This window comes from Ranitomeya imitator, chromosome 1 (assembly GCF_032444005.1).
Source record: "Ranitomeya imitator isolate aRanImi1 chromosome 1, aRanImi1.pri, whole genome shotgun sequence".
NCBI lineage: Eukaryota > Metazoa > Chordata > Amphibia > Anura > Dendrobatidae > Ranitomeya > Ranitomeya imitator.
In genome coordinates this window covers 886,925,492-886,997,580 of record NC_091282.1, presented here as the reverse complement: position 1 = coordinate 886,997,580, position 72,089 = coordinate 886,925,492, and positions in this window count along the sequence as shown.

Below are 72,089 nucleotides of genomic sequence, written 5' to 3'. Positions count from 1 at the left end.
TGCTGAAAGATTTGCAGACTTCACTTTACACGTTGATCTTGAGTCTTACCTTTTAATTATTATTAATTATAGCACTTAGTGGTATCTAGTAAATAAAAAGACTGTGTGCTTAGTAGTTAATTATGTGAGTTATGAAGATAATGATTTACAAGTATGTAATAGACTTGGGGTTAATGTAAATGTTAATGCACAGTGATAAAATGTAAGAGTGAAAATATGCATCAAATAACAGATGATTCATTCTAACATCCTTCCCATGGAGCCATGCCGAGGCTTCTTCATCTATGATCTTCCGGATAGTTGTGGGAAAATTACATATTAGCTAAGTATCTAGTCTGACTAATAAATCACTCTTAAAGTAGCTTTATTAATATTGTTTTATGCAGTGAATTACATTTATCATGATATAACTATTGTTTTTACTATTCTCTACATGTATAGTTTGCTTATGAATTCTACATTATCATTTCAGTGTAATTACTTTTTTTTACTTTTTTTTTATACATTTTGAACAAACATTGATAGCACAGAAAAAAGGGAATTGGGATTCAATTGTTATTGAAATATCAATATATGAATAGTCACTTGACAAGTCAAGATAACATCATGAGATCTCTAGGAACCGATAATTTAAAGAAAAAAGGGGGGAAAAGAAAAAAAAGAGTTTTCCCTTTTATATTGGCAGTCATGGCCTACGAAAACAAAAGCTATAAGGAGATCCCATTAGAAGTTTAGAAATATGAAAATACATTAAATAGTTGGGGATGAGAGAAGGGTTGGAAATGGGAGAAAAGGTGAGTTACACTTGACAGAGCAATCAATAGGTAGAGGCTTAGTAAGCAATGGGTGGCAAAGATGTTATGGCTGGCAATCAGGCAACACAGCGTGCAGTAATCAGCGCACATACAGAGATCTGGCAATAACCAAAAACAATAGGACGAGCTCTGAGACGTGGAATCTCTGTAGACTGCAGTACCTGATCTATCCTCACACAACTATAAGCAGCAGTGGATTGCGCCTAACAACTACCTATGCAACTCGGCACTGCCTGAGGAGCTGACTAGCCTGAAGATAGAAATACAAGCCTGACTTACCTCAGAGAAATACCCCAAAGGAATAGGCAGCCCCCCACATATAATGACTGTTAGCAAGATGAAAAGACAAACGTAGAAATGAAATAGATTCAGCAAAGTGAGGCCCGATATTCTAGACAGAGCGAGGATAGCAAAGAGAACTATGCAGTCTACAAAAAACCCTAAAACGAAAACCACGCAAAGGGGCAAAAAAGACCCACCGTGCCGAACTAACAGCACGGCGGTGCACCCCTTTGCTTCTCAGAGCTTCCAGCAAAAGTTAATAGCAAGCTGGACAGAAAAAACAGTAAACAAACTAGAAGCACTTATCTAGCAGAGCAGCAGGCCCAAGGAAAGATGCAGTAGCTCAGATCCAACACTGGAACATTGACAAGGAGCAAGGAAGACAGACTCAGGTGGAGCTAAATAGCAAGGCAGCCAACGAGCTCACCAAAACACCTGAGGGAGGAAGCCCAGAGACTGCAATACCACTTGTGACCACAGAAGTGAACTCAGCCACAGAATTCACAACAGTACCCCCCCCTTGAGGAGGGGTCACCGAACCCTCACCAGAACCCCCAGGCCGACCAGGATGAGCCACATGAAAGGCACGAACAAGATCTGGGGCATGGACATCAGAGGCAAAAACCCAGGAATTATCTTCCTGAGCATAACCCTTCCATTTGACCAGATACTGGAGTTTCCGTCTAGAGACACGAGAATCCAAAATCTTCTCCACAATATACTCCAATTCCCCCTCCACCAAAACAGGGGCAGGAGGCTCCACAGATGGAACCATAGGTGCCACGTATCTCCTCAACAACGACCTATGGAATACATTATGTATGGAAAAGGAGTCTGGGAGGGTCAGACGAAAAGACACCGGATTGAGAATCTCAGAAATCCTATACGGACCAATAAAACGAGGTTTAAATTTAGGAGAGGAAACCTTCATAGGAATATGACGAGAAGATAACCAAACCAGATCCCCAACACGAAGTCGGGGTCCCACACGGCGTCTGCGATTAGCGAAAAGCTGAGCCTTCTCCTGGGACAAGGTCAAATTGTCCACTACCTGAGTCCAGATCTGCTGCAACCTGTCCACCACATAATCCACACCAGGACAGTCCGAAGACTCAACCTGTCCTGAAGAGAAACGAGGATGGAACCCAGAATTGCAGAAAAATGGAGAGACCAAGGTAGCCGAGCTGGCCCGATTATTAAGGGCGAACCCAGCCAACGGCAAAAATGACACCCAATCATCCTGGTCAGCGGAAACAAAACATCTCAGATATGTTTCCAAGGTCTGATTGGTTCGTTCGGTCTGGCCATTAGTCTGAGGATGGAAGGCCGAGGAAAAAGATAGGTCAATGCCCATCCTACCACAAAAGGCTCGCCAGAACCTCGAGACAAACTGGGAACCTCTGTCAGAAACAATATTCTCAGGAATGCCATGTAAATGAACCACATGCTGGAAGAACAAAGGCACCAAATCAGAGGAGGAAGGCAATTTAACCAAGGGCACCAGATGGACCATTTTAGAAAAGCGATCACAGACCACCCAAATGACCGACATTTTTTGAGAAACGGGAAGGTCAGAAATGAAATCCATCGAAATATGTGTCCAAGGCCTCTTCGGGACTGGCAAGGGCAAAAGCAACCCACTGGCACGTGAACAGCAGGGCTTAGCCCTAGCACAAATTCCACAGGACTGCACAAAAGCACGCACATCCCGTGACAGAGATGGCCACCAGAAGGATCTAGCAACCAACTCCCTGGTACCAAAGATTCCTGGATGACCGGCCAGCACCGAACAATGAAGTTCAGAGATAACTTTACTAGTCCACCTATCAGGGACGAACAGTTTCTCGGCCGGACAACGATCAGGTTTATTAGCCTGAAATTTCTGCAACACTCTCCACAAATCAGGGGAGATGGCAGACACAATGACTCCTTCCTTGAGGATACTCGCCGGCTCAGATAACCCCGGAGAGTCGGGCACAAAACTCCTAGACAGAGCATCCGCCTTCACATTTTTAGAGCCCGGAAGGTATGAAATCACAAAATCAAAACGAGCAAAAAATAACGACCAACGGGCCTGTCTAGGATTCAAGCGCTTGGCAGACTCAAGATAAGTAAGGTTCTTATGATCAGTCAAAACCACCACGCGATGCTTAGCACCCTCAAGCCAATGACGCCACTCCTCGAATGCCCACTTCATGGCCAGCAACTCTCGGTTGCCCACATCATAATTACGCTCAGCAGCAGAAAATTTCCTGGAAAAGAAAGCACATGGTTTGAACACTGAGCAACCAGAACCTCTCTGTGACAAAACCGCCCCTGCACCAATCTCAGAAGCATCAACCTCGACCTGGAATGGAAGAGAAACATCAGGTTGACACAACACAGGGGCACAGCAAAAACGACGCTTCAACTCCTGAAAAGCTTCCACGGCAGCAGAAGACCAATTAACCAAATCAGCACCCTTCTTGGTCAAATCGGTCAATGGTCTGGCAATGCTAGAAAAATTACAGATGAAGCGACGATAAAAATTAGCAAAGCCCAGGAATTTCTGCAGACTTTTTAGAGATGTCGGCTGAGTCCAATCCTGGATGGCCTGAACCTTAACCGGATCCATCTCGATAGTAGAAGGGGAAAAGATGAACCCCAAAAATGAAACTTTCTGCACACCGAAGAGACACTTTGATCCCTTCACGAACAAGGAATTAGCACGCAGTACCTGGAAAACCATTCTGACTTGCTTCACATGAGACTCCCAATCATCTGAGAAGATCAAAATGTCATCCAAGTAAACAATCAAGAATTTATCCAGATACTCACGGAAAATGTCATGCATAAAAGACTGAAAAACAGATGAAGCATTGGCAAGTCCGAACGGCATCACCAGATACTCAAAATGACCCTCGGGCGTATTAAATGCCGTTTTCCATTCATCTCCCTGCCTGATTCTCACCAGATTATACGCACCACGAAGATCAATCTTAGTAAACCAACTAGCCCCCTTAATCCGAGCAAACAAGTCAGAAATCAATGGCAAGGGATACTGAAACTTAACAGTGATCTTATTAAGAAGGCGGTAATCAATACACGGTCTTAGCGAACCATCCTTCTTGGCTACAAAAAAGAACCCTGCTCCCAATGGTGACGACGATGGGCGAATATGTCCCTTCTCCAGGGACTCCTTCACATAACTGCGCATAGCGGTGTGTTCAGGTACGGACAAATTAAATAAACGACCCTTAGGGAATTTACTACCAGGAATCAAATCGATAGCACAATCACAATTCCTATGCGGAGGTAGGGCATCAGACTTGGACTCTTCAAATACATCCTGAAAGTCCGACAAGAACTCTGGGATGTCAGAAGGAATGGATGACGAAATAGACTAAAATGGAACATCACCATGTACTCCCTGACAACCCCAGCTGGTTACCGACATAGAGTTCCAATCCAATACTGGATTATGGGTTTGTAGCCATGGCAACCCCAACACGACCACATCATGCAAATTATGCAGTACCAAAAAGTGAATAACTTCCTGATGTGCAGGAGCCATGCACATGGTCAGCTGGGCCCAGTACTGAGGCTTATTCTTGGCCAAAGGTGTAGCATCAATTCCTCTCAACGGAATAGGACACCGCAAAGGCTCCAAGAAAAATCCACAACGTTTAGCATAATCCAAATCCATCAGATTCAGGGCAGCGCCTGAATCCACAAACGCCATGACAGAATATGATGACAAAGAGCACATTAAGGTAATGGACAAAAGGAATTTGGACTGTACAGTACCAATAACGGCAGAGCTATCGAACCGCCTAGTGCGTTTAGGACAATTAGAAATAGCATGAGTAGAATCACCACAATAGAAACACAGTCTGTTTAGACGTCTGTGTTCGTGCCGTTCTACTTTAGTCATAGTCCTGTCGCACTGCATAGGCTCAGGCTTACTCTCAGACAATACCGCCAGATGGTGCACAGATTTACGCTCGCGCAAGCGACGACCGATCTGAATGGCCAAGGACATAGACTCATTCAAACCAGCAGGCATAGGAAATCCCACCATTACATCCTTAAGAGCTTCAGAGAGACCCTTTCTGAACAAAGCCGCTAGTGCAGATTCATTCCACAGAGTGAGTACTGACCATTTCCTAAATTTCTGACAATATACTTCTACATCATCCTGACCCTGGCATAAAGCCAGCAGATTTTTCTCAGCTTGATCCACTGAATTAGGCTCATCGTAAAGCAATCCCAGCGCCTGGAAAAATGCATCAACATTACTCAATGCAGAATCTCCTGGTGCAAGAGAAAACGCCCAGTCCTGTGGGTCGCCGCGCAAAAAAGAAATAATAATCAAAACCTGTTGAATAGGATTACCAGAAGAATGAGGTTTCAAGGCCAAAAATAGCTTACAATTATTTCTGAAGCTCAGGAACTTAGTTCTGTCACCAAAAAACAAATCAGGAATCGGAATTCTTGGTTCTAGCATCGATTTCTGATCAATAGTATCTTGAATCTTTTGTACATTTACAACGAGATTATCCATTGAGGAGCACAGAGCCTGAATATCCATGTCCACAGCTGTGTCCTGAAGCACTCTAATGTCTAGGGGAAAAAAAAGACTGAAGACAGAGCTAAGAAAAAAAAATGATGTCAGGATTTCTTTTTTCCCTCTATTGGGAATCATTGGTGTGGCTCCTTGTACTGTTATGGCTGGCAATCAGGCAACACAGCGTGCAGTAATCAGCGCACATACAGAGATCTGGCAATAACCAAAAACAATAGGACGAGCTCTGAGACGTGGAATCTCTGTAGACTGCAGTACCTGATCTATCCTCACACAACTATAAGCAGCAGTGGATTGCGCCTAACAACTACCTATGCAACTCGGCACTGCCTGAGGAGCTGACTAGCCTGAAGATAGAAATACAAGCCTGACTTACCTCAGAGAAATACCCCAAAGGAATAGGCAGCCCCCCACATATAATGACTGTTAGCAAGATGAAAAGACAAACGTAGGAATGAAATAGATTCAGCAAAGTGAGGCCCGATATTCTAGACAGAGCGAGGATAGCAAAGAGAACTATGCAGTCTACAAAAAACCCTAAAACGAAAACCACGCAAAGGGGCAAAAAAGACCCACCGTGCCGAACTAACAGCACGGCGGTGCACCCCTTTGCTTCTCAGAGCTTCCAGCAAAAGTTAATAGCAAGCTGGACAGAAAAAACAGTAAACAAACTAGAAGCACTTATCTAGCAGAGCAGCAGGCCCAAGGAAAGATGCAGTAGCTCAGATCCAACACTGGAACATTGACAAGGAGCAAGGAAGACAGACTCAGGTGGAGCTAAATAGCAAGGCAGCCAACGAGCTCACCAAAACACCTGAGGGAGGAAGCCCAGAGACTGCAATACCACTTGTGACCACAGAAGTGAACTCAGCCACAGAATTCACAACACAAAGATGATATTTAATGAAAATCGTGTACATGAAATCCAGCATTACCATATATGATGTGATTTATCTATCTTGTTTAAAAGAATAGAAATAAGTTTCTTGTTCACCATATACCAAAAAAGCACCTTTTTATTTTTTTTTTAATGCAATTCTATTGCGCTTCCTGCAATATGGGCATACAGGTAATGGAAATGTTAAACTAGTCCTACCTGTATGCCTTATATTAACAGTCTTCTTGCTGAGAAATGTTATATTCTTTCTGTATGCTACTGATTTCTCCCAGGCTCCATGGTGTGCTGTGCCTGGAAGAAACCCCTGCTTTCTGTTTTTCTGCTTTCATTGTAATACTCTTCCCCTCCCATGCACGTCAGATATGTTGTCGGAATACTGCGCCTTGCACTCCCTCAAAAATCACTGTGACCTCCATTGTGCACAACGATAAGGTGCTCTTCACACTTCTTCCCTGCGTAGTCATTGCTAGGAACCATGTGTACATTGCGATGACTATGCAGGGAGGTACCGGAGAGAGCACCTTATTGTCATGCAGGCCGGAGGTCACTGGAGTGGAAGTCGCTGGCATCTGCTCAGAAGATTCCTGACTGCAGTGTCCATAGAAAGGAGGAAGAGGTATGGATTTTTCAGGGAATGCAGGGCTCAGGTTCGGGATTCCAGAGCCACAACTAACATGCATGAGAGGTGGGTAGTAATATGATGAAGATAGTAGGCAGGGATTTCTTCCAGAAACCTCACGCCCTGAATCCTGGAAAAAATCATTAGCATACAGAAAGAATATAACATTTCTCAACAACAAGACCGTTAATATGAGGCATAAAGGTAGGACTAGCCTAATATTTCTATTACATGTATGCCCATATTAATAGGTCATATACGTCCCAGGAGTGACAGATTCCCTTTAAGCAGACCATTTTCCTTTGCAGGAAGTGCATATTGTACTTCATGATATTGGTAAAATATCTTTAATATGGCGCTCATCTGTGAAAATATTCTAAATTTGTTGAAAACGTTGAAATTTTCAAAATTTAATTTTTATGCTCTTAAGGCCTGTCCCACACGTCCAGATAATTCCGGTACCGGAAAAATCGGTACCGGAGTTATCCGTGTCCGTGTGTCTGTGAGCTCACGTAGGCCACACGGAGCATGCAGGAGACAGCGCTAGAGATAAGCGCTGTCCCCTGCATCTGGTGCTGAAGCCGCCATTCATATCTTCTCTCCAGCAGCGTTCGCTGGAGAGAAGATATGAAAAATCCTTTTTTTTGTGTGTTTAAAATAAAGATCCCTGTCCCCAGGTGGAGGTGGAGCCGCATATTCATCACTGTAATGGGCGGCACCATGTGACCGCTCATACAGGAGAAGCTGCGGCGAGGACAGGAAGCAGCGAGGGAGCTGGGTAAGTATTTTATTAACAGCGGGGGGGGGCGCACATTACAGTGAAAAAAAAAAAAACACGAAAAAAAAAAAAAAGGATTTTTCATATCTTCTCTCCAGCGAACGCTGATGGAGAGAAGATATGAATGGCGGCTTCAGCACCACGTGGGGGGGACAGCGCTTACTGTAGCGCTGTCTCCTGCATGGCACACGGACTGCACACGGACAGCGTCTGTGTGCGGTACGTGTTTTACACAGACCCATTGACTTTAATGGGTCCGTGTAATCCGTGCGCTCCCACGAACACTGACACGTCTCCGTGTTTTGCACAGTAATATCGTGTTTTGCAATAATATCACACAAAATAGTTAATAAATAACATTTCCCACGTGTCTACTTTACATCAGCACAATTTTTGAAACCTCATTTTTTTTCGTTAGGAAGTTAGAAGGGTTAAAAATTGACCAGTAATTTCTCATTTTTACAACAAAATTTACAAAACCATTTTTTTAGGCCTCACACTGCATTTGAAGTTACTTTGAGCAGCCTATATGACAGAAAACACCCCAAAATGACACCATTCTAAAACTGCGCCCCTCAAGGTGCTCAAAACTACATTCAAGAACTTTATAAACCCTTCAAGTGCTTCACAGGAATTAATAGAATGTGGGAGAAAAAAAATAAACATTTAATTTATTTTTCACAAAAATTTTCTTTTAGACCTATTTTTTTTTCACAAGAGTAACAGGAGAAAACGAACCATAAAATTCATTGTGCAGTTTCTACTAAGCAAGGTGATGCCCCATATGTGGGGGAAAGCCACTGTTTGTGTGCACGTCAGGGCTTGGAATGAAAGGAGCGCACTTTGACTTTTTGAATTTAAAATTTTGTGGCATAATTAGCGGACATCATGTCGCATTTAGAGAGCCCCTGAAGTGCCTAAACAGTGGAAACCCCCCACAAGTGACACCATTTTGGAAATTAGACCCCTTGTGGAAATTATCTAGATGTATGGTGTAGACTTAGGTGCACTATTACTACTCTATACAAAAAAGAAGGAAAAATATTGCCATCAAAAAGAGGTTTCAAAAATACTTAATTATTAGAGAAATAAAAGTTGAAAGGTCAGAACTACTGTTTTTCTGTCACCACACTTCCTCCAAAAAATGCAATAAAAAGCTATAAATACATTGTATGTCTGCCAAATTTGTATCAATAAAAACATCAGCTCACCGCACAAAAAAGTAGCCCTCTTACAGCTCTATCGACTGAAAAATATAAATATTATGGATCTCAAAACATGGCGACTAAAACAAAACACTACAATAAAAAAACAACATGAGTTTAGTATCACCATAGAGGAACAAACCTGAAGAATTATTTTGCCAGTTCATTTTTACAGTACAATGAATGCCATAAAAGCAAAACACAATGGCATAATTGCTGTTTCCCTCCATTTTCCTGTTTTCCATTAAAGTATATGGTAAAATCAATGGCATCATTACAAAGTGCAACTTGTCCAATGACAAAAAAAAACAAGCCTTCACAAGGCAAGCTGGATAACAAAAAAATTATGACTCGTAGAAGAAGGAGAGAAAAAAAGAAGGTATAAGATGAAAATCGTCCAGAGCAGGAAACTGTTAAATAAGCTTTTCGGCATGACCCATGATACCACCAAACTATGGAAATCTGCTTTATTTTATGCAAGTCTTCAAGTCTTTTGCAATAGGTGTGGAAGAAATACCCCAGTTCAATAGTTGTAGAGGTATATACATACTTTGCTCATTAAATTATCATTATTTATGTATATGACTAATTCAAGATGGTAGATAATTGGAAACTCACCTACGGCTACACAGAGTATTTCAAGGCATTTTTGTAGCAGAAATTGAGCGGAAACTCCAAGCACTTGAGGAGTTTTGATTTTTTTGCAGATAATTCTGAGTTTTCCTCTCTTTTTCTTCTGCGTTTCTGCTCTCAAAAGACTGAGTGATCATAGGCAATTTCTTCTCTGAAAACTCAGCAAAAAGACTGCATGCATATAGCCTTCGATCAGTTTCCCATTGTAGATGGAGATTTTCTTTAGCACATTCAAATCTCATCCATTTAGGTTGCAACATTCACATTCAAAAATAATAACATACATGGCTCCTTTTTTCATTGGGCTGTCAGATTACAAAAAATTGGAGCCATTTGTTGGTAATCTAGAGTCATATGAAAAAAAACCTCTAACCTTTCTAAGCACTTTGGTTTGCAGAATCCTACAGATCTAAAACTTTGGAGATTTAGAAAAAAATCTGGTAACAGTGCATAAATGTTAGTCTAAGTTCACACTACTGTATTTTCGGTCTGAGAGCTGTCCAAGAAAATACTTACACTGCGCAGACAGGACTAGAACCATTATTACTCAATTGGTCTGTTTATTTAGATAATCTTTTATTTTTTTTTACACGGACTGAATCTGGACGTTAATCTGTATTTGGTCTTTCAAATTTGATTATCTGCTGATGTATAAAATGGATGTCGTATAGAGTACAAATGACAATTGAGATGAAAATCCCCTTTTTTTGTGGACGAAACTCGGATGATTTTTTTATACACTCATATAAACTTAGTCAAAGGCTATGGTCATATAACGCTCTACTCTCACAGTGGCTTTGCTGAGGCTTACATCTAAAGCCCTGAAATATGAGATTCAGGAGTATGCGTTGACAAGGCCATTGACTATAATAATGCAGATGGAGTCACTGTGTGCTTTATTGGACATCATTTTTGATGAGTTATTACAGTCACCACACACAACACTCCTCACTATAGAGCGACAGATTTAAGCACCCCCTGGCACTTTGATTGACAGCTCGATCTGCACATACAGTATGTGCTGCAAACCAAGCTGTCAAAGTACCAGGGCGTGTGTTAGGGTTGGCAGATTGTGCTAAATAAAATAAATAATAAAGTGCAATCGCAACCCGGGGTCTACTGTGCAGAGATGGAAAACTGCTGTTAGTGTACAATGATGGAACACACAGTGAGTGATTACATGTACACACTGGGTTAACACCACTCAGTGTGAACAGGACGCTGAGTTCCAAACTCTGCTACTCCACAGGAAGGAACAGTACACACGTGTACTAAGTGCTTTGTCCTGTTAAACGTCACAGAACAAGCAAGTGAACTGAACTCACACATAGAAACGAAACTGAAGCTCTGCAACCGAGCTGTGTCACTCGCACACAAGAAACGAAAGAGCAGCTCTGCAACTGAGCTGTATCACTGGCACACAGGAATGAAAGAGATGCTCTGCAACTGAGCTGTGTCACTCGCAAACAGAAATTAAAGGGCAGCTCTGCAAATGAGCTGTGTCACTTGCACACAGAAATGGAACAGATGCTCTGAGCTTAATACCCTGACTAGGGTTGTGCTTGCTCTGGAACTCTACTGTGCTAGCCGCATACATGTAGGATCCAGATGCTAAGCCAACAGCTAATTGCCCCCACTGACGCTAGCTGCCTGTGTGTACAGTCCCAAGCTAGACAGACACACAACACTTGCAGACAGAGTGGTAGTGATTCCACTCACATAACCTTACATAAAATGATACTAGCACCCGCGCGTGTGCCGCTGGGAGCTTTTATACTTAAGGCTTTGCCCGAAACACTCACACCCAGTCGGACGAGACATCAACCGAGGGCCAATCCAGAGTTGCAACTTGACAAGAGCCAGAGATGTCTGACCACCAAAATGAAGACCCCACATTACAGACATGCTCAGTAAGGTGATTTCTGGACTTAGACTCCAGAGTGTCAGGTCGCTGCTGCCTATCGCTGGTTACCATAGGCTTGGCTGGAGAGCCAGCAGTAACCAAATGAACACGACGAGCCAGAGCAAGACACTGGGACCAATGTCTATGCTCAGCAGCATCCACAGCAGCTGAACCTAAATGGGAGACTGCTGAGTCACAAAAGGCTTGGGATCTATCCTGTGCAGTGGTAGAATCCCGTCGCCTAATATCACTCTGATAACATTTGCCTGGCTTGAAAGTTGCCACAAGCTGGTAGGTAAGGAGGTGCTTTTGCTCATCAGCCAAAGCTCACTTTTGCTCCAACCATACAGTGCCACTTTTAGTGCAGAGGAGACCACCCCGTTTACAGATATGTGCTCCAGAGAGACCCCCCGGCTGAAGATCAGGTGGTATATGTGCAGCACCCCAGAGTCCTGGTTCATTGCAGTAATGTTATTCTTCCACCAGGGGGAGTGATGTTACGTCTGAAGGCAATGAAGGAGATCTTCTGTCCAGGTATCACAACCATTACATACACTTCACACTCCAGACCACCAGGGGAAGCAAAGGTTCTATCTACGACGCCACTCCTCACACTTGGGTAAAACTGGTGGGTTGGGGAGGAAGTTAGTGAGAGTTCCTGGCTGGGGACCGACAAGGAAAAGTCTCCAGGTCGAGCTGGCTGGAGTGATCTCCAGTCAGATCCAGACTGCGGTCTGAGGAGGACGAGGGTACACGGATCTGTGCCTTCATCCCATGCGGCAGCATCCTAGGAAAGGACACGAAAGGAACTGTGTTGCAGTGAGTGAGCAATGAGGTCATAGCAACAGGAGTGAAACATCAGAGGGAGACCAGCTAGAAGCAGGCTGCCTCTTCCTGAAGCGCCGGACCGGTAGGCAGAATACCGAGGGAGTAAAGAGCTCTATGCCGTTACTTCAGAGACTGGCAGGACAGTTAATTCCACGTTAGCTGCCCAACCATTTACACAGGAGGCACGGTGGCAACTTGTGGAGGCCAGGGCATCTCTAGGGTCCCTATAAAAAGCCTCAGGCCAACGGTCATACGTGTTTTGTTCTATCCGACCATGGAGAACAGTGAGAGGAGTAGCATCAGTGAGGACTTTATTGGAGCTTATGCAAGTAGGAACCTACTGTATTACTGTGCGCTAGGGGAAGGCTATTGATTTCTACCTGGATCAGGGGACTCTGGATTTGTCTTCAGACTGGCCAGACTCTGCCTACCCTGTGGTCCCTACCCTGGACTTTGGATGCTGAAGCCTTCTGTAAAGGTAAAGAGACTGCAACCTTGTGTCCTCGTTATTGACTGTGCCTCACACCATCCATCATCTACACTCTGGGAAGCCCTGGGGATACACTTCACCTGTGGGAAGGTATACCATCCAGCTGCCTTAACATCACCCCAGCAGACCCCTAAGCAGCGTCAGTCACCCTGACCGAATACCACAGATGGTGTCATGAACATTATCCTATAAGTTTTTGTCCTTTTATTGGACGCCCCTCAAAGGGCCACGGACCGGGTCTAGCCACCGTGACATCCCCACTGAGAACAGAAGAAGGGCCCAGATCCGAGTACCCCGCTGCCCTGACGTGGGGACGCTCCATATGGAACTCAGTAGGAGGTACCTGGACCTTAAGACACAGACTCTCTCATAAACTACCCCATTTCTGAATGCTCCCCGTCGCCCAAGCAATCTGGGGAGAGTGAAAGCGCAGCCAAGGCATCCCCAGAAGTATCTCATCCATACCCTCAGGGATAATGAGAAAAGAGACTGATGTTTTAGAGACATAGTGAGAGTAAGAGGTATAGTCTGATGGGAAATCGGGGTTGGTAATATGGACCCATTAGCTACCTGAATAGACATCGGTTTGGGAAGCTTCACTAATGGGATTGCGTGCCCTTGGGCGAAGGAAGAAGACATGAAGTTGCCCTTAGCCCCGGAGTCCATGCAAGCCTCAGCATAGAGAGTAATTGAAACAAACTTTAAAGAGACTCCAAAGGCCAATTTGGAAGTCACACCTACTGGTACTAGTGAGCTTCTCCCTGAAGCCACAAGCGTCTTGACTCCTTCTGATGCTTGGGACATTTATTGGCAAAATGACCGTTTTTTCCTGCAGGCAAAACAAAGCAGTTGTGGATGTTCAGAACGAGCGATTGACTCTGCTCAAGAGCCATCCATAGGCTATGCTCAGCAGCACCTGCAGCGGCTGAAAATGCAACGGGAGACCAAAGAGGCACATAAGGCTTGGAATCTATCCCATACAGTGGGAGAATCACATCACCTAACAGCATGCATATTGCCACTGCTCACAGTATAGTGATTGTGCTGTGAGTGGTGAATGTAGCCTCTTCATTAATGCCCACGTGACTGAGAGACGGTGACTCACGGGAGGAAATAAGTTCATTTTATTGCAACAGCCGCACTTTTAAGACACATGTCCAATAATCATCTGTTTGAAATGGATCCAGCAGCAATCAGTTATCTTATGCAGACATAACATTTTTTGGCCAGCTTAAAAAACTGATTACTATTAATTCCTTTTATTTAACAATTAAGTCTAAAGAAAACGAGCCTGTTAAAATGCCCTCCATTTTTCTCCTGTTTGAAATGGATCCGTTTTTGCTTGCTGGATAGGTTTCAAACAGATGACTACTGGACGTAATCATGCATTTAAATGGATCAAATATCTTATCAAATGCACTGTTTATACGCCATGATGATGTCGATATCAATTCCACATGTGTCACATTATTTTATAAGAATGGTTAATCCCTTTACCCCCAAGGGTGGATTGTATGTTAATGACCAGACCAATTTTTACAATTCTGACCACGGTCCCTTTATGAGGTTATAATTCTGGAATGCTTCAATAGATCCCGGTGATTCTGACATTGCTTTATCATGACATATTGTACTTCATGATAGTTATAAAATTTCTTTGATATGACTTTTTGTGAAAAAACAGAAATTTGGCGAAAATTTTGAAAATGTCGCAATTTTCCAACTTTGAATTTGCATGCCCTTAAATCACACAGATATGTCACACAAAATACTTATTAAGTAACATTTTCCACATATCTACTTTACATCAGCACAATTTTGGAACCAAAATTTTTTTTGGTTAGGAAGTTATTGACCATCGATTTCTCATTTTTACAACAACATTTCTTTTTAGGGACCACATCAGATTTGAAGTCACTTTGAGGGTTCTATATGATACAAAATACCCAAAAGTGACATCATTCAAAAAACTGCACCCCTCAAGGTGCTCAAAACCACATTCAAGAAGTTTATTAACACTTCAAGTGTTTCACAAGAATTTTTGGAATGTTAGAAAAAAATGAACGTTTAACTTTTTTTCACAAAAAAATTATTTCAGATCCAATTTGTATTATTTTCACAAGGGTAACTGGAAAAATTGGACCCCAAAAGTTGTTTTACAATTTGTTCTGAGTGCTCGATACCTCATATGTGAGGGTAACCCACTGTTTGCGCGCATGGCAGAGCTTGGAAGGGAAGAAGTGCCGTTTGACTTTTCAATGCAAAATTGGCAGAAATTGAGATAGGATGCCATGTTACGTTTTGAGAGCCCTTGATTTGCCTAAACAGTGGAAACCTCCCACAAGTGACCCCAATTTGGAAAGTAGACCACCTAAGGAACCTAATTATGTGTGTGGTGAGCACTTTGAACCCCCAATTGTTTTACTAAAGTTTATAATGTAGAGCCATTAAAATTAAAAAAATCATTTTTTTCCACTAAAATAATCTTTAAGCTCACAATTTTTTATTTTCCCAAGGGTATCCCAAGAAATTGGACTCCAAAAGTTGTTGTGCAATTTGTCCTGAGTAAGCTGATACCCCATATGTGGGGAGAAACCACTTTTATGCGTGCCTGACAGAGCTCGGTAGGGTAGGGGCGTCGTTTTGGGATGGAATGGTCTGTGGGCATCATGTTGCGTTTTCAGAGCCATTGATGTGCCTAGACAGTTGAAACCCCGCACAAGTGACACCATTTTGGAAAATAGATCCCCCAAGGAACTTATCTGGATGTGTTGTGAGAACTTAGAACCCCCAAGTGCTTCACTAAAGTTTATAATGCAGAGCTGTGAAAATAAAAAAAAACTTTTTTTCCCACAAAAATGATTTTTTAGCCCCCAAATTTTTATTTTCCCAAGGGTATCAAGAGAAATTGGACCACAAAAATGGACAGAGGAATTACCAACAAAGAAGGGTTAACTTCTCTGATACGGACGTCTCTCATGAAAATTCAGACGATTACACCTCAGGAAATGCGTCTGATTCCTCCTATGAAAGACAACGATTTACCCCTCATCGTGACCAAAGATTTGGGAAAGACGCCCCAACTCAAGCGCCTCCAAAAAACGGGCGAGACGCAGGAGAAGGGGTGGCAGGAAGCATAACAACAAGAAGATATCCACAGAGGCGAAAGAAGATGAGAAAAATGTGGTAATTAACTTGTCCAGCTATGTAATTAGTGAGACCCAAATGGACATTCTATCTAAAGGTCTCACCTTCTCCCCTACAAATGAATTTGATATGTACAGAACATTACTAGATGTAAATAAATTTGTTCGAAATTTGACTTTAAAATGCCACTTTTTCAAGGAAAAATCTGACCAGGACACTATACAGAACCTGACCACACAGAGTGACCAGACCACACTGGGTGAAATAGGGACTTTCCAGGAACTTTGCTCCATTAGTGACCTGAGGACCCTTGAGAGTGAATCTATAGAATCCACCAAAAACCTAAACTCTGGTTATAAATAAAAAAAACCCTATTTTTACCCTGTCAATTCAAGACCTAACATCTTGGATTCATTCCAGGAATGCATAGAGGAGGACCTGATAGAACTCAAGAAAAAATCCTCATGTAACCATAACAGACCCAATCTGAGTAAACTAGAAAGGAAAGCTCTGGAGGAGATCAGAGGCAACCAGGATCTCATGGTCAGAAGAGCTGACAAGGGAGGAGCTGTGGTCCTATTGAATGCAGGTCTATATGTCCAGCAGAACATGGTGATGCTGAATAACAGCAACACGTATAGGAGACTACAGCATGATCCCACTGAACTATTCCAGAAAAAACTAAAACATCTGCTTTCTGAGGGTTTTGCTATAGGGGCACTGGATAAAAAACTGTCTGAGGATTTATTTGTGGAACACCCTATAATCCCCATCTTCCATTCCCTGCCTAAGATCCACAAGGAAGTCTTCCCTCCTACATTCAGACCCATAGTAGCAGGGATTGGAAGCATGGGTGAAAACCTCAGTACCTGGGTGGATATGTATCTGCAACCACTGATTTCTAGACTACCAGGCTATATAAAAGATACAAAGCATTTGATTTCCTCCCTGGATAAGACGGAATGGTCTGGAGACTGTATCTTCATCTCCTGTGACGTGGAGGCCTTGTATCCCTCCCTGATGCATGATCTGACTATCTCCATCCTGAGGAGACATCTCCAGGACTACAGTGACTACACTCCGGCTATACAGGAATTTTTGATTTCCTCTGTGGACTTTCTCCTCAAACATAACTTTTTTTCCTTTAATAAAGAGTTTTTTTTGCAGGTTTGCGGAGCCCCGATGGGCGCAGGGTTCTCGCCATCTATCGCTAACCTGTATATGGCAGCCTGGGAGAGCTTGTTCATGTTTTCACATGTTAACCCCTTCTCCCCCTATATTAGGTGGCTGGGGCGCTATCTGGACGACCTGCTCCTCATATGGGAGGGACCTGCGGACTTGATATCTGAACTTATCAAATATATGAATGATAATGAAATGAATTTGAAATTCACCTATACAATTGGTGGTAGAAACATTAATTTTTTAGATGTTACTTTAGATCTAAATTCAGGTTCAATCATCACAATCTCCCCTTTCAGGAAAAATACCGCGACTAATTCCATATTACATGCCAAATCATGTCATCCGAGACATGTAATAAAAAACATACCTGTGGGGGAACTCTACAGGTTTAAGAGGAACAGTACCACCAAGGAAGTGTATGACCGGAGTAAGAGGGAGGTGAGGGGCAGGCTGGCTCATAGGGGCTATCCCAGCTGGATGCTGCAGAGGGCTGAGAGCATTGTGGAGGATATAGATCGGGAGACTATGCTGAATAAGGCGAGTAGTAACCGTGTGTCCAGTGAGGAGCACATCCCCTTCACCACTACATACAGCCCTCAGTTCAAAGAGATTACTGATATTATCAGAAAAAGAATCCCTATGCTGAGCCAGGATAAAAAGCTGAACCAAATCCTGTCCAAACCAGTGCGCTATATCGCTAAAAAAGCCCCTAGTCTGAACAACATCTTATCCCCCAGCCTCTTTTTAAGTGAGGACAAAAGGTTAAAAGAGAAAGAAAACTGGCTCAGTACTAAAGGCACATACAAGTGTGGGCACAATATCTGCACCTGCTGTAAATACATGGTGAACAGTAAGGAATTCCACTCATCTGTCACCAAAAAGACCTACAAAATTAACCACTACATTAACTGCAACACCTCCAATGTGGTGTATCTGATTAATTGCACCACCTGTGAGCAGCAATATGTGGGGTGCACAGGGGGTCCCCTGAAAGTGAGAATAAGGAGGCACTTGTCTGATGCAGTGAATAAATTCACCCATAAGAGCTCTGCTGCATCCAAACACTTCATCCATAAACACAATGGGGATGTCAGCTCATTGGAGGTCCGCGGGATTGAAAGGGTTAAAGCTCCATTCCGAGGGGGAGATATAAAAAGAAAAATAACCAACAGAGAGATATGGTGGATGTATCAACTTAAGTCCAGAGCCCCCCTAGGCATGAATATCCGGCAGGATCTTATGAATTATTATGAATGATAAGTTATAATTCTTGTATATATAACATCCATATAAAAGTCCATAGACTTTTTTTTTTTTTTTTTTTCCCCTCTCTTTCTCCTGCCTTAAGCTTAGTATTTGTACATGCAAATGTTCAGGCTAACCTCATTAACTACCTGTAGGTGTTGCCCTGTTTCTGTTGTCTGCAAGATCAGGGGGTGTAACCTAATGGGCTTAGTCCTATATGGCAGCCCTCTTTCATTTTATTTTTATCACAATGAGTAAGGCGGCACGACCGTTGAAACGCGTATGATTTTAATGCACTTTAAGCCTGTGACTGTCACTGTTATGAATCACCCGTTTTTGTGTCTATGGATATGAAGATGGACTTTGGATTTATGTGCTTTTAACGAATATGGAATAAAAGGTATTTTTTATGGACATCACCCGCGCTGGACTTCTGCTTTTTCCACAAAGGTTGTTGTCCAATTTATTCTGAGTACGCTGATACCCCATATGTGGGGGTAAACCACTGTTTTGGGTGCAAGGCAGAGCTCGGAAGGGAAGGAGCACAGTTTTACTTTTTCAATACAGAATTGGCTGGAATTGAGATAAAATGCCATTTCGCGTTTGGAGAGCCCCTGATGTGCCTAAACAGTGGAAACTCCCCAATTCTCACTCTAACCCTAACCCCAACACATCCCTAACCCTAATCCCAACCCTAACCATCTCCCTAACCCGAACACACCCATAACCCTAATCCTAACCCTATCCCCAACACACCCCTAATGCCAACACACCCCTAACCACAGCACACCCCAACCATAACCATAACCAAACCCCTAACCCTGACACACCGCTAACCCTAATCCCAACCCCAACCCTAACCCCAACCATAAATGTTATCCAAACCCTAACCCCATTTCTAGCCCCGACTTAACCCTAACTTTAGCCTCAACACTAACACTAACTTTAATGGGAAAATGGAATTAAATGCATTTTTTTATTTTATTATTTTTCTCTAACTAAGGGATGGTAAAAGGGGGTTTGATTTACTATTTACAGTGGGTTTTCTAGCGTATTTTTATGATTGGGAGCTGTCACACACTAAAAGACGCTTTTTATTGCAAAAAATAGTTTTTGCATCACCACATTTTGAGAGCTATAATTTTTCCATATTTTGGTCCACAGAGTCATGAGAGGTCTTATTTTTGGCAGGACAAATTTACATTTTTATTGGTACCATTTTCGGACAAATTACATTTGTGATCACTTTTTATTTAGATTTTTGTGAGGTAGAATGAGCAAAAACCAGCAATTCATGAATTTCTATTGAGGGGGCGTTTATACAGTTTCATGTGTGGTAAAATTGATAAAGCAGTTTTACTCTTCGGGTCAGTATGATGACAGCGATACCCCATTTATATCTTTTTTTATGTTTTGGCGCGTTTATACAATAAAAACTATTTTATAGAAAAAATAATTATTTTTGCATCTCTTTATTCTGAGAGCTATAACTTTATTATTTTTCTGCTGCTGGAGCTATATGGCAGCTTGTTTACTGTGTGACAAAATTACGTTTTCAGCAATAACACTTTTATTTATATCCGTCTTTTTGATCGCGTGTTATTCCACTTTTTGTTCGGTGGTATGATGATGATAAAGCATTGTTTTTTTTGCCTTTTTTTAATGGTGTTCACTAAAGGGGTTAACTAGTGGGTCAGTTTTATAGGTCGGGTAGTTACGGATGCGGCGATACTAAATATGTGTACTTTTATTGTTTAGATTTTAAATTCAAATATTTATTTATTGATAGAATGAATATTTTTTTATACATATATTTTTACAATTATTAAAACATTTAAAAGAAAAAACTTTTACACTGTCTCCCACTATGGGACACTCATTTTGTACAAGCTGATCGCTTATATGGCATGCAGATCTGCATGCCATATAAGCTGTCAGCACTGCACTCTGTGCACACTGACCTCAGAGACTTCCTGACATGCACTGCGCATGACAGGAAGTCTCTCAGCTCTGGTAAGCCGGATGTCGTCATGATGACATCAGGTTATCATGGGAACGTGGCTGATCGCATGCGATGTACTATTCCGTCCATGGGAATTAAGTTCCAGGTCACATGGATGGAATAGTACGTCGGATGGCAGAAAGGTTAAGGGATTTTTCCCATTTTAGGCCGGGGTAACACTTGCGAGTACAATGTGAAAAACTCTCCTCAATACGCGGCACTGCCGCCAATACTCGGGACCGGAGCGTGCGGCTGCATTTATTTCTATGCAGAGGAAAAAGAAAACACACTTATCCTTTTTTGTTTAAAAATTACAAACACAGTTTTACTAACCTAACGCCCATTACATTGCAGCCCTCATCTCATGTAATGAAACCAAATTTTATACCCTTATCCCTTATCTCTCCGTCGTTCTGTCGCACACCATAATCCATGTCTGGGGATAAATAGTTTTCAACCTGGACAGTACCAAGATGCGACCATCCAGGCTGAGAACCACTGATGAATGACATGGTGTGAGCGCAACATCAGTGAGCAGTGATGACCTCATCAAGGTTACTGCAGGTCACTGAGGCTGCGTTCCCAGCTGGGCTGAACTGCAGTGACCTCAGCACTGTTGTGAGAAAAAAGTCAGTGAGTTCACCGCAGTTCAGCTCAGTGAGTTCACCGCAGATCATCGTGAGAATTCACAGTAAAGGCCCCTTCACATTAAGCGACGCTGCAGCGATACCGACAACGATCCGGATCGCTGCAGCGTCGCTGTTTGGTCGCTGGAGAGCTGTCACACAGACCGCTCTCCAGCGACCAACGATGCCGGTAACCAGGGTAAACATCGGGTAACTAAGCGCAGGGCCGCGCTTAGTAACCCGATGTTTACCCTGGTTACCATCCTAAAAGAAAAAAAAACAAACAGTACATACTTACCTACCACTGTCTGTCCCCGGCGCTCTGCTCTGCACTCCTCCTGTACTGTCTGTGTGAGCACAGCGGCCGGAAAGCAGAGCGGTGACGTCACCGCTCTGCTTTCCGGCTGACCGACGCTCACAGCCAGTGCAGGAGGAGAGCAGAGCACAGCGCCGGGGACAGACAGCGGTAGGTAAGTATGTAGTGTTTGTTTTTTTTACTTTTAGGATGGTAACCAGGGTAAACATCGGGTTACTAAGCGCAGCCCTGCGCTTAGTTACCCGATGTTTACCCTGGTTACCAGTGAAGACATCGCTGGATCGGTGTCACACACGCCGATCCAGCGATGTCCGCGGGAGATCCAGCGACGAAATAAAGTTCTGGACTTTGTTCAGCGACCAACGATCTCCCAGCAGGGGCCTGATCGTTGGTCGCTGTCACACATAACGATTTCATTAATGATATCGTTGCTACGTCACAAAATGCAACTATATCGTTAACAATATCGTTATGTGTGAAGGTACCTTAATCTGCGGTGAACTCACTGACTTTTTATCCCGATGCTGAGGTCACCGTGAGAAAAGTCAGTGAGTTTGCTGCCCATTGTTCAAGCTTATTAGTCGCTGCCGTTTGTTCAAGGTATTTATATCTGAGCAAAAGAGAACTTAAATTTTCACTTAAATTTCCATTAAAATTTTCACTTTAAATCAGTTTTCATAATTTCCAGGATGGGAGTAAGCTTTTTGATAAATTCCCAAAAGGGAAGTTGCATTACTGGCCACACGTTAAAATTAACTTTTGGTTTTCTGTTCCCTTTCTCTATTGAGGGTAGTCCAGTGTCTCCCTGTATTTGACTCCACTTCCACTACTTCTTAAATATTATACATAAAATCAATACAACTAGACCATGAAGTCATGATGCTAGTATACCTATCAGTGAGTTGTTTAGAGACAATTTCCATATTTCCCAGAGGATCATTGTGGCATAAAATTCTCCTCACCTCGGAATGTCAGGCTTGATATGTCACTCTCCAAAGTAGAAACGTTATCCTTTGGATCTCGGTTAGACACCTTTCACCCAGCCAAACCAGATATCACACTTTGCACTGACAAGGGTCAGTATTATTATTATTATTTATTTATATAGCACCATTAATTCCATGGTGCTGTACATGAGAAAGGGTTAACATACAGAGTTATAGATATCGTTTACAGTAAACAAGTTTACAGTGACAGACTGGTACAGAGGGAAGAGGACCCTGTCCTTGAAGGACTTACATTCTATGGGATAGTGGGGAAGAGGCAGAAGGTAGGGGCGAGGCGGCGGCTCTGGCAATGGAGAGGCGGCGGCTCTGGCGATGGAGAGGCGGCAGAATGGTTATTGCAGGCTGTAGGCTTTCTTGAAGAGATGGGTTTTCAGGTTCCATCTGAAGGATTCGAGGGTAGTCAGACGTGTTGAGGCATGGAATTCCAGAGGATGGGGGATATTCGGGAGAAATCTTGGAGGCGGTTGTGTGAGGAACCAATAAGTGTGGAGGAGAGTAGGAGGTCTTGTGAGGATCGGAGATTACGTGAGGGAAGATATTGGGAAATTATTTCAGACATATAGGGAGGGGACAGGTTATGGATGGCTTTGTAGATCAGTGTTAGTAGTTTGAACTGGATTTGTTGGGGAATTGGGAGCCAGTGGAGGGATTTGCAGAGGGGAGAAGCAGGGGAGTAGTGAGGAGAGAGGTAGATTAGCTGGGCAGCAGAGTTGAGGACAGACTGGCGTGGTGCAAGAGAGTTAGCTGGGAGGCCACATAGGAGGGTATTGCAGTAGTCGAGGCAGGAGATGATGAGGGCATGCACAAGAGTTTGGGTAGATTGTGGGCTGAAGAAGGAACGGATTCTGGCAATATTTTTGAGTTGGAGGCGACAGGAGGTGGCAAGAGTTTGGACGTGCGGTTTGAAAGACAGGGCAGAGTCGAGAGTTACTCCGAGGCAGCGGATTTCAGGTGTGGGAGAGAGCGTGATGACGTTTACCATAATAGCTAAGTCAGGTAGGGGGGATACATGAGATGGGGGAAAGATGATGAGTTTGGTTTTGTCTACATTGAGTTTTAGGAAGCGAGAGGTGAAGAAGGAGAATATGGCTGACAGACACTTCAGGAATCTGGACGGCAGAGAGGTGACATCTGGGCCAGACGGGTAGATCTGAGTGTCGTCCACATACAGGTGGTACTGGAAGCCATGGGACTTTATGAGTTGTCCTAGGCCAAGGGTATAGATGAAAAAAAGTAGGGGCCCTATGACAGAGCCTTGAGGGACTCCAACAGTGAGAGGGCGGGATGAGGAGATGGTGTGGGAGTGGGAAACGCTAAGTGTGCGGTCGGAAAGGTATGAGGCAATCCAGGACAGGGCAAGGTCTTTGATGACAAGGGAAGAAAGAATCTGTAGCAGTAGGCAGTGATCGACTATGTCGAAAGCAGAGGACAGGTCAAGAAGGAGAACTGTCTGTTAGCTTTGGTTGTGAGTAAGTCATTAGTAATTTTTGTCAGGGCAGTTTCGGTGGAGTGGTGGGGGCGGAAGTCAGATTGGAGGGAGTCAAAGAGAGAGTTAGATGAGAGGTGGGAGGAAATTTGAGCATGGACATGCTGCTCAAGGAGTTTTGAAGCAAACGGGAGCAGTGATATGGGGCGGTAGCTGGGCATAGCAGTTGGGTCAAGGTTAGTTTTTTGGAGGATGGGTGTGATGGTGACATGTTTGAAGGCAGAGGCGAAGGTACCAGAAGATAGCGATAGGTTGAAGGGATGGGTTAGGGCTGGAATGATCATGTTAGTGAGGTTGGGGAGCAGGTGGGAGGGGATGGGCTCAAGTGCACAGGTGGTGAGGTGCGATTTGGAAAAGAGGCGAGTAAGCTCTCCTTCAGTGATGTTGGAGAGGGAGGTTATTAGGGAAGGGCAGAGGTCTGGTATATGGAGTGGTCGTGGAACAGTTAGGGTTTGCCTTGTTTGGTTGATCTTGTTTTTGAAGTAGTTGGCAAAGTCCTCGGAAGAGATGAGGGGAGTTGGAGGTGGCAGTGGTGGGCGGAGCAGGGAGGTAAATGTGCTGAATAGTTGTTTTGGATTGTAGGATAGTGAAGATACAAGATTAGTGAAATAGGTCCCCGGAACAATAGTACCCCGGAGCAAAGTGTCTGCAAATTGAGATTTTGGTTTTGACTTTTGACTTAAGTCATGTGGCAAGGTTCATTGGAGAGTCGATTTGTTGTCCTCTTGCTCCCTAAAGGTACCGTCACACTGAGCAACTTTTGAATGATAACGATAGCGATCCGTGACGTTGCAGCGTCCTGGATAGCGATCTCGTTGTGTTTGACATGCAGCAGCGATCAGGATCCTGCTGTGACATCGCTGGTCGGAGCTAGAAGGCCAGAACTTTAGGGCCGTGCTTATTAACCCGATGTTTACTCTGGTTACCATTGTAAAAGTAAAAAAAAAAAAACACTACATACTCACATTCCGGTGTCTGTCTGACAGTCACCGCTGTGCTCTGCTTTACGGCCGGCGCTCACACAGTTAGTGTGGGAAGCTGACGGCGAGGGACGTGACAGACACCGGAATGTGAGTATGTAGTGTTTTTTTTTTACTTTTACAATGGTAACCAGGGTAAATATCGGGTTACTAAGCGCGGCCCTGCGCTTAGTAACCCGATGTTTACCCTGGTTACCCCGGGGACTTCGGCATCATTGGTCGCTGGAGAGCTGACTGTGTGACAGCTCCCCAGCGACCACACAAGGACTTTCCAATGATCACGGCCAGGTCGTATCGCTGGTCGTGATCATTGGAAAGTTGATCAGTCTGAAGGTACCTTAAAAAGACAATTTGTTTAGTGTCTCTAATTTATATAGAAATGACTGTTCACTACACAACTGTCAATCATTTATTTATCTTTCCTTGACTCCCTCACTAGGTATTTTGTAGATTAGATAAACACTGATGACTTTAGTTAAGTTATAGTGAATGTCTAATCATTGTGACGGAAAGTTTACTACAACTGATTGGCAGGCATTAGATTAAAAAAAAAAGGTGCAGTCACACAATTATTTTTCTTCTTAATTTACCATGTTCAGTATATGGTAACACTGACCTGTAGGTATTATTCTCCAGGTCAGTATGAGTACACACATATCAAACGTATAGCTTCTTTATTATTTAAGTGGTGAAAAAAAAATTGGAGATTTGTAAAAAAAAATTGCTTGTGTTGCCATTTTCTGAGACCCATAATGTTTTACATTTTCAGGATATGGGGCTGTGTGAAGGCTTATTTTTTGCGGCCTGAACTGTTGTTTTTAATTATATTATTTTGGGGTAGATACAATGTTTTGATCACCTCTTACTGCAAAGTTGCAGAGTACCCTGGCCAACATGGCAAAGATGATTGAAAGCGGCATTTTACATTTTAACAGCCACGGGTGGAACGTGGCTTCACCCGTGGCTGTTAGAAGAATGGTTAAAAAATTAATCCATCATCTGCCGGGAAGTATATGGGCTCAGCTTGTTTGCCTGTAACAAAGTCAGGAACCCATAGCGGTACATCATGTCGGGCAGGATTTAATAACCTATTTAGATGGACAGACTGTGCTTCACATGAGCACAGAATGATCAGTAATCATTCTGTGTTCATAAGCAGTAATTGTTCTCCATAGCACATGTCCTGTTTAAACAGGATGATGTGCTGCCAAGATCAATGATCTTTTCAGCAAGCATAAAGATCTTTTTACCCAATGATTGAGAATTTTGCTCGCTTGTTAATAAATAATAATAATTTTATTTCTATAACGCCAGCATATTCTGCAGCACTTTACATTTTAGGGAGGAATGGTACAGACAACATTACAGAATAACAAAAATCACATAAATCAAGAGATGTCAAGAGGAATGAGGCCTTTCTCGCAAGCTAACAATCTATGAGGAAATAGGGGAGACACGAAAGGTGGATGGTAACAAATGCTTTCATTGTTCTGACCAGCCATAATGTAAGATATTGGGTGTTCATGTAATGCTGCATGAACCAGTTATCAACAAGAATATGTGAAAGTACAGACACACGAAGGCTATTAAATGTATAAAGCGTGTGAGAAAGTGATATGAGAAACCTGGTTATGAAGAAAATTTTGAATGGGCAGCACAGTTAGGTAAATGAGATTTTAGGGCACGCTTAAAACTGTGGGTATAGGGGATTAATCAAATTATCCTACTGTATGTAGTGCATTCCAAAGAATTAGCACAGCACATGAGAAGCCTTGGAAACAGTAGTGGGAGGTTCTGATTATTGAGAATGTTAGTCTTAGGTCATCAGCAGAACAAGGGGCATGGGTAGGGAGGTAGACTGAGAGGATGGAGGAGATATAGGGTGGTGCTGAATCGTGGAGCAATTTGTGGGTGAGAGTGATAAGTTTATATTGAATTCTGGAGTGGATGGGTAACCAGTGCAATGACTGGCACAATATAAATGCATCGGTGTAATCGTTGGTGAAAAATTTGATCCTGGCTGCAGCATTCAAGACAGATTGGAGATGGGAGAGTTTAGTAAGCGGGAGACCGATTAGTAGAGAGTTACAATAGTCTAGATGAGAATGAATGAGTGAAACAGTTAGAGTTTTTGTAGAGTCGAAAGTAAGACAAGGTTGAATTCTAGAAATGTTTTTGAGGTGCAGATAACAAGAGCGAGCCAGTGATCGGATGTGGGGGTGAATGAAAGCTTGGAATCAAGTATTACCCCAAGACAGCAGGCATGTTTCTGGGGAGTAATGATAGAACCACACATGGAAATGGCAATGCGGGCATAGATAGGTTAGTAAAGGGAGAAAACACAAGGAGTTCAGTTTATGACAGGTTCAGTTTCAGATAGAGCGAGGACATGATGTTGGAGAGAGTGGTAAGACAATCACTGGTGTTTTGTAATAATGCAGGCGTGCTGTCAAGAGCAGAGGTGCATAATTGGGTGTCATCAGCATAGAGATGGTACTGAAAACCAAATATACTGATTGTTTGTCAAATTGAGCAGTATACAAAGAGAAGAGGAGGAGGCCTAGGACTGCTCCTTGACAAACCCCAACAGCAAGGAGAAGATAAGAAGAGGAGGAGCCAGCAAAAGATACAGTGAAGGAGCGGTCAGAGAGGTAGGAGGAGAACCAGGAGAGAATGTGTCCTTGAGGCTGATGGAGCAGAGCAAAGTGAGGATGAGCTGATGATCCACAGTGTCGAATGCTGCAGAGAGATCCAGGAGAATTAGCATGGAGTATTGTTTTTTGGATTATTAGCAATCTGTTTACACTGAATAGATATAGGAAAACAAGCATTCTAAAGAACAATCCTAGTTTTTTAATGTATGATTAGTTTTCTACATTGCTTTAATGTAAATGTGAAGGTATAAATTTAGGACCTGTAAACTCATGCAGCTTCAATTCGCTATGGAGACAAGTGATTAAAGTGTTTAAACACAGTTTTTTTTACTTTTATAACATGCACTACCAAGATGTATGTATCACTAAGCACTACCAAGATGTATGTATTAATATATAATGTAGCACTACTAGAGACGAGTGACTCATTTAAAATTTGAATTTGTCAGGTTAAAAAATTCAAGTTGCAGTGTATCGATTTGCCACTAATCACTATACTACAAAGCCTCCAATTGCTGTGAAAAGATGGGTGTAACAACTCTGGAGGCAATACTGCATGGCCTCCCATTCCCCAACTGCATTACAAACCAACTTACTAACTACTCCGGGCCATGCTGTGAGTTTTGTCTGCTGCCGGCTCCATGCTGTGTGCCTCATGTCTCCTGCTTGCTCTGTGCATGATTCCTGGCTGTGTGCTTAGGGTGGCAGCACCATCAGTGTGCACCTTCCTAAGAGGTGTCCCTGGCCAATTGCCTAGAGGCTTATGGTACTTAAGGCATTCCCACCCCTAGGGGAATGCCTGAGCAACTTCCTCAGTCAGTTTTTTTTTGCTGCTGAGGTGCCAGGTCCCGTCTCTATCTTGTGTGTTAGCCACCCAGTGGGGCGTCGTACCCTGGCCTGTACCTGTGTTCTGTTACTCCCATGTCTGCCACCCAGTGGGACCTTGTACCCTGGCCTGTGTCCTTGTTTATGCGCCTTGTCCTGTTCCTGACCCTGTCTTAACCTAGTCCTATTCCTGTGTCCGTTTGTATCCCAGTCTTGAGCATTTCCTATCTCTCTGTGTGTTTCCTTGTGTTCACTTCTTCTGCTACAAGCCCCGCCTCCTGTGGTTCTGCTCCGCCTCCTGTGACTTTGCTCTGCACGCTGCTTTGCATCCTGTGACTTTGCTCTGCTCTCCGCTCTGCAGCTTTGCTCTGCTTTCAGCTCCGCATTCTGCGGCTTTGCTCTGCTCTCGGCTCTGCACTCAGCGGCTTTGCTCTGCTCTCGGCTCTGCGCTCTGTGGCTTTGCTTTGCTCTCAGCTCTGCACTCTGTGGCTTTGCTCTGCTCTCGGTTTTGCACACTGTGGCTTTGCTCTGCTCTCTGCTATGCACTCTGTGGCTTTGCTCGGCTCTGCAATCTGTGGCTTTGCTCTGCTCTCGGCTCTGCACTCGATGGCTTTGCTCTGCTCTTGGCTCTGCACTCTGTGACTTTGCTCTGCTCTTGGCGGCTTTGATCTGCCTTCTGCGGCTCCGCTCTGCTCTTGCTCTGCAGCTCTGCTCCTTGCCCTTCTGCCTTTCTCTGCTCTTTGCAGTTCTGCTCCGCTCATGTTCCGCACCTCTCGGGCCTTTGTCCTTACTGTCTGAACAGGTCCCTACCTGTTCCCCTATATCTCATACCTGTCTGTCCTCCTGTCCTCCCTGAATCAGTCCCTGCTCCTTCAGTCTGAACAGGTCCCAACATGTTCCCATATTTCACTCGCGCCTGCCAGTGTCTCAGCCGTTCCTGCCTGTGTCTCAGAGGTGCCCACCTGCCTGATTGTGTCTCAGCCATGCCTGCCTGCCTGCCAGTGTTTCGTCCCCCAGTGGGATCAGCAGCCAAAGCCAGACCCTGTAGTGGTAGCTACCTGCCGCACAAGCCTGATCTCACCATCAGAGGCACCAGTGAACACCAAGGTAGCTACTTAGTAATGTCAAAGTGACCTCACCATAAAAACGAATTGTAATCTAGTTAGAAAGCAAAATGTGCCAGCAGGCCGCAATATGGGTGTGGTTTGTATGGTTATCAAATTGGACTAGTGTTGTGAATTCTGTGGCTGAATTCACTCCTGTGGTCACAAGTGGTACTGCAGCTTCTGAGCTTCCTCCCTCAGGTGTTCTGGTGAGCTCGTTAACTGCTTCATTACTTAACTCCGCCTGATGCTGCTATCCTTGCTCCTTGTCAATGTTTCAGTGTTGGATCTGAGCTTCTCCTGATTGTTCCTGTGACCTGCTGCTCTGTATAGCTAAGTGCCTTTTGCTTTTTTGTTGCTTTTTTTCTGTCCAGCTTGTCTTTTGTTTTGCTGGAAGCTCTGAGACGCAAAGGGTGTACCGCCGTGCCGTTAGTTCGGCACGGTGGGTTTTTTTTGCCCCCTTTGCGTGGTTTTGCTTTAGGGTTTTTTGTAGACTGCAAAGTTTGCTTTACTGTCCTCGCTCTGTCCTAGAATATCGGGCCCCACTTTGCTGAATCTATTTCATCCCTACATTTTGTCTTTTCATCTTACTCACAGTCATTATATGTGGGGGGCTGCCTTTTCCTTTGGGGAATTTCTCTGGGGCAAGTCAGGCCTATTTTTCTATCTGAAGACACAAAAGAGAATAGTAAAACCAAAAACACTCAGTTTGAAAAAATGTTGCAGTAATCCGCAAGTGCTAGTAAAAGATGTAAAAAACAGGGTATTTGGTTGATACGTTTTTTGCAAAAAATGTATACTAAGCTGCTCTACCAATCTTCACGGTATACCCTTATCAGAGCAGTCCTAACTAATGTATGCAATCCCTATCTGATGTATTTAAAAACCTGATCATCTGTATATAACCTGTGTGAACAGGGTTCAGAGAGGAAAAAATCCATGTGTGCATACAGGGTAGAACAGCTTTTGTGCAGATAGCCCAAGAGGAGTGGTGGAACTCCCCAGTCTTGTAGACACAAGAGAACAATTATGGAAACAGGAACGCATGGGCTACTTGCACAGTGAACAAGTCTGTATGATCATGTTCACACACCACCAAGAAACCTGAAGACACAAAAGAGAATAGTAAAACCAAAAACACTCAGTTTGAAAAAATGTTGCAGTAATCCGCAAGTGCTAGTAAAAGATGTAAAAAACAGGGTATTTGGTTGATACGTTTTTTGCAAAAAATGTATACTAAGCTGCTCTACCAATCTTCACGGTATACCCTTATCAGAGCAGTCCTAACTAATGTATGCAATCCCTATCTGATGTATTTAAAAACCTGATCATCTGTATATAACCTGTGTGAACAGGGTTCAGAGAGGAAAAAATCCATGTGTGCATACAGGGTAGAACAGCTTTTGTGCAGATAGCCCAAGAGGGCAAAAAACGTATCAACCAAATACCCTGTTTTTTACATCTTTTACTAGCACTTGCGGATTACTGCAACATTTTTTCAAACTGAGTGTTTTTGGTTTTACTATTCTCTTTTGTGTCTTCAGGTTTCTTGGTGGTGTGTGAACATGATCATACAGACTTGTTCACTGTGCAAGTAGCCCATGTGTTCCTGTTCCTATTTTTCTATCTTCAGGCTAGCTAGTTTCTTAGGCTGTGCCGAGTTGCCTAGGTAGTTGTTAGGCGCAATCCACAGCCGCTTTTAGTTGTGTTTAGGATAGGATCAGGTGTGCAGTCTACAGAGTTTCCACGTCTCAGAGCTCGTTCTTGTATTTTTGGGTATTTGTCAGATCACTGTGTGCGCTCTGATCGCTAAGCACACTGTGTTTCTGGATTGCCTTCATAACACCTGTCATTAGCAAACATAACAGTACAAGGAGCCAAACTAATGATTCTCAATAGAGGGAAAGAAAAAGTTCTGACATCATTTTTTTTTTTCTGCTCTGTGTTCACTTTTTTTTTTTCCCCTAGACATTTGGGTGATTCTGGACACAGGTGTGGACATGGATATTCAGGGTCTGTGCTCTTCAATGGATAATCTCGTTATAAATGTACAAAAAATTCAAGATACTATTGATCAGAAATCTATGTTAGAACCAAGAATTCCTATTCCTGATTTGTTTTTTGGAGATAGAACTAAGTTTCTAAGTTTCAAAAATAATTGTAAGCTATTTCTGGCCTTGAAACCTCATTCTTCTGGTAATCCTATTCAACAGGTTTTGATTATTATTTCTTTTTTTGCGCGGCGACCCTCAAGACTGGGCATTTTCTCTTGCGCCAGGAGACCCTGCATTGAGTAGTGTCGATGCGTTTTTCCTGGCGCTCGGATTGCTGTACGATGAGCCTAATTCAGTGGATCAGGCTGAGAAAAATTTGCTGGCTTTGTGCCAGGGTCAGGATGATATAGAAGTATATTGTCAGAAATTTAGGAAATGGTCAGTACTCACTCAGTGGAATGAATCTGCGCTGGCAGCTTTGTTCAGAAAGGGTCTCTCTGAGGCTCTTAAGGATGTCATGGTGGGATTTCCTATGCCTGCTGGTTTGAATGAGTCTTTGTCTTTGGCCATTCAGATCGGTCGACGCTTGCGCGAGCGTAAATCTGTGCACCATTTGGCGGTACTGCCTGAGGTTAAACCTGAGCCTATGCAGTGCGATAGGACTATGACTAGAGTTGAACGGCAGGAATACAGACGTCTGAATGGTCTGTGTTTCTACTGTGGTGATTCCACTCATGCTATTTCTGATTGTCCTAAGCGCACTAAGCGGTCCGCTAGGTCTGCCGTCATTGGTACTGTACAGTCCAAATTCCTTCTGTCCATTACCTTGATATGCTCTTTGTCGTCGTTTTCTGTCATGGCGTTTGTGGATTCGGGCGCTGCCCTGAATCTGATGGATTTGGATTATGCTAAACGTTGTGGGTTTTTCTTGGAGCCTTTGCGGTGTCCTATTCCATTGAGAGGAATTGATGCTACACCTTTGGCCAAGAATAAACCTCAATACTGGGCCCAGCTGACCATGTGCATGGCTCCTGCACATCAGGAAGTTATTCGCTTTCTGGTGTTGCATAATCTGCATGATGTGGTCGTGTTGGGGTTGCCATGGCTACAAACCCATAATCCAGTATTGGATTGGAATTCCATGTCGGTATCCAGCTGGGGTTGTCAGGGGGTACATGGTGATGTTCCATTTTTGTCGATTTCGTCATCCACCCCTTCTGAGGTCCCAGAGTTCTTGTCTGATTATCAGGATGTATTTGAAGAGCCCAAGTCCGATGCTCTACCTCCGCATAGGGATTGTGATTGTGCTATCAATTTGATTCCTGGTAGTAAATTCCCTAAAGGTCGATTATTTAATTTATCCGTGCCCGAACACGCCGCTATGCGCAGTTATGTGAAGGAATCCCTGGAGAAGGGACATATTCGCCCATCGTCATCACCACTGGGAGCAGGGTTCTTCTTTGTAGCCAAGAAGGATGGTTCGCTGAGACCGTGTATTGATTACCGCCTTCTTAATAAGATCACTGTTAAATTTCAGTATCCCTTGCCATTGTTATCTGACTTGTTTGCTCGGATTAAGGGGGCTAGTTGGTTCACTAACATAGATCTTCGTGGTGCGTATAATCTCGTGAGAATCAGGCAAGGAGATGAATGGAAAACTGCATTCAATACGCCCGAGGGTCATTTTGAGTATCTAGTGATGCCGTTCGGACTTGCCAATGCTCCATCTGTGTTTCAGTCTTTTATGCATGACATCTTCCGTGAGTATCTGGATAAATTCCTGATTGTTTACTTGGATGACATTTTGATCTTCTCAGATGATTGGGAGTCTCATGTGAAGCAGGTCAGAATGGTTTTTCAGGTCCTGCGTGCTAACTCTTTGTTTGTGAAGGGATCAAAGTGTCTCTTCGGTGTGCAGAAAGTTTCATTTTTGGGGTTTATCTTTACCCCTTCTACTATCGAGATGGATCCAGTTAAGGTCCAAGCCATCCAGGATTGGATTCAGCCGACATCTCTGAAAAGTCTTCAAAAGTTCCTGGGCTTTGCTAATTTTTATCGTCGCTTCATCTGTAATTTTTCTAGCATTGCCAAACCATTGACCGATTTGACCAAGAAGGGTGCTGATTTGGTTAGTTGGTCTTCTGCTGCTGTGGAAGCTTTTCAGGAGTTGAAGCGTCGTTTTTGTTCTGCCCCTGTGTTGTGTCAGCCAGATGTTTCTCTTCCGTTCCAGGTCGAGGTTGATGCTTCTGAGATTGGAGCAGGGGCGGTTTTGTCACAGAGAGGTTCTGATTGCTCAGTGATGAAACCATGTGCTTTCTTTTCCAGGAAGTTTTCGCCCGCTGAGCGTAATTATGATGTGGGCAATCGAGAGTTGCTGGCCATGAAGTGGGCATTCGAGGAGTGGCGTCATTGGCTTGAAGGAGCTAAGCATCGCGTGGTGGTATTGACTGATCATAAGAACTTGACTTATCTCGAGTCTGCCAAGCGCTTGAATCCTAGACAGGCCCGTTGGTCGTTATTTTTTGCCCGCTTCGACTTTGTGATTTCGTACCTTCCGGGCTCTAAAAATGTGAAGGCGGATGCTCTGTCTAGGAGTTTTGTGCCCGACTCTCCAGGTTTATCTGAGCCAGCGGGTATCCTCAAGGAAGGAGTCATTGTGTCTGCCATCTCCCCTGATTTGCGGCGGGTGCTGCAAAAATTTCAGGCGAATAAACCTGATCGTTGTCCAGCAGAGAAACTGTTCGTCCCTGATAGGTGGACTAATAAACTTATCTCTGAACTTCATTGTTCGGTGTTGGCTGGTCATCCTGGAATCTTTGGTACCAGAGAGTTAGTGGCTAGATCCTTCTGGTGGCCATCTCTGTCACGGGATGTACGTACTTTTGTGCAGTCCTGTGGGATTTGTGCTAGGGCTAAGCCCTGCTGTTCTCGTGCCAGTGGGTTGCTTTTGCCCTTGCCGGTCCCAAAGAGGCCTTGGACACATATTTCGATGGATTTCATTTCTGACCTTCCCATTTCTCAAAAGATGTCAGTCATTTGGGTGGTCTGTGATCGCTTTTCTAAAATGGTCCATCTGGTGCCCTTGGCTAAATTGCCTTCCTCCTCTGATTTGGTACCTTTGTTCTTTCAGCATGTGGTTCGGTTGCATGGCATTCCTGAGAATATGGTTTCTGACAGAGGTTCCCAGTTTGTTTCAAGGTTCTGGCGAGCCTTTTGTGGTAGGATGGGCATTGACCTATCCTTTTCCTCGGCTTTCCATCCTCAGACTAATGGCCAGACCGAACGAACCAATCAGACCTTGGAAATATATCTGAGATGTTTTGTTTCTGCAGACCAGGATGATTGGGTGTCCTTTTTGCCGTTGGCTGAGTTCGCCCTTAATAATCGGGCCAGCTCGGCTACCTTGGTTTCTCCATTTTTTTGCAATTCTGGGTTCCATCCTCGTTTCTCTTCAGGACAGGTTGAGTCTTCGGACTGTCCTGGTGTGGATTCTGTGGTGGATAGGTTGCAGCAGATCTGGACTCAGGTAGTGGACAATTTGATCTTGTCCCAGGAGAAAGCTCAACTTTTCGCTAATCGCAGACGCCGTGTGGGTCCCCGACTTTGTGTTGGGGATCTGGTTTGGTTATCTTCTCGTCATATTCCTATGAAGGTTTCCTCTCCTAAATTTAAACCTCGTTTTATTGGTCCGTATAGGATTTCTGAGGTTCTCAATCCTGTGTCTTTTCGTTTGACCCTCCCAGACTCCTTTTCCATACATAATGTATTCCATAGGTCGTTGTTGCGGAGATACGTGGCACCTATGGTTCCATCTGTTGAGCCTCCTGCCCCGGTTTTGGTGGAGGGGGAATTGGAGTATATTGTGGAGAAGATTTTGGATTCTCGTGTTTCTAGACGGAAACTCCAGTATCTGGTTAAATGGAAGGGTTATGCTCAGGAAGATAATTCCTGGGTTTTTGCCTCTGATGTTCACGCTTCCGATCTTGTTCGTGCCTTTCATGCGGCTCATCCTGGTCGGCCTGGGGGCTCTGGTGAGGGTTCGGTGACCCCTCCTCAAGGGGGGGGTACTGTTGTGAATTCTGTGGCTGAATTCACTCCTGTGGTCACAAGTGGTACTGCAGCTTCTGAGCTTCCTCCCTCAGGTGTTCTGGTGAGCTCGTTAACTGCTTCATTACTTAACTCCGCCTGATGCTGCTATCCTTGCTCCTTGTCAATGTTTCAGTGTTGGATCTGAGCTTCTCCTGATTGTTCCTGTGACCTGCTGCTCTGTATAGCTAAGTGCCTTTTGCTTTTTTGTTGCTTTTTTTCTGTCCAGCTTGTCTTTTGTTTTGCTGGAAGCTCTGAGACGCAAAGGGTGTACCGCCGTGCCGTTAGTTCGGCACGGTGGGTTTTTTTTGCCCCCTTTGCGTGGTTTTGCTTTAGGGTTTTTTGTAGACTGCAAAGTTCGCTTTACTGTCCTCGCTCTGTCCTAGAATATCGGGCCCCACTTTGCTGAATCTATTTCATCCCTACGTTTTGTCTTTTCATCTTACTCACAGTCATTATATGTGGGGGGCTGCCTTTTCCTTTGGGGAATTTCTCTGGGGCAAGTCAGGCCTATTTTTCTATCTTCAGGCTAGCTAGTTTCTTAGGCTGTGCCGAGTTGCCTAGGTAGTTGTTAGGCGCAATCCACAGCCGCTTTTAGTTGTGTTTAGGATAGGATCAGGTGTGCAGTCTACAGAGTTTCCACGTCTCAGAGCTCGTTCTTGTATTTTTGGGTATTTGTCAGATCACTGTGTGCGCTCTGATCGCTAAGCACACTGTGTTTCTGGATTGCCTTCATAACACCTGTCATTAGCAAACATAACAGACTAGTAAAACATGGGCGCAAAATTAAATCTACGTAGCTAAATTTCTCAAAATTTTTAATTTAACAAAATTCAACCATCTTCCCACATATTACATAGTAAGAAATTTTAGATTTGTGTATGGATGTAAAATTTCACTAGTCAAACAGATCTCCAAAAAAATAATAGCAACACACACAGCTCATAAACAGTTAAATGTCTGTATTTTAGGGAATTTTCTTTTGTATTTTTTTTAAAAATCATCCCTACTTCACAAAAATGATTGCAACAGAAATAAAAAAAATTGCAAAATTGCAAGAATAGTGGCTTGAGACAAGCATGTACACCGTCTGTGACTGACACTGATTTCAGATTTTTTTTCTGTAAAAAAAAAATTGCCCTGCCTTGCTGCTGCTTTATAGTGCATTAACAATGAAGAAAAGAAGGTTTAATTAGAATTTAAATGCGGCTGAACAATTGTCATCTAACATCTTATCACTTATCAATCACACAGTCAATCCCAGCTAGCCCCTCTCTTATCTCTCCTCCCATCAAACTAACCTCTGTATTAGGCCGGAGTCATACTACAGCAAAATACAGCCGAGTCTCGCAGGTTAAAAACAACCTCTGGCACCGGCACTCCGGAGCGGAGCGTGCGGCTCCATGTATTGCTATGCTGCTGCACGCTCCGCTCTGGAGTGCCAGTGCCAGAGCTTGTTTTTAACCTGCGAGACTCGGCCGTTTCTCTCTGTAGTGTGACTCCGGCCTTATTTGCAGACTGCTACACAAGTCTTCCATACTGCTGCAGGTGTACAACATATTACCTTCTGGAGTATTTGTGCAGTCTTTTAGGCTGTGTGCCAATGTTGCGGATTTCTGTGCGGATTTTTCAGCTCAGTGTTTGAAAAATCCGCAGGTAAAACGCACCACGTTTTACCTGCGGATTACCCGCGGATTTGCCGTGGATTTCCAGCGTTTTTTGTGCGGATTTCACCTGCGTTTTTACACATGCAGATTCCTATTGAGGAGCAGGTGTAAAACGCTGCTGAATCCGCACAAAGAATTGACATGCTGCAGAAAATAAACCGCAGCGTTTCCGCACGGAATTTTGCGCAGCATGTGCACTGCGGATTTTGTTTTCCATAGGTCTACATGGTATTGTAATCCGGATGGAAAACTGCGGCGAATCCGCAGCTGCCAATCCGCTGGGGATCTGCAGGCAAATCCGCAATGTGTGCACATACCCATAGGGCTTTCTATCCTACAGTATATCTATTGTTGAGCTGTGAGCTCTGACTTCTGCTCATTATTAGGGATGAGCGGACCCATGGAACTTCAGGTTCCGGTACTCGCCCCAAGAGAGAGATAGAGAAGTTCGAGTACTTTTCTGGTGACTGAACCAAACTTTAAAGTAAAGCTTGGGCTGGTGCCAGTACCCGAACCTCCATGGGTCTGCTCACCCTACTCACAATTCTTAAATTTCCATAAAATGGCTGCAGCATTCCCTGCTTTGGCTTTTATATTGTCTCTAATAGTACCTCCTGATTAGCTATTGTGGCATAACACAGTCAATGTGATTCTTGCAAAGCATTATTTGAGAGCCCAAGTGGTCACACCTAAGGCAATACCAGCATTCTGTGGCTGGTGCAATATTTGGGAATACATAAAATGGATGCAGGCAATTTTTTTGCAAATTGAATCGCAAATTATTTGCATTTGCGGAGTATTCAAATTTCATAGAGTTCATGACAAACTTGTTTTGCTCTTCTCCATCTGTATCTATAAAGAATTTTGGGGATTACATTGTTTATACCTTGTTCCAGACATTAAAAGGACTGAATGAGGTCACAGTATGTAGTCCTGAGACAAAGCATTTTTATCATTGGACACATGTAACATACTTTGAAATATAAAAAATGGCTTGTATATGATAGGAGGACCAGATTCGCATTCCTTCTTGATCTCATAGCTTTTTGCCAAAGCTCTTCCTGTTCTGATATGCCGCCCGAGAGCCTCGGAGCACATCCTGCAGCTGTGAGGATTCGGAAGAAAGGGGTTACAGAACAGTATGTCTGCTGTTTTCAGCATCTATAGGAATTTGTGACTGTGGCAAAACAGTCCTAGTAGAAAAATCTAGAATATAAAGACAAAAATTAGTAGACGTGTAAATGAGAAGGGGCACTTAGCAACTGAACAAAGAGGCTATGTTAGTCACGAGAACTTGCAGGATAAAATGTGCTAATCAGCCTTTTCCGTCGGATGAACACATTGTATGTTCAAAAAAGACGAGTAGAGCTGTAACTTAGGAACAGAATGACAAAGGAGCCCATTCCAATTGACGTATCATTGATCGCTGTTCCTTCCAGTAATCAGCTGAAAAAGTGCTGTTCTCTGCATTTTCCTACTCTTCAGTCTTGACATTCTTTATAGTCTCTTTTTTCAGTAGCCCCTCTATTTTTGTACCTGGTCGGTTAGATTGTGTTCAACGTAAAATCATTATTTATATTAAATATGTAGCACAGTTTTAGAAACATAATTTTGAAATGTTATAATATGAGCAGTACAATATCCTCTACTTGAGAATGTTTTTTTATAATGCACCATAGGACATGGATTAATACGGATTAAAGTTCAATACATACAGAGGTAAAGGAATATCACCTGTCCAGTCTCTACACTGAGCTTCATTGGTGGCAGGCTCTCTGTGATCTCTTGCATTTTGGGTTACTATGTTAATATGGCGCGCACCTTTGATGCAATTCTCCTAGTCCATTTTAGGTTGGCATGACTGCATACTCTGCTCTTCTGTTCCAAGGTGCCTGTCGGCACACTCAATTCTGCAATATCAAGGTGCCTCTCTGCTTCCCTGCTCTTCTGTTCCAAAGTGTCTGTCCACATACTTGGCTCTGCAGTATTAAGGTGCCTGCCCGCATATTAAGCTATGTGCACACGATGCAGATTTACTGCAGATCCGCAGCATTTTTTACGCGCAGAGTCGCTGCAGATCCGCAAAGTGATTTACAGTACAATGTAAATCAATAGGAAAAAAAATATGCTGTGCTAATAGTTTGGAAAATTGCGCATGGAATACGCTGCGGATCAAAAGAAGGAGCATGTCACTTCTTTTGTGCGGATCTGCAGCTTTTCTGCACCCTTCCATTACAGAAATCTGCAGGGGTTAAAAGCCCATGAAATCCGCACAAAATCCACATCAAATCCCCAACAAAAACGCACAAAATCCGCATAAAAAAAGCATCAAATCTGCACCTGCGTTTTCTGCCAGGAGATGCAGATTTTGTGCAGAAAATTAAGCTCTACAGGTCCATCTTGTTCACATGACATCCAGTTTATTCAGCTCCACCGTTCCTTGTCTCTCCTAGCATTTCCAGGTTCATTATTCCACAATGTTCCATGTGCTGTTCAGCATATTCAGCTCTGCTGGTCTTTGTGCCATCCTACTTATCCAGTTCCATGCTGTTCAATGTGCGGAATAGTAAACACAGCTCTTCAATTCCATGCTGCTCTAGTTGCCAGCTTGCACATCGAGCTCTGCTGTTCCATGTGCTATCCAGCTTGACTACCTCCTCTGTATCTCAATGCTTCAAATCAACCATTCTGGACTGCTTGTACAGATATATGATTTGGCAAATCCACCTTAAAGGGAACTTGTCAGCAAGATTGTGCTGAGTAACCTACAGACAGTGTCAGGGTGGTGCCATTATACTGATTAAAAATTATACCTTGGTTGTTGGAATCCTTCTTGTGGTTGTTGTTTAATCTTTATTTTCAGTTTTGACTTAATTATATGCTCCTGTTATGGGGCGGGCCTGTGGGGGCCTTCATATGGAGCTCTGATTAGGTAATCATCAGTATGACTTCTGACAGGTAAATGATCCCTCAGTGACCTGCCCCATATTTTACATAATGAATAATATATACGGTATGTATCTTGAAAAAAAAAATCCCCTACTGCAGGCAGGCACTGGTGGCGCTGCAAAGGGATCACATCTATAATGTGTATTTAAGTGTTTTCTTTGAAAGTATCCAAAAATTCATTAACAATCATTTTGAAAATGGTATTGGCAGCACCTGCTCAGTAGCAGCTATCAGCGATCCGATAGTGCCGCCTGCACTTGTGCAGTAGCATATTGGATGAGGTCCGCCTGCTGAAGGGGATTTTTTTTTCAATACATATATATTATTCATTATGTAAGGGATCAGTGACCTGTCAGAAGACATTAACATTAACCCCTTTACCCCCTAGGGCGGTTTGCACGTTAATGACCAGGCCAATTTTTACAATTCTGACCACTGTCCCTTTATGAGGTTAAAGCTCTGGAACGCTTCAACGGATTCCAGTGATTTTGACATTGTTTTCTCATGACATATTGTACTTCATGATAGTGGTAAAATATCTTTGATATTACCTGCGTTTATTTGTGGAAAAAAAACAGAAATTTGGCAAAAAGTTTGTAAAATTTTGCAATTTTCCAACTTTTAATTTTTATGCCCTTAAATCACAGAGATATGTCACAGAAAATGCTAAATAAGTAACATTTCCACATGTCTACTTTACTTCAGCACAACGTTGGAAGCAAACTTTTCTTCTGTTAGGGAGTTATAAGGGTTAAAAGTTGACCAGCAATTTCTCATTTTTACAACACCTTTTTTTTTAGGGACTACATTATATTTAAAGTCACTTTGAGGGGTCTATATGATAGAAAATACCCATATTTGACATCATTCTAAAAACTGCACCCCTCAAGGTGCTCAAAACCACATTCAAGAAGTTTATTAACCCTTCAGGTGTTTCACAGGAATTCTTGGAATGTTAAAAATGAATATTTAACTTTTTTCACAAAAAATATACTTTAGCTCCAATTTGTTTTATTTTACCAAGAGTAACAGGAGAAAATGGACCCCAAAAGTTGTTGTGCCATTTGTCCTGAGTACACCAATACCCCATATGTTGGGGTAAACCACTGTTTGGGCACATGGCATAGCTTGGAAGGGAAGGAGCGCCATTTGGAATGCAGACTTAGATGGAATGGTCTGCAGGCGTCACATTGCGTTTGCAGAGCCCCTAATGTACCTAAACAGTAGAATCCCCCCACAAGTGACCCCATATTGGAAACTAGACCCCCCAAGGAACTTATCTAGATGTGTTGTGAGAACTTTGAACCCCCAAGTGTTTCACTGCAGTTTATAACGCAGAGCCGTGAAAATAAAAATTCTTTTTTTCCCCCAAAATTATTTTTTAGCCCCCAGTTTTGTATTTTCCCAAGGGTAACAGGAGAAATTGGACCCCAAAAGTTGTTGCCCAATTTATCCTGAGTACACTTATTGTTAGGGCTAGCGGAACGCACCAAATATAAAGACAGATAGAGTATGGTGCGTTCGCAGCCCGGGGTCCACCGTGCAGAGATGGAACCTGCTGCCAAGTAACGACGAACTATATGTCGGTACTCATAAGTATACACACGTGGGTTAAACTTCACCCAACGTGAAGGAAGCGATCCTGTTGCGTCACAGGACCGCGGTACCGCACATAGAGCGTGAGCAAGTAGTCAGCGAACTCAACCCCAACTAGGATTGAAGTCCAATTAGACCCTTGCTGGCATAACACCGCAACTGGGTGTGTAAGGAAACTGAATAACGATTTTAAGGCACAAGAGTACATGCGGTGCCGCACTGACGAACGCCACTAACCACCCAGGCTTGGGTAAGGAAAGCACAGAGGAAGTGCACGGCGCCGTACTGGCGGTCACAGCAACTGGACGCTGTAATGTGTGATTCGTGCTGTAGGCTAAGTCGGGCGCTAGATAGCAACCATACACCTTCCGCGAACAGACATTCAATAGGGTAGGGGTATCCAAGGACGACTTGCACTCACAACATACACACATTAACAATTGTACACTAGCGCATGGCCGTGCGGTCATGCGCAGTTTATATAGTTGCAGCACAGGAAGTGGCCACAGAAACTTTGCCCTTCCAAGACCTGCCAAGAGGACCAATGGAATGTGCTGCAGAGCCTGAGCACATGACCCTCGATCTCCAACGGGAGATCTTGCCCTGGGCATGCTCAGTGTGTGCAGACAAGGACTTAGTCCCAGAGAAGTCCGCTCGCTGCTGACCAGCACTGACTTTAATGGCAGAAGCTGAAGAAGCAGCAGTAACTCTCTGTACAGCGTGAGACTGAGCAAGCGCTGGGACCGACGTCCCTGCTGAGCAGACTCCACTGTGGCTGGATAAGAATGGGAGACCGCAGCGGAGATGGCTCGAGATTCCCCCTGTGCAGAAGCGGGAACTCGAGACCTAACATTACCCCCCCTCCTAGGGCCCCCCCCTCCTTGGGCCTCGCTATGCTCGAAGGCAGCAATGAGCTGTGGGGCCCGAATGTTTTCAGCAGGCTCCCATGACCTGTCCTCTGGGCCATAACCCTTCCAATCCACCAGATAGAACTTTTTGCCGCGTACCACCTTGCACCCCAAAATAGCGTTCACCTCGTAATCGTCCGTAGACGAACCCGATGTCCCGGCAGATGACTCGGAAAACCGGGACATGTATACGGGTTTCAAGAGGGACACATGAAAAGTGTCGGTGATACCCAAGCGTGGAGGAAGAGCCAAACGGTAGACCACAGGATTAACTTGTTCGAGAACCTTGAAGGGACCCAAGTAGCGAGGAGCAAACTTAGTGGACTCAACTCGCAGCCTGATGTTACGGGCGGAGAGCCACACCAAGTCGCCAGGAGCAAAGGTCAGAGCGGGACGCCAATGAACATCGGCGGAGGACCTCATTCTCTCCTTGGAGGCCCGAATGGCATCCTGCGTGCGGTCCCAAATGTCCCGTGCCTCCACAGCCCAGTCTGCCACCCTGGAGTCAGCAGAAGACACAGGCATGGGCACAGGAACACGCGGATGCTGGCCGTAATTTAGGAGGAATGGAGTCTGACCGGTAGAGTCGGCTACGGCATTGTTAAGTGCAAACTCTGCCCACGGTAGCAAGGATGCCCAGTCATCCTGCCTGGCAGAAACAAAATGTCGTAAATATGTGACCAAGGTCTGGTTGGCCCTCTCTACCAACCCATTCGTCTCGGGATGATATGCCGAAGAGAGATTCAACTCAATACTGAGTAGACGACAAAGCTCTCTCCAGAATCGAGACGCAAACTGGGGACCCCGGTCACTAACAATTTTGTCTGGCATACCGTCTAGGCGAAAGATATGCTTGACGAACAAGACAGCCAATGCCTGTACAGAAGGTAGCCGTGGAAGAGGCACCAAGTGCACCATTTTGGAAAAATGGTCGGTGATCACCCAGATAATGGTGCAGTTACGAGACTTGGGTAAGCCCACCACAAAGTCCATCCCGACCATCTCCCAGGGCCTGTCCGCCACCGGCAGAGGATAAAGCAAACCAGCTGGCCGTTGCCGAGGAGTCTTGTTCTTGGCACAAGAGACACACGCCCGAACATACTCTGCGACATCACGAGCCACATGCGGCCACCAGTACGTCCTCGCCAGTAACTCAGATGTCCTTTTGGTACCAAAATGTCCACCCACCCTGGACGAGTGTGCCCAAGAGAGAACCTCCGGTCGCAAATTGGATGGAACAAAAGTCTTGCCCGGGGGCACAGACTCTAGCGAAACCGGGGCCACAGTTCTCAAGCTCTCGGTGGGGACAATAAGCCGAGGCTCCTCCTCCTCCGCAGATGACACAACGGAGCGAGAGAGAGCGTCGGCCCGAATGTTCTTTTCCCCAGAAAGAAAATGGAGGGTGAAATGAAACCGGGAGAAGAATAAGGACCATCTGGCCTGGCGAGAATTCAACCGCTGGGCTGTCTGCAGGTACACCAAATTTTTATGGTCTGTGAAGACTTGGAAGGGAAAACGTGCACCCTCCAAGAGATGTCTCCAACCCGAGAAAGCCAACTTCATGGCTAGCAACTCCCTGTCCCGATGGAATAATTCCTCTCTGCTGGTGAGAAGGTCTTGGAGAAAAAGAAGCAAGGATGCTTCCGACCTTGAGCATCCTTTTGGAAGAGGACTGCTCCAGCACCAACAGAAGAGGCATCCACCTCCATGATAAATGGCTTATCAACATCGGGGCGATGTAGGATGGGAGCGCTAGCGAAGTGTGACTTTATAGAATTAAAGGCCTTGGAGACCTCCTCAGACCACAATTTGGGATTCGCCCCCTTCTTGGTGAGGGCAACCAAGGGAGCTACCAAAGTTAAGAAGTGCGGAATGAACTGGCGATAATAATTAATGAACCCCATAAAGCGCTGCACCGCTTTAAGAGAATGGGGTTCCTGCCAGTCCATCACAGCCTGTAGTTTGGCAGGATCCATAGCCAATCCCTGGGCAGAGATGATGTAGCCTAGGAAAGGTAAGAACTCCTGCTCAAACATACACTTCTCCAACTTGGCATAGAGGGAGTTTGCCCGTAGGAGGTCGAAGACTTTGCAAACATCTCTCCGGTGGGAGTCAATATCTGGAGAGTAGATGAGAATATCATCCAGATAGACTACGACCGAGGTGGAAAGCATATCCCGGAAGATATCGTTCACAAAGTCTTGGAAAACGGCTGGGGCATTACAGAGCCCGAAGGGCATCACCAGATATTCATAGTGCCCATCCCTGGTGTTAAAAGCCGTCTTCCATTCGTCCCCCTCACGGATGCGAATCAGGTTGTAAGCACCCCGCAGATCTAATTTAGTAAATACCCTTGCTCCCCGAAGCCTATCGAAGAGCTCAGATATCAAGGACAAAGGATACTTGTTCTTAACGGTGATGGCGTTAAGACCCCTGTAGTCTATGCATGGACGCAATTCTCCATTCTTCTTCTGCACGAAGAAGAACCCTGCCCCAGCAGGTGACACTGACTTCCTAATGAATCCTCTTGCCAGATTTTCCTGGATGTACTGTGACATTGCCTCCGTCTCCGGGAGAGATAGCGGATAGACTCGACCCCGGGGAGGCTCAGCACCAGGCAAGAGATCAATAGGACAGTCATAGGGGCGATGGGGCGGAAGGATCTCCGCCGCCTTTTTGGAGAACACGTCTGCATAAGACCAATACTGCTTGGAGAGAGAGGAAAGATCTGCGGGTACCACTGTAGTGGCAACCTGAACGCACTCCCTCTGACACCTACCCCCACAAGATTCGCCCCATCCCAGGATTCTGCCAGAGGACCACTCGATATGAGGAGAGTGGTACCGTAGCCAAGGTATTCCCAACAGGACCTCATCAATTCCCTCAGGAATGACGAGCAGAGATATAATCTCCTGATGAGATGGCGACATGGACAGAGTAAAAGGAATGGTCTGGTGTGTTATCTGTGAGGGCAGTGCCGACCCATTCACCACTCGTACCGTTACTGGTTGAGCTAGCATAACCAGGGGTATTGCGTGACGTTGGGCGAAGGCAGAAGACATAAAATTGCCCTCCGCCCCAGAATCCACGCAGAGCTCTACCGAGTGGGAGAATGAGCCTATAGTAATTGTCCCCTTAAAGGACAATTTAGAGGCAAACATCGCCGTGTTTAGTGTACCTCCACCTACTACCACTAAACGCTGACGTTTCCTCGATCGCTGAGAACATCTGTGTTATGAAAGGCAATTCAGTATCACAATGGACATGGAGGTCAGAGCACATACAGTGATCTGACAATAACCCAAAATAATAGAACGAGCTCTGAGACGTGGGAACTCTGCAGACCGCAATCCCTGATCCTCTCCAAACACAACTAGAGGCAGCCGTGGATTGCGCCTAACGCTACCTATGCAACTCGGCACAGCCTGAGAAACTAACTAGCCTGAAGATAGAAAAAATAAGCCTACCTTGCCTCAGAGAAATACCCCAAAGGAAAAGGCAGCCCTCCACATATAATGACTGTGAGTAAGATGAAAAGACAAACGTAGGGATGAAATAGATTCAGCAAAGTGAGGCCCGATATTCTAGATAGAACGAGGATAGGAAAGATAACTTTGCGGTCTACACAAAACCCTAAAGAAAACCACGCAAAGGGGCAAAAAGACCCTCCGTACCGAACTAACGGCACGGAGGTACACCCTTTACGTCCCAGAGCTTCCAGCAAAACAAATAGACAAGCTGGACAGAAAAAATAGCAACAAATAGCAAAGAAGCACTTAGCTATGCATAGCAGCAGGCCACAGGAATGATCCAGAGAAACACAAGTCCAACACTGGAACATTGACAGGAAGCATGAATCAAAGCATTAGGTGGGGTTAAGTAGAGAAGCACCTAACGACCTCACCAGATCACCTGAGGGAGGAAACTCAGAAGCAGCAGTACCAGTTTCCTCCACAAACGGAAGCTCCCAGAGAGAATCAGCCGAAGTACCACTTGTGACCACAGGAGGGAGCTCTGCCACAGAATTCACAACAGTACCCCCCCCTTGAGGAGGGGTCACCGAACCCTCACCAGAGCCCCCAGGCCGACCAGGATGAGCCACATGAAAGGCACGAACAAGATCGGGAACATGGACATCAGAGGCAAAAACCCAGGAATCATCCTCCTGAGCATAACCCTTCCATTTAACCAGATACTGGAGTTTCCGTCTTGAAACACGAGAATCCAAAATCTTCTCCACAATATACTCCAATTCCCCCTCCACCAAAACCGGGGCAGGAGGGTCAACAGATGGAACCATAGGTGCCACGTATCTCCGCAACAATGACCAATGGAAGACGTTATGTATGAAAAAAGAATCTGGGAGGGTCAGACGAAAAGACACAGGGTTAATAACCTCAGAAATCCTATAAAGACCAATGAAACGAGGTTGAAACTTCGGAGAGGAAACCTTCATAGGAATATGACGAGAAGATAACCAAACCAGATCCCCAACACGAAGTCGGGGACCCACACGGCGTCTGCGATTAGCGAAACGTTGAGCCTTCTCCTGGGACAAGGTCAAATTGTCCACTACATGAGTCCAAATCTGCTGCAATCTGTCCACCACAGTATCCACACAGGACAGTCCGAAGACTCAACCTGTCCTGAAGAGAAACGAGGATGGAACCCAGAATTGCAGAAAAATGGCGAAACCAAGGTAGCCGAGCTGGCCCGATTATTAAGGGCGAACTCAGCCAAAGGCAAAAAGGACACCCAGTCATCCTGATCGGCAGAAACAAAGCATCTCAGATAGGTTTCCAAGGTCTGATTGGTTCGTTCGGTCTGGCCATTAGTCTGAGGATGAAAAGCCGAGGAAAAAGACAAGTCAATGCCCATCCTACCACAAAAGGCTCGCCAAAACCTCAAAACAAACTGGGAACCTCTGTCAGAAACGATATTCTCTGGAATGCCATGCAAACGAACCACATGCTGGAAGAGCAATGGCACCAAATCAGAGGAGGAAGGCAACTTGGACAAGGGTACCAGATGGACCATCTTAGAAAAGCGATCACAGACCACCCAAATGACTGACATCTTTTGAGAGACGGGAAGATCTGAAATAAAATCCATAGAGATATGTGTCCAAGGTCTCCTCGGGACCGGCAAGGGCAAAAGCAACCCACTGGCTTGAGAACAGCAGGGCTTAGCCCGAGCACAAATCCCACAGGACTGCACAAAAAAACGCACATCCCGCGACAGAGACGGCCACCAAAAGGATCTAGCCACTAACTCTCTGTTACCAAAGATTCCAGGATGACCAGCCAACACCGAACAATGAACCTTAGAGATCACTTTATTTGTCCACCTATCCGGGACAAACAGTTTCTCCGCTGGACAACGATCAGGTTTATTAGCCTGAAATTTTTGCAGCACCCGCCGCAAATCAGGGGAGATGGCAGACACAATTACTCCTTCCTTGAGGATACCCGCCGGCTCAGATAAACCCGGAGAGTCGGGCACAAAACTCCTAGACAGAACATCCGCCTTCACATTTTTAGAGCCCGGAAGGTACGAAATCACAAAGTCAAAACGGGCGAAAAACAGCGACCAACGAGCCTGTCTAGGATTCAAACGCTTAGCAGACTCGAGATAAGTCAGGTTCTTATGATCAGTCAATACCACCACGCGATGCTTAGCTCCTTCAAGCCAATGACGCCACTCCTCGAATACCCACTTCATGGCTAGCAACTCTCGGTTGCCCACATCATAAATCCGCTCAGCAGGCGAAAACTTCCTGGAAAAAAAAGCGCATGGTTTCATCACTGAACAATCAGAACCGCTCTGCGACAAAACAGCCCCTGCTCCAATCTCAGAAGCATCAACCTCGACCTGGAACGGAAGAACAACATCAGGTTGACACAACACAGGGGCAGAAGAAAAACGACGCTTCAACTCCTGAAAAGCTTCCACAGCAGCAGAAGACCAATTGACCAAATCAGCACCCTTCTTGGTCAAATCGGTCAATGGTTTGGCAATACTAGAAAAATTGCAGATGAAGCGACGATAAAAATTAGCAAAGCCCAGGAACTTTTGCAGACTTTTCAGAGATGTCGGCTGAGTCCAATCATGGATGGCTTGGACCTTAACAGGATCCATCTCGATAGTAGAAGGGGAAAAGATGAACCCCAAAAATGAAACCTTCTGCACACCAAAGAGACACTTTGATCCCTTCACAAACAAAGAGTTAGCACGCAGGACCTGAAAAACCGTTCTGACTTGTTTCACATGAGACTCCCAATCATCCGAGAAGATCAAAATGTCATCCAAGTACACAATCAGGAATTTATCCAGGTACTCTCGGAAGATGTCATGCATAAAGGACTGAAACACTGATGGAGCATTGGCAAGTCCGAATGGCATCACTAGATACTCAAAATGACCCTCGGGCGTATTAAATGCAGTTTTCCATTCATCGCCTCGCCTGATTCGCACCAGATTATACGCACCACGAAGATCAATCTTGGTGAACCAACTAGCCCCCTTAATCCGACCAAACAAATCAGATAACAAAGGCAAGGGGTGCTGAAATTTAACAGTGATCTTATTAAGAAGGCGATAATCTATACAAGGTCTCAGCGAACCATCCTTTTTGGCTACAAAAAAGAACCCTGCTCCTAATGGCGACGATGACGGGCGAATATGCCCCTTCTCCAGGGATTCCTTCACATAACTGCGCATAGCGGTGTGCTCAGGCACGGATAAATTAAACAGTCGACCTTTTGGGAATTTACCACCAGGAATCAAATTGATAGCACAATCACAATCCCTATGCGGAGGTAGGGCATCGGACTTGGGCTCATCAAATACATCCCGGTAATCAGACAAGAACTCTGGAACCTCAGAAGGGGTGGATGACGAAATTGACAAAAATGGAACATCACCATGTACCCCCTGGCAACCCCAGCTGGACACCGACATGGATTTCCAATCCAATACTGGATTATGGGCTTGTAGCCATGGCAACCCCAACACGACCACATCATGCAGATTATGCAACACCAGAAAGCGAATATCCTCCTGATGTGCAGGAGCCATGCACATGGTCAGCTGGGTCCAGTATTGAGGCTTATTCTTGGCCAAAGGCGTAGCATCAATACCTCTCAATGGAATAGTACACTGCAAGGGCTCCAAGAAAAACCCACAACGCTTAGCATATTCCAAGTCCATCAAATTCAGAGCAGCGCCTGAATCCACAAACGCCATGACAGAATATGATGACAAAGAGCAGATCAAGGTAACGGACAGAAGAAATTTTGACTGTACCGTACCAATGGTGGCAGACCTAGCGAACCGCTTAGTGCGCTTAGGACAATCAGAGATGGCATGAGTGGAATCACCACAGTAGAAACACAGCCCCTTCAGACGTCTGTGTTCTTGCCGTTCAACTCTGGTCAAAGTCCTATCGCACTGCATAGGCTCAGGTTTAAGCTCAGGTAATACCGCCAAATGGTGCACAGATTTACGCTCACGCAAGCGTCGACCGATCTGAATAGCCAAAGACATAGACTCATTCAAACCAGCAGGCATAGGAAATCCCACCATGACATCCTTAAGGGCTTCAGAGAGACCCTTTCTGAACATAGCTGCCAGCGCAGATTCATTCCATTGAGTGAGCACTGACCATTTTCTAAATTTCTGGCAATATACCTCTATCTCATCCTGACCCTGACAAAGAGCCAGCAAATTCTTTTCTGCCTGATCCACTGAATTAGGCTCATCGTACAGCAATCCGAGTGCCAGGAAAAACGCATTGATATTACTCAATGCAGGATCTCCTGGCGCAAGAGAAAATGCCCAGTCCTGAGGGTCGCCGCGCAAAAAAGAAATAATAATCAAAACCTGTTGAACTGGATCACCAGAGGAACGAGGTTTCAAGGCCAGAAATAACTTACAATTATTTTTGAAACTCAGAAACTTAGTTCTATCTCCAAAAAACAAATCAGGAATAGGAATTCTTGGTTCCAACATAGATTTCTGATCAATAGTGTCTTGAATCTTTTGTACTCTTGCCGAGAGCTGATCCACAAATGAAGACAGACTTCTAATGTCCATCGCTACACCTGTGTACTGAACCACCCAAATGTCTACGGGAAAAAAAAGACAAAACACAAAGCCAAGAAAAAAAAATGGTCTCAGAACTTCTTTTTTCCCTCTATTGAGAATCATTAGTACTTTGGGCTTCCTGTACTGTTATGAAAGGCAATTCAGTATCACAATGGACATGGAGGTCAGAGCACATACAGTGATCTGACAATAACCCAAAATAATAGAACGAGCTCTGAGACGTGGGAACTCTGCAGACCGCAATCCCTGATCCTCTCCAAACACAACTAGAGGCAGCCGTGGATTGCGCCTAACGCTACCTATGCAACTCGGCACAGCCTGAGAAACTAACTAGCCTGAAGATAGAAAAAATAAGCCTACCTTGCCTCAGAGAAATACCCCAAAGGAAAAGGCAGCCCTCCACATATAATGACTGTGAGTAAGATGAAAAGACAAACGTAGGGATGAAATAGATTCAGCAAAGTGAGGCCCGATATTCTAGACAGAACGAGGATAGGAAAGATAACTTTGCGGTCTACACAAAACCCTAAAGAAAACCACGCAAAGGGGCAAAAAGACCTTCCGTACCGAACTAACGGCACGGAGGTACACCCTTTGCGTCCCAGAGCTTCCAGCAAAACAAATAGACAAGCTGGACAGAAAAAATAGCAACAAATAGCAAAGAAGCACTTAGCTATGCAGAGCAGCAGGCCACAGGAATGATCCAGAGAAACACAAGTCCAACACTGGAACATTGACAGGAAGCATGAATCAAAGCATTAGGTGGGGTTAAGTAGAGAAGCACCTAACGACCTCACCAGATCACCTGAGGGAGGAAACTCAGAAGCAGCAGTACCAGTTTCCTCCACAAACGGAAGCTCCCAGAGAGAATCAGCCGAAGTACCACTTGTGACCACAGGAGGGAGCTCTGCCACAGAATTCACAACAATCTGGTGGCTAGATGTCCTGACTGCTGGCAAACATGACAGACCTTGAGTGCACAAGCGGTCCGGGACTTAGATCCCGCTTGTGACACTTCCCTGGCCTCATGTGACTCAGGAACCAGGACCGGAGATTCCAGAGGTTTGGCGAAGGTAGGAGCCAGCCGAAACCTCTGCCTACACTGGGCTCGCTCTAACCTCCGCTCGTTAAAACGGAGGTCAATTCGAGTGGAGACAGTTATTAACTCCTCCAGTGTGGCAGGAATCTCCCTAGTGGCCAGAGCGTCTTTAACATGGTCAGCCAGGCCCCTCCAAAATATGGGGATAAGAGCTTTATCCGACCAATCCATCTCAGAAGCTAAAGTGCGGAATTGGACGGCGAATTGACTGACCAAGGACTCACCCTGAGTTAATGCCAGCAGTTGGAGCGCCGTATCATGGGTGACTTGAGGTCCTAAAAAGACCTGTTTCAGAGTGCGTAGCCCATTCCAACGCCCTGTCCGACAAGAGAGACACTATAAATCCCACCTTAGCCCGCTCTGTGGGAAAACGTGCAGCCAGGAGCTGCGAGGTGAATAGAGCACTGACTCACAAATCCCCTACAAAACTTGCTATCACCAGAAAATTTTTCTGGCAGTGGGAGGCGAGAAAATGTCGGAGCAGGGGTGGCAATGGACAGGGTTGCTGCAGCCACGCTAGCAGCCTGTACAGCAACCGCGGTAACATCCACAGCTGAGGTTGCGCTCTCAAGAGCCGCCAACCTACCCTCCAGCTGCTGGATATACCGCAAGGATTGCTGTTTGTCCGTCATTACTAGCCAGACCCTGGCGCTAGTGTAATGTTAGGGCTAGCGGAAGGCACCAAATATAAAGACAGATAGAGTATGGGGTCCACCGTGCAGAGATGGAACCTGCTGCCAAGTAACGACGGACTATATGGCAGTACTCATAAGTATACACACGTGGGTTAAACTTCACCCAACGTGAAGGAAGCGATCCTGTTGCATCACAGGACCGCGGTACCACACATAGAGCGCGAGCAAGTAGTCAGCGAACTCAACCCCAACTAGGATTGAAGTCCGATTAGACCCTTGCTGGCATAACACTGCAACTGGGTGTGTAAGGAAACTGAATAACGATTTTAAGGCACAAGAGTGCATGCGGTGCCGCACTGACGAACGCCACTAACCACCCAGGCTTGGGTAAGGAAAGAACAGAGGAAGTGCACAGCGCCGTACTGGCGGTCACAGCAACTGGACGCTGTAATGTGTGATTCGTGCTGTAGGCTAAGTCGGACGCTAGATAGCAACCATACACCTTCCGCGAACAGACATTCAATAGGGTAGGGGTATCCAAGGACGACTTGCACTCACAACATACACACATTAACAATTGTACACTAGCGCATGGCCGTGCGGTCATGCGCAGTTTATATAGTTGCAGCACAGGAAGTGGCCACAGAAACTTTGCCCTTCCAAGACCTGCCAAGAGGACCAATGGAATGTGCTGCAGAGCCTGAGCACATGACCCTCGATCTCCAACGGGAGATCTTGCCCTGGTCAGTGTGTGCAGACAAGGACTTGGTCCCAGAGAAGTCCGCTCGCTGCTGACCAGCACTGACTTTAATGGCAGAAGCTGAAGAAGCAGCAGTAACTCTCTGTACAGCGTGAGACTGAGCAAGACACTGGGACCGATGTCCCTGCTGAGCAGACTCCACTGCGGCTGGATAAGAATGGGATACCACAGCGGAGATGGCTCGAGATTCCCCCTGTGCAGAAGCGGGAACTCGAGACCTAACACTTATACCCCATATATTGGGGTAAACCCCTGTTTTGGCACAAGGGAGAGCTCAGAAGGGAAGGAGCACTGTTTTACTTTTTCAATGCAGAATTGGCTGGAATTGAGATCGGACGCCATGTTGCATTTGGAGAGCCCCTGATGTGCCTAAACAGTGGAAACCCCCCAAGTATAACTGAAACCCTAATCCAAACACACCCCTAACCCTAATACCAACCCTAACCATAACCCTAACCACACCCCTAACCCCAACATGCCCTTAACTCTAATCCCAACCACATCCTTAACCCCAACAAACCCTAACCATAATCCTAACCCTAACCACACCCCTAACTCCAACACACCCCTAACCCTGATCCCAACCATAAACCTAACCACACCACTAACCCTGATACACCCCTAACCCTAAACATAACCCTAATCCCAACTGTAAATGTAATCCAAACCCTAACTTTAACCCCAACCATAACTTTAGCCCCAACCCTAACCCTAAATTTAGCCCCAACCCTTACTTTAACTGTAGCCCCAACCCTAACTGTAGCCCTAACCCTAACTTTAGCCCCAACCCTAACCCTTACTTTAGCCCCAACCCTAACTTTAGCCCCAACCCTAACCCTAACTGTAGCCCCAACCCTAACCCTAACTTTAGCCCTAACACTAACCCTAACTGTAGCCCCAACCCTAACCCTAACTGTAGCCCCAACCCTAACTTTAGCCCCAACCCTAACCCTAACTGTAGCCCCAACCCTAACTGTAGCCCTAACCCTAAACTTTACTTTAGCCCCAACCCTAACTTTAGCCCCAACCCTAACTGTAGCCCCAACCCTAATCCTAACTTTAGCCCCAACCCTAACCCTAACTTTAGCCCCAACCCTAACCGTAGCCCCGACCCTAGCCCTAACTTTAGCCCCAACTCTATCACTATCTGTTGCCCCAACCCAAACTCTAACTGTTGCCCCAAACCTAACCCTAACTGTAGCCCCAACCCTAACCCTAACTGTAGCCCCAACCCTAACTGTAGCCCCAACCCTAACTGTAGCCCTAACCCTAACTTTAGCCCTAACCATAACCCTAACTTTAGCCCCAACCCTAGCCCTAACCCTAGCCCTAACCCTAGCCGTAACTCTAACCCTAACCCTAATGGGAAAATGGAAATAAATACATTTTTTAAATTTTATTATTTTTCTCTAACTAAGGAGGTGATGAAGGGGGGTTTGATTTACTTTTATAGCAGGTTTTTTAGCTAATTTTTATGATTGGGAGCTGTCACACACTAAAAGACGTTTTTTATTGCAAAAAAAAGTTTTTGCGTCTCCACATTTTGAGAGCTATAATTTTTCCATCTTTTTGTCCACAGTCATGTGAGGTCTTGTTTTTTGCGAGACGAGTTGATATTTTTATTTGTACCATTTTCGGGAACGTGACTTTTTTTATCACTTTTTATTCCGATTTTTGTGAGGCAGAATGAACAAAAAGCTGCAATTCGTGAATTTTTTTGGGGGGGCATTTATACCATTCACATTCGATAAAATTGATAAAGCAGTTTATTCTTTGGGTCAATACGATTACAGCAATACCTCATTTATATAATTTTTATATATTTTGGCGCTTTTATACGATAAAATCTATTTTATATAAAAATAATAATTTTTGCATCGCTTTATACTGAAGACTATAACTTTTTTTTATTTTTTCATTGATGACGCTGTATTGCGGCTCGTTTTTTTGCAGGACAAGATGATGTTTTCAGCGATACCATGGTTATTTATATCCGTCCTTTTGATCGCATGTTATTCCACTTTTTGCTTGGCGGTATGATAATAAAGCATTGTTTTTTGCCTCGTTTTTTTTACGGTAATCACTGAAGGGGTTAACTAGTGGGACAGTTTTATAGGTCGGGTCGTTACAGACACAGAGATACTAAATATGTGTACTTTTATTGTTTTTTTATTATTTAGACAAAGAAATGTACTTTTTTTTGAACAATATATATATTTTTTTCCTTATTTAGGATTTTTTTTTTACACTTGTAAATATATATTTTTTACTTTGTAACATTGCCCCAGGGGGGGACATCATGTTATAGTGACAGATCACTCATCTGACACTTTGCAGTGCACTGTGTCAGATCAGCGATCTGACAGGCACTGAAGGAGGCTTGCCGGCTCCTGCTCTGAGCAGGCACTTGCAAGCCACGTCCCTGCAGGACCCAGAAGACCCCCCGTGGCCATTTTGGATCCGGGGCCTGCAGGGAGGAGGAGGTAGGAGACCCTCGGAGCAACGCAATCAGATTGCGTTGCTCCGAGGGTCTCAGGGAAGCACGCAGGGAGCCCCCTCCCTGCATGATACTAGCCTGTACCACCAAAATGCTGTGATCATCTTAGATCGTGGTGTGTCGTGGGTTAATGTGCCGGGAGTGGTCTGTGACTCATCCCGTGAGCGCAGCCGATCGCCTATGACATACAGTACTATTCCGTCCATGGGAAGTAGGGCCCACCCCACATGGACGGAATAGTATGTCTAATGACAGAAAAAGGTTAAAGGGAACCTGTCACCCCCCTCTGGCCTTTTTAACTAAAAGAGCCACCTTGTGCAGCACTAATGCTGCATTCTGTGAAGGTGTGTTAGGGTTGGCGGAACGCACCAAATATATAGTTTATTAGATGGAATTGGTGCGTTCGCAACCCGGGATCCACCGTGCAGGAAAGTACCTGCTGCTAAGACGGACTATATGGCGGTACTATAAGTATACATACAAGGGTTAACTTCACCCTGCGTGAAGGAAGCGATCCTGTTGCGTCACAGGACCGCGGTACCGCACATAGAGCGCGAGCAATAAGTCAGCGAACACAACCCCAACTAGGATTGAAGTCCGATTAGACCACTGCTGGCACAACACCGCAACTGGGTGTGTAAGGAAACTATTGAAATAGTAAATAAAGGCACGAGAGTGCGTGCGGTGCCGCACTAACGGACGCCGCTAACCACCCAGGCTTGGGTAAGGAAAGCGCACGGCGCCGTACAGGCGGTCACAGCAACTAGACGCTGTTATGTGTGTTTTGTGCTGATGGCTAGTCGGGCGCTAGATAGCTACCATCATCCGCAAACAGACAACAACACTAGGGAGGGATACTTAGCAGCTTTCATCCTTCGACATACATCCATCTACACACACACATATATTTTCAAGACAATACTAGTGCATGGCCGTGCGGTCATGCGCAGTTTATATAGTTGCAGCACAGGAAGCTGCTACTGAAGTTTTTGCCCTTTCAGGACCTTCCAGAAGGACCAATGGAAAGTACTGCCGTACCTGAGCATGTTTTGCCCTTTCAGGACCTTCCAGGAGGACTAATGGAATGTACTGCAGCACCTGAGCATGTGACCGAACATGTGGCCCTCGACCTCCAATGGGAGACCCTGCCCTGGGCATGCTCAGTGTGAGTAAACAAGGACTTAGTCCCAGAGAGGCTCGCTCGCCGCAGATCAGTGCAGGGTACCATAGGAAAGCCAGAAAAGGCAGTAGTGACCCTATGCACCGAATCAGCCTCAGCGAGACACTGGGAGCGACGTCTCCGCTGAGCAGAGCCCACTGCGGCCGATACCGAATGGGAGACCGCAGCAGACACGGATCGAGATTCCCCCTGTGCAGCAGAGGAAACTCGACTCCTAACATTACCCCCCCTCCTAGGGCCCCCCCTCCTTGAGCCTCACTACGCTCAAAAGCTGCGATAAGCAGCGGAGCCCGAATGTGCTCCACAGGCTCCCAGGTTCTATCCTCTGGGCCGTGACCCTTCCAGTCCACCAGATAAAATTTCTTGCCACGTACCACCTTGCACCCCACAATAGCATTCACCTCAAACTCATCCGTGGATGAACCCGATGTCCCAGCAGATGACTCAGAAAACCGGGACAAATGAACGGGCTTTAAGAGGGAAACGTGGAAAGTATCGGTGATACCAAGGCGTGGAGGAATAGCCAAACGGTAGACCACAGGGTTGACCTGTTCCAGAACCTTAAACGGACCAATGTAGCGAGGAGCAAACTTAGTGGACTCAACTCGCAGCCTGATGTTACGGGCGGAGAGCCACACTAAGTCGCCAGGAGCAAAGACCGGAGCGGGGCGCTGGTGTGTATCAGCCGAAACCCTCATTCTCTCCTTGGAGGCCCGGATGGCATCCTGTGTGCGGTCCCAGATGTCACGTGCCTCCACCGCCCAGTCTGCCACCCTAGAATCAGTGGATGACACGGGCATGGGCACAGGGACACGCGGATGCTGGCCGTAATTAAGGAGAAAAGGAGTTTGACCAGTGGAATCGGCTATGGAGTTGTTCAAGGCAAATTCCGCCCAAGGTAGCAAAGATGCCCAGTCATCCTGCCTAGCAGAGACGAAATGTCGCAAATATGTCACCAGAGTCTGGTTGGTTCTCTCCACCAACCCATTCGTCTCGGGATGGTATGCAGAGGAGATATTTAACTCTATGCTGAGTAAACGGCAGAGCTCTCTCCAAAACCGAGATGCGAACTGGGGACCCCGATCGCTGACAATCTTATCAGGCATACCATGCAATCGGAAAACGTGTTTAATGAACAACACCGCCAAGGCCCGTGCAGAGGGTAACCGAGGAAGCGGCACCAAATGCACCATCTTGGAGAAATGGTCGGTGACAACCCAAATAATGGAGCAGCCACGCGACTTGGGTAGACCCACCACAAAGTCCATCCGACCATCTCCCAGGGCCTGTCTGCCACCGGTAGAGGGTAAAGCAACCCAGCAGGCCGTTGCTGAGGAGACCGATTCTGGGTGCAAGAAACGCATGCCTGAATATAGTCCTTGACATCTCGGGCCATATGCGGCCACCAGTATGTTCTCGCCAGAAGCTCAGATGTCCTCTTGGTCCCGAAATGCCCACCCACTCTGGAGGAGTGAGCCCAAGAGAGAACCTCCGGTCGCAAGTTAGCTGGTACGAAAGTCTTGCCCGGGGCACAGACTCTAGCGAAACCGGAGCTACAGTTCTCAGGCTCTCAGAAGGGACAATAAGCCGAGGCTCCTCCTCCTCCTCCGATGACACCACGGAGCGGGAGAGAGCGTCAGCACGAACGTTCTTCTCCCCGGAGAGGAAATGGAGAGTAAAATGGAACCGGGAGAAGAACAGGGACCATCTAGCCTGGCGAGAATTCAGCCGCTGGGCCGTTTGCAGATACACCAAGTTCTTGTGGTCAGTGAAGACTTGGAAGGGAAAGCGAGCTCCCTCCAAGAGATGTCTCCACTCCGAAAAAGCCAACTTCATGGCCAGCAACTCCCTGTCTCCGATGGAATAATTCCTCTCCGCTGGTGTGAAGGTCTTGGAGAAGAAGAAGCAAGGATGCTTCCGACCTTGAGCATCCTTTTGGAAAAGGACTGCTCCAGCACCAACGGATGAGGCATCCACCTCCAAGATAAATGGCTTATCAACATCGGGGCGATGTAGGATGGGAGCGCTAGCGAAGTGTGACTTGATCGAGAGAAAGGCTTTGGAGACCTCCTCTGACCACAACTTGGGATTTGCTCCCTTCTTGGTGAGGGCAACCAAGGGAGCTACCAAAGTTGAGAAGTGTGGAATGAACTGGCGATAATAATTAATGAACCCCATAAAGCGCTGCACCGCTTTAAGAGAATGGGGTTCCTGCCAGTCCATTACAGCCTGTAGCTTGGCAGGATCCATAGCCAAACCCTGGGCAGAGATGATATAACCAAGGAAAGGCAAGGACTCCTGCTCAAACACACACTTCTCCAACTTGGCGTAGAGGAAGTTTGCCCGTAAGAGGTCGAAGACTTTGCGAACATCTCTCCGATGGGAGTCAATATCTGGAGAGAAGATGAGAATATCATCCAGATAGACTACGACCAAGGTGGTGAGCATATCCCGGAAGATGTCGTTCACAAAGTCTTGGAAAACGGCTGGGGCATTACAGAGCCCAAAGGGCATCACCAGATATTCATAGTGCCCATCCCTGGTGTTAAAAGCCGTCTTCCATTCATCCCCCTCACGGATGCGAATCAGGTTGTAGGCACCCCGCAGATCTAACTTCGTAAATACCCTCGCTCCCCGTAGCCTATCAAACAGCTCAGATATCAGGGGTAATGGGTACTTGTTCTTAACGGTGATGGCGTTAAGACCCCTGTAGTCTATGCATGGACGTAAGTCTCCAGTCTTCTTTTGTACGAAGAAGAACCCAGCCCCTGCCGGTGACACTGACTTCCTAATGAATCCTCTTGCCAGATTCTCTTGGATGTACTGAGACATTGCCTCCGTCTCCGGGAGACATAACGGATAGACTCGACCCCGGGGAGGCTCAGCACCAGGCAAGAGGTCAATAGGACAGTCATAGGGGCGGTGAGGCGGAAGGGTCTCTGCAGCTCTTTTGGAGAACACGTCAGCATAGGGCCAATAGTGCTTGGGGAGAGAGGAAAGATCTGCGGGTACCTGTGTAGTAGCAACCTGAACGCACTCCCTCTGACATCTACCCTCGCAGGATTTACTCCATCCCAAAATTCTCCCAGAGGACCACTCAATATGAGGAGAATGGTAGCAAAGCCATGGTATCCCCAACAGGACCTCATCAATTCCCTCAGGAATGACTAATAGGGAGATTATCTCCTGATGTGATGGAGACACAGAAAGCGTGAAAGGAATGGTTTGGTGGGTAATCTGTGAGGGTAGTGTTGACCCATTTACCACTCGAACGGTCACAGGCTTGGCGAGCATCACCAAGGGTATTGCGTGACGCTGGGCAAAAGAGGAAGACATAAAATTACCCTCTGCCCCAGAATCCACGCATAGCTCGACCATAAGAGTGGATGGTCCTCCAACTGCCACTAAACGCTGACGTTTCCCTGACCGCTGAGGACCCTTGGAGGCAAGATGTTCTGACTGCCGGTAAACATGACGGACCTTATATGCACGGGCGGACTGAGACTTGGATCCCGCTCGTGGCACCTCTAAGGCCTCATGTGACTCGGACGCCTGGACTGGAGATTCCAAAGGTTTGGCGAAGGTGGGAGCCAGGCGAAACCTCTGCCTACACTGAGCTCGCTCCAACCTTCGCTCGTGAAAACAAAGGTCTATGCGAGTAGATATGGCTATGAGCTCCTCCAGTGTTGCGGGAATCTCCCTAGTAGCCAAAGCGTCTTTCACATGGTCAGCCAGCCCCCTCCAAAATACGAGAATGAGGGTTTTATCTGACCATTCCAACTCAGACGCTAATGTCCGGAAGAGAACAGCAAAATGGCTGACCATGGTTGAACTGTGAGTCAAAGCCAGCAGCTGGAGCGCTGTATCATGGGTGACTTGAGGTCCTAAAAAGACCTGTTTCAGAGAGTCCAGAAACCGAGGAACACTCCGCACCACATGATCGTTGCGCTCCCACAGCGGCGTAGCCCACTCCAACGCTCTGTCCGACAAGAGGGAGATTATGAATCCCACCTTTGCCCGCTCAGTAGGGAAACGTGCGGCCAGGAGCTCGAGGTGTATACCACATTGGCTCACGAAACCCCTACAGGACTTACTGTCCCCAGAGTATCTCTCAGGCAAAGGAAGGTGAGATAGGGTCGGAACAGAGGTGGCAGTGGGTAAAGCTGCTGCAGCCACGCTAGCAGCCTGAACAGCTATTGTGGTAACATCCACCGCCGAGGTTGCACGCTCAAGAGACGCCAACCGGCCCTCCAGCAGCTGGATGTACCCCTGCAATCGCTGTTCATCCGCCATTACTTAGCCAGATCCTGGCGCTAGTATTCTGTTAGGGTTGGCGGAACGCACCAAATATATAGTTTATTAGATGGAATTGGTGCGTTCGCAACCCGGGATCCACCGTGCAGGAAAGTACCTGCTGCTAAGTAAGATGGACTATATGGCGGTACTATAAGTATACATACAAGGGTTAACTTCACCCTGCGTGAAGGAAGCGATCCTGTTGCGTCACAGGACCGCGGTACCGCACATAGAGCGCGAGCAATAAGTCAGCGAACACAACCCCAACTAGGATTGAAGTCCGATTTGACCACTGCTGGCACAACACCGCAACTGGGTGTGTAAGGAAACTATCGAAATAGTAAATAAAGGCACGAGAGTGTGTGCGGTGCCGCACAAACGGACACCGCTAACCACCCAGGCTTGGGTAAGGAAAGCACACGGCGCCGTACAGGCGGTCACAGCAACTAGACGCTGTTATGTGTGTTTTGTGCTGATGGCTAGTCGGGCGCTACATAGCTACCATCATCCGCAAACAGTCAACAACACTAGGGAGGGATATTTAGGAGCTTTCATCCTTCGACATACATCCATCTACACACACACATATTTTCAAGACAATACTAGCGCATGGCCGTGCGGTCATGCGCAGTTTATATAGTTGCAGCACAGGAAGCTGCCACTGAAGTTTTTGCCCTTTCAGAACCTTCCAGAAGGACCAATGGAAAGTGCTGCAGTACCTGAGCATGTTTTGCCCTTTCAGGACCTTCCAGGAGGACCAATGGAATGTACTGCAGCACCTGAGCATGTGAGCGAACATGTGGCCCTCGACCTCCAATGGGAGACCCTGCCCTGGGCATGCTCAGTGTGAGTAAACAAGGACTTAGTCCCAGAGAGGCTCGCTCGCCGCAGATCAGTGCAGGGTACCATAGGAAAGCCAGAAAAGGCAGTAGTGACCCTATGCACCGAATCAGCCTCAGCGAGACGCTGGGAGCGACGTCTCCGCTGAGCAGAGCCCACTGCGGCCGATACCGAATGGGAGACCGCAGCAGACACGGATCGAGAGTCCCCCTGTGCAGCAGAGGAAACTCGACTCCTAACAAGGTGGCTCTTCTTTTTGTGCTCCCTTCCAACACAGCAATATAAATTTTTTTAATTTTGGTGCCATACCTTTAGTCTTTCCAGGGGGGACCTCTTTTCCCCTGAACACAACCGCCTCCCAGCCTTCAGTCAGCCCCTCCATGCACCTATGGCCCCTCCTCTGTCTTCAGTAACGTACCCGCCACCTGCGCTGTGCTTTTCTTTTTCAAGCATGCGGCGTTTGCGCTGCCCTTTGACTCCCATCACATTATGGAATTCATCTCGCACCTGTGTGTGCCCGAGATCCCACCCAGCAGTGTGAATAAAACAGAACACACTGCGGAGCAGAATCTTGGGCATCAGATACATGAGATAAATCCCTAATCATGTTCTCTGGGGTCTCGGCTACCCCTGGAGAATTTCTGATGCTGAGGGGCACTATACACTTATTTCTCAGCACCATTAAAAAGCGACACTGAGGAATAAGTACCCTTAACTGCCGCCGTTTAAAGGGGTATAAGCGGTAGTTAAGGGGTTAACTGAAAACTGAAAATAAAGATTAAACAACAACCAGAAGAAGGATTTCATCAACTAAGGTATCATTTTAATCAGTATAACAGCGCCGACCTGACACTGTGTGTAGGTTACTCAGCACAATCCTGCTGACAGGTTCCATTTAACAGGTTAGCCATAACAGACCATAAACTTCTATGATTACCATTTTACAGCTCAGCACACTAACGATTAAAATTTCCAATGTTTATCTGGCTCCGTCATTGGATTGCTCATTATGTAATGTTGGAATCTTTAGCTCTGTTATATACATTTGCCTATTGTCCCAAACCATTTGTTAACAATGTAAAGCATAAAAGTTGACATACACCCTTGAATTAGAAATGCTTGATTTTTCTTGTATCATTTGATTCGTTCTATAAAGGTACATTATGTTAATACGTCATATGCCAACTGCCTGACTTTGATGCGGACCTGCACATGATGGCACTGCCCTCAGATGTTAGCCTGTTAAATCCTGTTGTTAATCTCTGACAGGGATATTTATTGCACATCAGCAGGGGTCCTATCATTCCACCTGCCCATCAGGAAGCGCCGATGGGTTGCCATGATAGCCGTAAGCCTGTTGAAGATCCCCATGCCTGTAATTGCTAGAGATGAGTGAGTGAATATTTCAATATCCCTCACCTGTTGGTCATTCTGTCCCACGCCGTAATCCATGTCTGGGGGATTAATAGTTTTCAACCTTGACGGTGCCAAGATGCGACTGTCCAAACTGATAACCACTGGTGACTGAACTACTGCTAAAGCAGTGTCACTGACCGGAGATAACCTCGATGAAGTCACCGCGGGTCACTGATGCCTGGATAGTCGCATCTTGGCACCGTCCAGGTTGAAAACTATTAATCCCACAGACATGGATTACGGCGTGGGACAGAATGACAGACAGGTGAGGGTATTGTTGCTTTTTTTAGTTTTATTACAGGAAAACAAGGGCTTCAGTGGAATTAGGCGTTAGGTGAGTATAAATGTGTTTGTTATACGCTGCTCAGTGTCTCTGCTGGATGACAGGTTGTATGGTCGCATCATGCAACCATGCAACCTGCCATCTAGATGTAGCAGAGCTGGACCCATCGGGGGACAAATAGATTAGCAGCATCTCTGTGGAAAGGTGAGGAATATTGTTGTTTGTTTTTTTAAAACTCTTTTGCAAATGACGAGGGCATCGGGGAAATGGGCCAGATCATTAATGTGGTTTATTTAAGATTATTAAAGGAGTCTGTGTCATTCTTTCAATTAAAGGACTTTTTTCTTGGTGTCTGTGTTTTCTTACAATGTGACTATGGGGTTAATAATGGGGCATCTTATTGACGCCTCTCCATTACTAACCTCGAGGCTTGATGTCATGTACTGTAATTTGCACACACACTGCACTAATTGTATTTGTTACTGACATCTAAATATCTATCTATTCTATGTGTATGTACTGTATGTAATCCATCTATTCTATCCTGTCGGCTCCTGTTGTGATTTTACAGTACACGGCAGATGAATTGCCAGCTTTTATTCTATTTTTTACCGAATGTTATTGACTTTTTCCGATTTTAAGAAAAATGCTTTTGTGTCACGAATCCGAATGTACCATATTCGTGCCAAATTTATGTTTGGCGATCATTTTCCAAACATATTCACTCATCTCTAATCATTATGATCCTCATGTGAAAGCCAGTATTTAGTCAGCGTTCATAGGAGCTTGTGATTTTCTCTACTCATAGCAGTGATAATGCATTGCTATGTATAGCACAAGCGATCAGACAATCACAGCATTAACTCCCCCACGTTCAGGAAACGCTGCGTTTTTTACGCTGCATTGAGCCGCAGGCATAAAATCCTGCATAAAATCCTGACCAAATCCTGATGCAATCCTGAACGTGGACACATACCCTAAGGGGACTATTAACAACAGTTAAAAGTAAAAAGAAATGTCTTTAAAATATGAAAAAATAAAAAACAAAAGTTCAAATCACCCCTATTTTGTCCCATTAAAAATAAAACAATTAAAAAATACATATATTTGGTATCACTGCGTTCGTATAAGTCCAATGCATCAAAATATAAAATAAATTAATCTGATTGATATACGGTATAATGAGAAAAAAATAAAAATGCCTTTAATTAATTTTTTTGGCCACCACATTAAAATACAATAAAACGTGATAAAAGCATCGTATCTACCCCAAAATGGTATTAGTAAAAACGTATGCTCAGGGCACAAAAAGGTAAGCCCTCACTCAGCTCCATTTCCCCAAAAAATAAAAACATTACATTCCTCAAAAAATGTGAACACAAACATTTTTTTATTTTTTACGAATTTTAATTTTTCTTTTCACTAGTTAAATAATAAAAAAAAGTGCATGTTTAGTATCAGTGTACTCTTACTGACTTAGGGAATCATATTGCCTGGTTAGTTTTACTGTATGGTGAACATAGTAAATAAAAAATGCAAACATTAATTGTGAAATTGCCCTTTTTTTTGCAATTTCAATGCGCTTGGAAATTGTTTCCCTCTTTCCAGTGCATCACATGATAAAATTATATTTTGAAGGAAAAACAAAAAATGTATGGCTCTTAGAAGAAGGGGAGGAAAAAACAAAAACAAAAAATGGCCACAGCGTGAAGGAGTTAATTCTCTAGACATGTTTATGCATATTTAGCACAGGTTGTCATTTATGATTCTGCTGGCACATGGTTATTTTCCGTTGATATCAGAAATTGCTATTTATTAAATTAAATAATATACATTTACCAAAGACTTATCTATACCTATAAGGTCTGTAGAGCATGTCAAACATTACAGTAGAGTTAATCATTTTTGGTCTATTAAAAAGTACATACATGATGATGACTACTTTAAGTAATGTTTTTCTTATTTGTTCAAACTTTTGCTATTTCTGAAGCTAATCTTTTTAGGACATCCAACTTTTCCCATGTTTGATCACTGGCTTGAACATTTCCAGTAATTGTAGTGCACACTGCCTAGACACAAGGGACAGAAGAGAGGAGACAAGTGCTCAGAACTAGTGACATCACCAGACATTGTCTTGTTCCTGCTATTTCACAGATAACTAATGCAGCAATTAGTCAGACTCTGTAAATATGTGTTATGGCTCACCTGGTGAGGTGGATTCACTAAAGGCCCCTTCACATTAAGCGACGCTGCAGCGATACCGACAACAATCCGGATCTCTGCAGCGTCGCTGTTTGGTCGCTGGAGAGCTGTCACACATACAGCTCTCCAGCGACCAACGATGCCGGTAACCAGGGTAAAAATCGGGTTACTAAGCGCAGGGCCGCGCTTAGTAACCCGATGTTTACCCTGGTTACCAGCGTAAAAGTAAAAAAAACAAACACTACATACTTACCTACCGCTGTCTGTCCCCGGCGCTGTGCTTCTCTGCACTCCTCCTGTACTGACTGTGAGCACAGCGGCCGGAAAGCAGAGCGGTGACGTCACCGCTCTGCTTTCCGGCTGACCGACGCTCACAGCCAGTACAGGAGGAATGCAGAGCACAGCGCCGGGGACAGACAGCTGTAGGTAAGTATGTAGTGTTTTGTTTTTTTTACTTTTACGCTGGTAACCAGGGTAAACATCGGGTTACTAAGAGCGGCCCTGCGCTTAGTAACCCGATGTTTACCCTGGTTACCAGTGAAGACATCGCTGGATCGGTGTCACACACGCCGATCCAGCGATGTCCACGGGAGATCCAGCGACGAAATAAAGTTCTGGACTTTGTTCAGCGACCAACGATCTCCCAGCAGGGGCCTGATCGTTGGTCGCTGTCACACATAACGATTTCCTTAACGATATCGTTGCTACGTCACAAAAAGCAACGATATCGTTAACAATATCGTTATGTGTGAAGGTACCTTTAGCCATAGGTCTGAGTGGACCGCTCAGACCAGGGGCATTGATGCAGAGATACAGTGAAGCAGGGTAACTAGATGGACTGGTGGAACTAGAGAGCAGGGTAACTAGATGGACTGGTGGAACTGGAGAGCAGGGTAACTAGATGGACTGGTGGAACTGGAGAGCAGGGTAACTAGATGGCCTGGTGCAACTGGAGAGCAGGATAACTAGATGGACTGGTGGAACTGGAGGAGTGGGTCATACCGGCAAGTGTTTTTTGGTGCAGAGCCAATTGTTCAAACATAGTAACTGCAGAGCCAGTTTGGCTTTTCATTTTACTTCTCATTGTATTATGCTCTGCGCACACAGGTATTATTATTAGCTTAGTTGGCTGCTTCTGGCTGTTTAGTGATTCACTATTTTGCCAAAGACTCAATCTAGACCTAACTGATGGATGCATACCCACCAAAAGACTTAGGGACTCATTCATTAAATTGTTTACCCTAGTTTTCTGACATTTTTAAAAGTCACAACATTTTTGTTGTGACTTTTGAACTTTTCAAGTCAAAAGCAGCTTGGCCAAAGTGTGCGGACCATGGTCGGGATGGGAGTATGGCCAACTTGCCTAGTTCATGTTCAGCTGTGGCATTACTTACGCCAGAAATTTTACTTCATAATAAACTTTCTGGCGAGGTGCACAGAAGCACGCGACAATTGTAAGATGCACCTGATTCATTATGTGGCGTCATGAACTGGAAAACATCCCTGGATTGAGCTACACCACTAAAGTGACCTAACTTATAATGAATTTGAGAGGCAAGGGTAGACTCGTCCTTTTTCGTCAATGCTCTACCTATATTGGCGTAGCTGTATGGAACTGGATTGAAAACATCAAAAGTTGCAAAATTTTTGTGCCACTTCCAAGTTTTGCAAAAATATTATAACTTAATAAAGGGGTTATGTGCTACTTGAACAAACCCTTCTAAATTACTATATTCCCCTATGTAAAATAAAAACAGCCTATGCTTACCTCCAAAGCAGTCAATTTTCCAGTGACTTTGGAGGTGGCTCTCCAGGAGCTCGTGTGATCTTATTCTGTCACATGGACCTTGCAGCCAGTCAGCAGCCACTTCACTCTCACTTCCTTTGCACGAACCTGACATCCAGAAGAACTAAAACTGCTACTGCTTTCTGACAGCCTCTGGATGTCAGTTATAAATGTTATTGGAATCATAACAGTGCATGGTGGCTCAGTGGTTAGCACTGCAGGGGTGTTGAGGTAAAATCCAACAGTGTTTCCTCTCACACTCCAAAGATATACTGATAGGGAATTTAAATTGAGAGCCACAGTTGGGACAGTGCTGATAATGTGTGTAAAACGATATAGAATTAAAGGAATTATACAAGTAAATAAATAATCATCGACTAATATACTTGTACTAATGTCTATAAGAATTCTTAAAAATACAGAGACCCAGCCATCTGAGAGTATAAAGGGAAAAAGAACAGTAGGGTCAGTGTTCCTCATTCAGTATGGGAGACCAGATCAAATAAATGGGTTCTACTAGCATTTAATTGTTCCTTGCCTTTATAAGACTATGGCAGAAAGGAATGAGAAGAATTTAAATCTTTTAATTCATGAAAACTAGTACAAGAAATGCCTCATCTATTTCAAAACAATTGACCGCTTGAGCAGTATTTTACTAAATGTCAGCGATGTCAATTCTTCAGTAGACCTGATGTTTGTTATATGCCATAAATTGGAAATACAAACTCTACTTGGCTGGGAAAGTACAAATAAGGAGATAGAGAAAGACATTTGCACAGTTATAGTCCATTTACAGTGGATGATTATTGTTCATATGAGTGTTCGTATTACGGTAATCATGCAGTCCAAACAAGTTGCCCATCACCTGACGAGCGAGCAAAGCACTCATCTCAAAAATCAATTTTCATGTACATTCATATACATGGAGTACAAGGCTACTGTATGTTCCCTTGATGTGTATTTGATGAGTTTTTAGGTGTTGCAATTTTCCACACCATTTCTGCACTTGTTATATAAAATCAGGTTATTTTTTTTACTGCGTTTTTGAGTGCATTTTTTACATACATTTTTATCATGTTTTTTATTTTTTTTTTTGTCTCTTGTTGGACTCAGAAGTAAGCATATGTTAGGAAATAACATACACTGGAGATTTTGCATTTGACAGTACATCTGTGCACCTTGTATCTTGTTACTTAACATATTATGCATTATTATGACATGTGGTTTATTAGATAAATAGAAAAGCATGAAAAATATGCACTCAAAATCCAATCATTTATAGAAACCAGCCTGAAGCTAAATAATCTTCAATTGTGTTCACAGGTAATCATTGTATGGTTTCTCCTAGGACAATCACAAGGACAAAAGATTAAAACACATATGCTGATGACTGTATGTGTTAACATGAGACACATCATGTTATTAGATTTACACCTACACAGGCACACATGTAAGACATTTTTGTAAATTCCTTTGCAGTGAAATAGTCATTTCATTCACTTGATTCACTGACATTTGCAGACAAATTGTCTGACCATCAATCTGTTTAACCTTTTATGCTCTGATCGCTATCACCTGGTATTCTGACCTTGGACCTGACTACACCTTTGTCTCTTCCTTCCATTTATGACAAACCCTCCTAGCTTCTGACCTCACACTCCTTGATTATACCATTTCACGGCTTGTCCATGAGAGGTAACTCAGCATCACAGGATCCCTTTAACTTCATGAAACATTTGGCATAGTCCATCTTCATGTGGGATGTTTGAATATAGGGAATACTCATCTATGAGGGCTAAGATGGCACTTTTAGGGAGAGGACCTATTGTAGACAGCTTTTTCAAAAGGTCCGTTGGGTCCTGTAAATAGCTGTCTGTCATCCTTACCAGCGTTTAAGCACATTTTCTACCCACCCTGAGACATATTCGGTGGGTGTTTCCACTCCTGAGATGATTGGCATCCCTGGGTTACCTGGCTTAAGAATCATGAGAAGCATATAGAAATTTTCTATCCTGGAATTCTCAGGTATAAAATCCAGAAGGTATTTTGAATCTGTAGAAAGACCTCTGATGATATGTCCGAATCAGCATATCAGTCTCTAGATCTCCAATAAAGTTTCGAAACACAGATCCTGACTATAGAAAAGTATATTGCACAGCCACGTAGTATATAGCACAGCACACATAGTATATAGCACAGAGATGTAGTATATAGCACAGCCCACATAGTATATAACACAGCCCACATAGTATATAACACAGCCCACGTAGTATATAACACAGGCCACATAGTATATAGCACAGACACGTAGTATATTGCCCAGCCACATAGTATATTGCATAGCCACATAGTATATAGCACAGCCATGTAGTATATAGCATTACGACGTAGTATATAACACAGCCACGTAGTATATAGCACAGCCACATAGTATATGACACAGCCCACGTAGTATGTATATAACATAGCCCATGCAGTATTTAACACAGCCTCATAGTATATTGCACAGCCACGTAGTACAGGGTGGAGCGCGGTAATTTGCTTTTTTGCACTGCATGCTGTGGCGGCACTGTCGGTCGAAGAGAGGGGAGAGTGGGTGTGGCTTACAGTGGCTGATGGGAGATTTGTATTCCTCTGCCTTTCAGTTGCCATCATGCAGTGGACACGTGAGGAGAGGTCATTTTGTGTTGAAGCGTATTTTTCAAATGCCCACTCGATCATTGCAGTGCAGCGTGCTTTTCGTTTACAATTCGCTGTTCCTCCACGCGGACGTGTTCCTGGACGGCAATCAATTGTAAATTGGGTGAATACATTCAGAACAGCAGGGAATGTGTCATGTGTACGAAGGGGACCTGAGAGAAGGATTACAACACCACAAAACATCGAGAGAGTTAGAGCAGCAGTACTGCAATCTCCGAAACGCTCTGCTCGGAAGCAATCATTTGCTCTTGGCATTTCAAGACGTTCTCTCCACCGGATTCTTCATGATGAACTGAATTTTCACCCGTATAAAATGTGTGTGGTCCAACATTTGTCAGCATGGGACTATTTGACACGGCGGACCTCTTGTGAAGACATGTTAGCAACGATACCCCGTGACGCAATTGTGTTTTTTTCTGATGAGGCACATTTTCACCTCAGGCATCATTGGTCCTTACTTTTTTCAGGATAATGGTCGTGCCATAACTGTGAACTCCGAACGGTACTTGTCTATGATACAGGATTATTTTCAGCCGGCTCTTGAGGCAATGGAACTAGAGGATACATGGTTCCAACAGGATGGTGCCACTGCACACACAGCGAGGGTTACCATGAATTGTTTGAGGCAAATGTTTCCTGGACGGCTTATCTCTTTGAGGGGAGATGTGAACTGGCCAGCACGCTCACCAGATTTAGCCCCATGCGATTTTTTCCTTTGGGGTTACCTGAAGTCTAAGGTGTATATCAACCGTCCCAACACCTTGGAAGACCTAAGGAACAATATTGAAGCTGAAATTGGCAGAATACCAGTGGACATGCTTGTTAGAGTTCATGAAAACTTCAGAAAACGTATGCAGCAGTGTGTGGATAGCGAAGGTCGACATTTGCCAGATACACTATTTAAAACCATGTAATTTAAAAATTCCATTACTGTTCAGTATAATTAAAATATAAAATAAATTTTTCTAATGATCATAATTTTTTTATTTCATTCCCAAATCAGCAAATTACCGTGCTCCACCCTGTATATAACACAGCCCACGTAGTATGTATATAACACAGCCCACATAGTATATTGCACAGGCACGTAGTATATAGCACAGCCCAAGTAGTGTATAGCACAGAGACGTAGCATATAACACAACCCACACAGTATATAACACAGCCCACGTAGTATATAACACAACCCACGTAGTATATAGCAATGTGGGCACCATATCCCTCTTTTAAAAAAAACTTAAAATAAAAAATAGTTATATACTCACCTTCCGTCGGCCCCCGGATCCAGCCCACGCATTTAGTGATGCTCCTCGTGACACTCCGGTCCTAAGAATGCATTGCAGCAATAACACGTGATGATGTAGCGGCCTCGCGAGACCGCTACATCATCATCTTGTGAGACCGCGGGTCGTTGCCACAATGTATTCTTGGGACCGGAGCGTTGTGAGGAGCGGGAAAGGCGCTGGAAGGTGGGAATATAATGATTTTTTTGGAGACT